This window comes from Lygodium microphyllum, chromosome 16 (assembly GCF_053477565.2).
Source record: "Lygodium microphyllum isolate KBCC chromosome 16, Lygodium_microphyllum_v1.1.10, whole genome shotgun sequence".
NCBI classification, from domain to species: Eukaryota; Viridiplantae; Streptophyta; class Polypodiopsida; order Schizaeales; family Lygodiaceae; genus Lygodium; species Lygodium microphyllum.
In genome coordinates, this window is record NC_141150.1 from 32,461,413 (window position 1) to 32,533,501 (window position 72,089).

Below are 72,089 nucleotides of genomic sequence, written 5' to 3' on the forward strand. Positions count from 1 at the left end.
CCACAAAGCTGCCATCAGCTTGTTGTCCCAGTCATTGCGTGAAACAGAGACGACCTTGGTCAGAACATTGACAAGAATCTTATTCGTTCATTTGGCCTGGCCGTTTGCCTAAGGGTAGTATGGCGAGGATTTGCAATGGATGATGAGGAAGGTGGACAGGAGATGCGCGATCACTTCATTGATGAAGTGCGTGCCTTGGTCACTGACCAGTTCGATGGGGCAGCCGAATCATGAAATCACTTGCTCCCATAAGAACATAGCAGTCGTTCTAGAGTAGTTTTTTCGTGTTGCTCTCACTTCTGCCCATTTTGTGAGGTAGTCCATGGCTACAATGATGTACTTTGCTTGCGAATACTGTCCCGCAGGACTGATGGGTCCAATGAAGTCAATTTCCCATTTTTCGAAGGGTTGTAACTGGGGTTAATTCCATTTGATCCTTGCGAATCGGAAACTTTGTTTGTTGGCACTCGTCACAGTGCTTGACAAATCGTGCTGCGTCGCGAAAGAGCGTGGGCCACCACAATTGAGACTGCAGCACCTTTTGAGTTGTCGTATCCCCGCTAAAGTGCCCTCCAGCAATACCGCCGTGTGCCTCTGAGAGCACATCGTGCATCTCATGCTTGCAAACACATCTACGTAGCAACCCATCTTACCCCAGCCTATAGAGTTGGCCAGCAATCAGCTAATAGGGCTGGATCTTAAGGACTAATTGCCTAAGTCAGGCTTTTTCTATCAGTCGGTCAGGCAGTCCGTGCTCAAGCACTTAGACTATGTCATCTGTTCAATATGGCATTAGATCAGCCTTAAATAGATCTCTCTCTCGCTAGAAAGGTTAAACAGATGGGCGTCGGGTAATTCATCAACAATACCTTATCCAGCGGCTTCTCCGATGGGAATGCATGACATGTGATCAGCCATGTAATGTTGTTTTCCCTTCCGTACCACCACGGAGAAGTCGAACTCTAAAAGCAGAAGGAGCCATCGAGCTATCCGTCTTGTAGCACAAGGTTTGTTTACTAGATAGAGCAAGGCTTGATGGTCCACGAAGAAGGTAAAGGGTGTGGCCAAAAGATAATGCCTGAATTTCTTCACATCAAATTGTTAGATATGATCAATGCCCCACCCTCATTAGGTGCTACCAATGTTCCATGGTGCTCAAAGTTGTAAGGCCCCCATTATGAGGAGAAGCCATATGTGAGCCCAGACATTGGTTGAGTCCTGACTTGTATATCAGATGAGGTCTATGTGACCGGATGGCAAAAAGGTGACCGTTGTGGGTCTAATCTTTGGGTTAGATAGAGTAGTTAAGCTGGTAGCAAATCGAGGCACATTGCATCGAGTTGCCGGGTAAGAGAGTTATCAAGGGCCCTAGCCAATGGTAAAGGGAATATTTCCTAGAATATTCCCTAGCCAACTAGTGGATGGGCACATGGAAGGTCAACAGACACATGTGCATATGAAAGGTCAATAGCCACATGTGCATATGGAAGGTCAACAGACACATGGGCACATGGAAGGTCAACAGACACAAGTGCATATGGAAGGTCATCCATCATGACCCCCTTCACAAGCTATAAAAGCTAAACCCCTTCATAGCTATCGATCATCCATCTTTCACCCAGTCAGAGTTGTTGTTCCAGCTAGCCTTAAGCTCTCCATCTATCTTCTATCTAGATCGCCATCTAAGCTTTACACGTGGAAGCGCACGGGTGGACAGAGCCATCTTTGTATCAGTTGTTTGGAGTTAAAGAATTTACTGATTCTCCTCTTATCTGTTGTGTACTCTCTCTATCTCTTTCTCAGATTCTGTTCGCTGCGCCGTGTAATATTTTACACAAATACCATGGCTAATCCCTCTCTTTCCATCGTCGAGTAGTTCATTTCCGTCTCAGTGAGTTGTCTACTAGCAAAGCTCACTGGATAGTCTAAATTGTGTTCGCTAGGTTGGCACAACACTACCCCCATGGCAAACTTAGAAGCATCGATATGCACGTGGAAAGTAATGGTCCAATCTGGGGCTCGTAGGATTGGTGCTGTGGTTAGAGCCTTCTTCAACTCTTCGTATGCCCGTTGGCATGCTTTGGTCCATTCAAAGACAATAAGCAGCTTGTACAAGGGTCTAATGATCAACACATAATTCAATACAAACCGCCGATAGTATCCAGTATGGTCTAGGAAGCATTGAACTCCCTTATAGTTGTTTGGGGGTGGAAGGTCAACAATAACCCTGACCTTCGAGAAGTCAGTGGCAATGCCATTCTTCGACACCACATGCCCTAGGATGCATCCATGCTTCACCCAAAACTGGCACTTTAAGGGGTTCAAGGAGAGACGATATAAGCGACACTGCTCGAAGACTACTTGGAGTTTGTCTAGGTGTTCGATCCAGGCCGAGTGGACACAGAGGTTGTCGACAAAGACTTCTAACTCCTTGCAAAGCATGTCCTTAAAGATGGTGCACATGAGGCGTTGGAAAGTGACAGGGGCATTAGTCAACCCGAAGGGCATGACTATGTAAGCAAAGATGCCCCACTCTGTGGCGAAGGTCGTCTTATGCCTGTCCGCAGGATGCACTTGCACCTAGTTGTACCCTAAGAAGCCGTCCAAAAAACTGTAGGCTTCCTCGCTTGCCACTCTCTCAAGCATGTGCTCGGTGTACGACAACAGATAGTTGTCCCTCTTGGTAGCAACGTTCACCTTCTTACAATTGATGCACACTCGGATTTTTCCATTCTTCTTCATCACGATGAATATGGAAGATACCCAATCTGTGTGCTCAATTTCGTAAATGAATCCCACTCTCATCAGCTTATCAATCTCTCCTTTGACAGCATGAGCATATTTTGGATTCATAAGGTACGGTCGCTACTTGACCGGCGTTGCATCTGGCATCATGGGTATGTTGTGAGTCACGTCACTTGGATCTATCCCCTTAAGCTCTTCTAAGGACCAGGCGAATACGTCTATGTACTCTCGCAAAAGAGTGACAATACTCATTTCTTCTTCATCAGTCAAGTCATCGGCAATGAAGACTGGTCGGGGTGTTTCCCCTTCCTGGGCTAGGTCCACCTCTTTGACCTTGGCTGGTCCCTCGATTGGTTCGCTCGTCTGCGCTGGACGTTTGGCACCTAACAAGACCACTACCCTATCCTCTTTTTTGAATTTCGTAAATCGTTTAGGGAGGTCCTGCGGTTTTCGTTGTTCTTCCGTTCATGTATCCCTGGGTTGTTTTGCCTTTTTCTGCCTTAATCATCTGCGCCTTAGGTGGATGAGTAGGTCTCCCTTGGTGCGTCTGGTTGTGGGTGGCCTAGGGATTTCTAGATCACTATCCGAACTAACCTCTAATTTAGAGTCGAACCCTCCGTCTTCGCTAGAAGAGGTGGTCTCCCCTGGTGGACGCAGTTCAAATGGTGATTTAGTCCTAAATACTGATGTCGTTCCTAGCTGGGCTAGGCCCACTTGCTCAAGGTCTATGGCTCCTATGTATTCCAACCAGGCGCGATCACATTCCATGCGCATGGTCCTCGCTCCATCCTGAAGATACTCTTTTTCTGCGGCTTGGAGTCTGCGCGTATTTGCTCTATTTCTTGTCCTTCAGTGTTGTATTCCACGGTATCTACCTCACCCTCACTTTCATCACTGAAGGATTGGCAGTCTTTGTATTCTTCGTTAGAATTCTCTTCATCAGACTGCTCGTTGTCTCCTAGGGCTTGGTATATCTCTGGTCGTTGTTCAGGAACCAGGGCCTAGTTGTACATGAGGTTTAAGTCATGCACTCTGGTCCATCGCCACTTGGATACATCTAAGAGATCCTGGAGTGGTTTGAAATTTGCAGTTGGATTGCCAGCTAGCTTGTTCGTTAGGTATTCCAGTATCTCCTAGAGTTCCCTTTTGTTGGTTGGGACTTGGAAGTTGATGGGCTTCGGTTTTCCACGAAGGCTTCCTGCCATCATGCAGACTGGTACGAAGGGCGTATCGTTAGCCTTGCCGATTGTTTTGATGGCTTGCTCATACACCTCATGATCAGAGAACGGCAGGTCGATTGTAGCAAGGACATGCATCCAATCCCGCTCGTCCTCTGGGCATGGAATATACTTGGTCAAGGGCCCATAGGACTTTTTGACTTGAGCATTACCCTTGAGCATAGCAGAGATGGCATCTAAGTCGACTGGTGAGGTCTTCCAGGTGTCCATCTCTACTCTCACGGCGTTCATCTTATTGCCAAGGAAGATCAAGCCGTTACCCCAATCTTTGATGACTCTAGCATTGCGCATCCAAGGTCGGCCTAACAGGATGTCATAGTCCACTCCCTTCATGACTATAAAGTCAACGGAGAACTGGACACCTGCGATCTTCACTGGCCAATTCTTAAGCACCCCAAATGGCTTGACTCTCATATCGTTTGCTAGTGTGACATTAAACCTAGCAGTCTCAACGGGTGGGTTTCCCCAAGTCTAAAGCACTGCATGGCTAAGCACACTAACCCCAGCCCCCGTGTCCACGATTCCCTTTCTTGTTGTATCGCCTAAAGCTAAAACCGGTAAGACCGCATGCATCTCGGAACCTTCCCAGAAGACATTGACGTGTAAGGATTTAGGCATAGAGTACAGTGTTAAACTCGGTATTTGTGTCTCTGCATCATGGTCATGAGAGTCTGCCGTGACCTGCTCTCGTGACCCTTCAACCCAATGCTTAAGATCTTGCCATAGGGTGGGATGCTGCCTAAGCACATCTCCCAGGCTAAGTGTTACAGGGGTAGTCACCAATGTGGTGAGGAGATCGTTGGGTGTTCATCTCTCTCCTAACCTCGATCATCCTGACCAGTGGCCGTGACTGAACCGCGGCCCTGTAGCACCGAGGCTTGGCCTTAGCGGCACTGCTTGTGGTACAGTTGCTTCTCCCGACTTTGGTTGTGGAGGTGAGGTTGGCGTACTTATGCTAGAGAGATCATCAATCTCATCCTCTATGATGGGCTCAGCGTCTTTTAGATGCTCTTGGGCTTTCTTCACCCATTCCTTCACCTTTTCTATGGCCTCTAATTGTCGCTTCAGATGCGGGTATTCCCCTACCTTAGCACTTCCCTTTGCGGCCGTCTTAGGGGCTGAAGTCTCTGCCTCTGCGTCAACAACCTTCTTTCCAGCACAGGCAGAGTTGTAGCACTCTCTGTTTTTAGTGCAATTTTAGCTTCCGACCTCTTCCTCCTTTGTCTACGGCTCTTCTTTCCTATCGCGGCTGCATCGAGATTTCTAGGTCCTGGCAGAGAGATGCCGGCCTGCTTCGTTTGGCCATGGGTCATGACCCGCAATGGGATAGGCGTGGCCTCCCCATCGAGGTTCTCGACACCAAACAGCCCCAATGGGACAGATGGCACGTTGGCTGAACTAGAAGATGGCTTCCGCTTTGGGCAATCAACGAAGAGATGAGTGATTCCGCACTCTGCACATCTTTGGTCAGCCTTGTCTCTGTTTCGCTGCTCCCTTTCAGGGCAGTGTGATGAGATATGTCTTGGGTGACCACAAGTCCAACAAATGATTGGATCCTGCATCTGCCCTCCTAGGCCTCTACCTCGCCCTCTTCCCAACGCCATCACTGGTACTGGTCAATAATCCATGAGGACTGTGTTGCCCTCGTCGTCATGCGAGATGTAAGGGTATACGTAGGTCTCTTCTTCAGTTGATTCTTCCACGTAGTGGACAGGAGCGTCACTCGGTGGATGGGTTACGTAAGGACCACGCGGTCTAGGAATGCCTGTAGGATTTATTTCCATCCTAGGAACAGCCGGCTTAATGTTGTTAGGTGCAGGGAGGGCCAATGGGGCTCCCCTTCCGAAAAATGGATGTGGCCTGTTCACTAGGTAAGGCTGGCTGTATGGTTGTGAGTATGGAAGTCTTCTTGGCAATCTACAATGCACGCCGTCATGACCGAACCTACCGCAATTAGTGCAAGGTCTTGACCTAGGGTCTTGACACTCGGCTGGCAAGTGGTTTCCGCCACAGTACACGCATTGGACGTATGGGCGCGTTGGTCATCTCAACATGTCTTGCAACTTGGCTAATTCCATCTTAACGTCAGCCAAGTCTTGGTTCGTCTCGGTGGTTTTCCCCTTATCCTGGGATGATGGGACTGATCGCTCACTCGAGGCTGACGCTCTCTCTAAGCTTCGCGAGTTGGTCTCTTCTAGGTTCGCGCTTCTGGAGCTCTGCTCCTTCACAGTTGATCATCGACTCTGATGGCTTCCTCAAATACTCTAGCTAGCGCATCTCGCTGCAAGCTCGAATTGCTTACCAAAGCCTTATACAACTCCTCATCTCGGATTCCACTGACAAATACAGTCGAAACTGCTCTTTCAGTCAGTCGCTCGCCCATAGGGATTCTCTTAAAGAGACTCCTCATATGGGTCATGTAATTGCGAATGTCCTCCTTCTCTTTCTGCTTGACTTTCATCAAGCGGAATAGTAGATTATCGGAGTATCCGGGATCAGCAAATTTCTTAATGAAGAGATCCTTGAGGCCATCGAAGTTGGCTCGCTCTGCAGCATCTAAGCTCATATACCACGTCCTACCCTTGTCGCCCAAGCAAAGCCCGAATGCTTGAGAGCGTTGAGTTAGGTCGTTGAGGCCGTTGTCTTCACAGACTTGCTCGAACTGCTCAACAAAGCTTTATGGATCATCATGGGGTTGGTACTTATCGAGTTTCTTGGCAATAATAGGGATTTTTGACTGGCTCTTTGAGCCCTGATTTGCTCCTAATCCTGCGAGTAGCATTGTCTCTAGTGCGGTGGCACTTTGATCTGTAGTAGATGTGTTATCGAGCAGTCACTTCATGAGAAGCTCGCTCAGCGTTAAGTCTCCTTCTAGTGCTCTCTCATGGTCCGTTCGATTTCTGCCAGCCAGGTTCAACACCCACTGCACCTCTCGCAACTCCAGGCTTTGCCTTTGGCTCCTAGCCTGCTGATCCCTATTGTATTCAGCCATGCTTTGCAATGCTTTGCGGGCTAGCTTTCTCTCCTCTTCTAGATCTGTGATGATAGCGTCTGTTGTCCTGTCGCGATGCTCGTACCGGGCATGAGTGTCGTAATTGCTGACCAGCTACTGAATAGCATCTGGAAAGACTCCTAAGTCGAATTCCTCGTTAGGTCTACAGTCTGAACTTTCTTCTGCCATCGTCGAATTCTCATGCTCCACCAAGCTATTGATCAGGTTCAGTAGACTTGTCAAATCCACTTCATCGGTGCCCCTTGCTTGTTCCTACTTTGCGCGTTGATGGTTTGTCTATGTCTTGGGTCCTTTCCTACTGGTGGGTTCCTTGAGTGGTTTATCTGGGTGGGTTCCTTCAGTTATTGAATACAATCATCAATTTATGGCCACTCAATGTGTGTGTCTTTTCCTATGTACTTGTGATCAATCAAGCTTTCAGTTTCCTTAAGTGTACTTCAAGTGCGGAAATTCAGGGTGAGTGCAGCAACCAATTTCTAGACATCTTATGCACTCTCACATTGTTTCGGGCCTGATAGGCTTGTTGGTCAATTTTCTGGCCGTCTTGGCAGGGTTTAGGGTTTCTCTAATATGTTGCCTCATTCGTTTTTGGTCCAATCAGGCTTTACAACTCAGTGGTTTTTGTCTAGGTCTCTGGGTCTCGCAACTGCCTACTTCTAGCTGTTAAGCGGCTGCGCCCTATGATTTTGCCTATTCCGTGTGCCAGAATCAAGTTCTGAGCGTCCTAAGGGCTTTCAACAATTTGCGCTGCTGAGTTCTAGCCGAGTCAGGTCATTTACTTTCAACTGGTACGAATTGCAGGATCCGAGTGGGTCACTCGGACGGGCCGAGGCGCATGGGCCGAGGGCCGAATTTGGGACTTGGACAGGTGGGCTTGGATGGGCCGAGGAGCGGACTCGAACAAAGTCACTCGGACAGATTGGCTCAAACGGGCCCAGTGGTCAATTCGGACAAGGTCGCTCGAACGGGCCGAGGCAAGTGGGCCGAGGGCGGAATTTGACACGTGGTAGAGGGCCGAATTGGTCCACGGTCGAATGGTAGACTCGAACAGGCCGAGTAGGTTTGGGCCAAGTGGGCCGATTAGGGTTTGGGCCGAGTGGGCCGAGCGAAATAGGGCCGAGGGCCGATTCTGGGACTCGGCCCAGAAGTGACCATTCAGATGGGCCGAGTGCGGCGCACATCGACAGCGCGAGTTTGATTTCGATCGTTCCTTGTGATTTACTCAATCATATCAGGCACAAACCTCCAGATCCTACCTAAGGGGGTAAGGGAAGGGATTCATATACCTGGATAGAGTGGTGGGCTCGTCATTGGTGCCATCGGATCGAATCGGGCAATAGCTCTCTCTCTCTCTCTCTCTCTCTCTCTCTCTCTCTCTCTCTCTCTCTCTCTCTCTCTCTCTCTCTCTCTCTCTCTCTCTCTCTCTCTCTCTCTCTCTCTCTCTCTCTCTCTCTCTCTCTCTCTCTCTCTCTCTCTCTGTGAAATGGTCACAAATGAGCTCTCCCTTGGCCTCTTGGTTCTTATACCCCTTCCCGGGTATGGTGTTGGTGCCCCCAATCACTCACTTGTGCTGATCTTAGGCATCACAAGCAAGCTTTTTACCATTTCTTGCATGATTTTGGCCCTGTTTTTCCCCGTTTTGCAACAGTAAACCCTACCCTTCTCCGATGCGATTTCCTAATCCTAACCTACTCTAAATGCAACAAGAATCGAAAGCAAAACACTGAAATGATTTCTCCATGTTTCCCAATCATCAAACAAACAAAATAACCCAAAATACTTACTTGTTTTGAAGATCAAAAACACCCAAACTTCCTACCTATCTCAAGGTCTGTTTTAGGGATGAATCCCTTACTTCGATGCTCGATATGAGGTGCACAAGTGCTCAAGCTTGAATCCGTTGGTCCCAGCACAACGGAACCAAAATGTGGGAGCTTTTGCTCAACCGCCAAGACCCACAGACCGCTTATTGTTTCAAGCGTTTCAAACGAGCTCTAATGGCTATCTCTCACCTAGCTGATGTGCCGTCAATCCTACGAGTGTAGTGAGCTTACCTTGGTGCCAATATGAGTTGCCTCCTCTCTCTCACACTCCGGTAGCTCCACGATCCTAGATGCAAGCTCAAGCATCCTCAAGCCTCCTCCATCTCCAAGCTCCATCCTCCATAGCCACGCGCACAAGAAGAGAGAAGAGAAGAGAAGAAGAGAAGAGGAGATGGTGAAGAGCTTTACCCTCTAGATCCCTCACTCTCACACACTCACTCCCTCACACTCTCACACTCCCTCTCTCAAGAGCACACACAAACAAGAAGATGAGAAGAAGAGAAGAAGAAGAAGACTCTTGTTGCCATACACCAAAAGAATGAGCTCTTATTCACTTTTTGAACTTTATATATACAAACCCTAAAATCCCATAGGCACCCATCCCTTTTTTACATGACCGGCCATTGTGGCAAGGTCCTTTTTCCATTTCCCTCTTCTAGCATTATGCCTCTAGCCTACACCCATCTAATATTTTACAATTGGCACAGGAGGGAGCCTAGCGCTCTTTTACAAGAGTTTTTCGAGTTTTTTTAAGCCGCCTTTTTATTTGAAGTTGCGCTTTTTGCCCCGGTTCATCTTTAGAGGCCGCCTACGTGTCTTTGCTCTTTTTCCATCTTCCTTTTGCTTTTTCCTTCATTTTTTTGCCATCTCGACTTGGGGTTAATATATATCCTCAACAAAATCATAGTTGGCCAAGGAATTTGCAAATCAATTCCATTACGAGGAATAAGCTAGCAATTCATTACCTCAAAAAGATGCATCATATCTAAAGCTGCAGAGTGATACATTCGCAGAATAGGATCCCTCACACTATAGGTCCCATTCAATTGATTGATCACTAACTGAGAGTCACCTTTTACCAATAACTAATGGATGCCACCATGTCGCATTGCATTCAATCCCATGATTAAGGCCTTGTATTCTACCATGTTAGTCATAAAAGTAGTACCAAGACATGCTTCCATTTTTATAACAACTCTATGACGGGGATCTTTAATGACCACACCAACACTCACATGCTTAGGGGGGCTTCTAGAAGCTCCATCAAAATATAAATTATAGACCCAGTCTTCATTGATAGGCTGTGCCATACTAATAAGCTCACTCATACTTATGATAATCAAATTGAGCCAAGAGAGAGGATGTATAGCATTTACAATCCCTCCTTCCTTGCTGAACTCGATGGAAATACTCGTAAGAATCCTTTGACAATGGTGATAGTAGACTTTAATATCCCACATGAAAGATCCATCTTGCCACTCAATAACCTAATAATATTTACTCCACCAGATCACTTGACCTTGGTGGTAACATTGCTCTAAATACGAATGATTAAGATAAGGAATGATTCTTCCCATTTGATTGTCTTGGTACCTACTGCAAGTTAAAGCTAAATCCTAAAGGACTTGCATAGGCACCAAGCCCAATGTCATCTTTACACATAGTAAGGCTTCAACTTATTAATGTTTACCTTATTTTTAAACTCTATCCCCTGCAAGACTACTAAAAGGGTATTATATCCATTTTTTCCTATACGGACAATTTTATATGGCCCATCCCATTTGGCTTCTAGCTTACTAGAAAATAGCTCACGATGAGCATCATAATATAGCACCAACTAGCCCTTCACAAATTTATATTTCTTAGCCCAAATGTCATGAAGTTCTTTCATTCTCTTCTTCCCTATCTCTTAATGTAATAGAGCCTGCAATTGAATTTCATCAAGATGTACAAGAAAAAAAGTCTTTCTTGCAATGCTTCTATCTCACCCAACGAATAATTGAGAGAAAATCACACAGTGGGCAGCTCTATTTCCAGTCGTAAGACACAATCTTCCCCATATACTAGCTTGAACGGGGTGTGGCACATGTAGCTCTCTTAAACATCGTATTGTAAGCCCATATTGCCACATACAATTTCTTATCCCAATATTGCTTACTTTCAGACACTACCTTGGATAAGATCCCTACGAGCTGTTTATTTGTACTCTTGACTTGACCATTTCTCATAGAGAATATAGTGCTTAAATTTCTTTGTCATGAAAACCATTCCAAGGCACAATTTCTCTATATAAGTATACTTAATTTCAGATATCCCCAATTTACACTAGCAAAGGCAATCAGATGATACTATTTCTCTTCCCAAATTGGGGCTTAACAACAACTAATACTATGCATTGTTGTTGCTGAAAATATATAGAAGACCTCACCTCCTTTGGGTGCTTTTAGGATTGACACTTTCACAAGTTCCTGCTTCACATCCTCAAAAGATACCTAACAAGCTTAACTAAACAAACAGTTAAAAGATAATAGGTTTGTCAATGATAATGTTCTTTCTGCCAATGCATTGATAAATCATTGATAATATCTCACTGATGATAGAAAGTTGTGTACCTCTTTTGGAGTGCGTGGTGAGCTCATAACAACTATGACCTTTATCTTTTCAGGGTTAGTCCCAATACCAACCAAACTAACCACATGGCCCTATAACAACCCATGAGGAACCCTAAAGATGCACTTTCGTGGATTAAGAGCAATACAAAATTTTCTGAAATGTTTAAAACGTTTCCTTAAAATGATCAACAGTCTATCGCTTATGGTTGCTCCCCCTAGATTATCGATGAAAACTTTTAACTCCTCTGGGGAGATGTCACCAAAAGTCTTATCAATGGTTCGTTACAAAGAACCAGGCACATTACATAACCCAAAGGCCATCATGTGATACACAAAGGTATTGAAGATAGTGATAAATGTCATTTTCAGCTTATCTTGCTCTGCAATAGCCATTTGGTTGTATCCGGCAAAGCAATCCAGAAATGATTAGATTTCCCTACCTGCTAATTGATCTAAAATCTAATCAATGAATGGTAATGGATAGTAATCCTTAACTATCTGCTTATTAAGCTCTCTGAAATCTATGCAAAGTCGAATTTGATTATTATTCTTCTTCCTGATAACAACTCATGAACAACACTCTATGTGTTGTACCAAAAATATCAGGCCAACTTTTCGTAATTTTGTCAATTCCTCAAATAGCCCATCCCTTAATTCAAAAGGAATATGCCTTACTTTTTGTCACATGGGGTGGCTACCTTCCTTTAGGGGAATGGTATGAACATCTAGGCTAGGAGGAATACCTCTCAGCTTGTCATAACCCCAAGCAAAGATGTCACAGAATTGCTAAATCAAGGACACATAGTCCTCCCTTTCTTCCAAGCTGAGCATGGACCCTAATTTGATTAGCTATGAATCGTTTGTTCTCCCAAGGTCCAACTCAATTACGTCCGCATCTCTTGTCCTATCTTGAGACTCTATCGATTCATTCAAAGTTACCTGATAAATATCCTCTGTAGTGGACCCCTTGTTGGATTTGTCACTTGATGACATCTCACTAGCAAATGGATTCTCTAATATATATAGCTCTATAGAGGATAAAGTAACTCTCTCACTTTGAGGAGATTCAAGGTAGGCATCTACTACTACACGTTTAGCATCTCTACCAAAGATCAATTGACCAGTGAGTGTATCAACCTAACAATCCGCTTATAAGATCCATGGCCCACCTAGAAATACTTGATAGCTAGGCCATCTTGCAAACCTGATAACCCTAAAGTCCAAAATGCATTTCAAATTGGCAACAATCACATGGACTTTAGTGATGCAACCTTCAGGTTGCCTTAAGCTATCAACAACCATTCAAAAAATTATGGAGGCATCTTTTTAGATCTCTAACCCTAGCCTCTCCACATCAATTCTAAACTCATAATGTTTATAGAGGATCCCATGTCCACAATGGCATGTTTCACTAATATGCCATCAACATATGCGACTACCCTTGGACAATGCTTTTCAACATGCTCAAACCAATCATCTCCTACCCGTGCTATGCCCAAGGGTTCCATGATATACCAGTGCACAAAATCTTCTTAAACTCTTTATGCACTCCTAGGAATAACTTAATCAATTGCAGGAGATTCACATACGGCTTAATCTCTCAAAGAGAACTTGCTAAATTGAATTCATGATAGTTAGAAGTAGCTCTCTTCTTTTGCTAGACCATTCTCTCCTTTGGTCTTTGAACAAGATTTGGTGCCTCTTTCTTGGCTTTTGCCTTCTTCTTTGGAAATTCCTCATTCTTCTTCTGACCTCACGAACAATGCCTCCTCGCTTCGTATTTGCGGATCTAGGAGACGACGTGAAATTGGGCAAGTGACCTCAAGAACAATACCTCCTTGCTTCGTATCAAGGGGTACACGAAATGGTGCAAATTGACATATGAAACACTTAAAGTGGACCTCAACTCTAGCTAGGCTTGATAATTTGCAAAAAAAATCATAAATGTCTAATTACTTGTTTACATAGACCAACAAATATTTCCCACGTAGACAGCCACGTGGATGGCCCGCAAAAAACCTAGCCAGTAAAACAGTGCCACATATTGCCTATCCCAGTATAAAAGATTGATGCCAACTTACGTGGCTCACTTTTCGAAACCATGAGTGCAAATACACAGCAATGTCGAGATCAACGATTCTCGCATTGCCCTATATCGGTCATCCGCAACAAATGCAGTGCGAGTAGGTGATTTTAAACTTGTGCTTCACTGCATTTGTGTCGTATTGATCATTTGCAAATATGGCATGAGTAGCACCCTATATCGGTCATCCGCAACAAATACGGTGCGAGTAGGTGATTTTAAACTTGTGCTTCACTGCATTTGTGTCATATCGGTCATTCGTAAATATGGCACGAGTAGCTTCATTTTCAAGCCGTGTTTTTCTCCTATCACGCCGTATCAGTCATTCATATGTCATCTGCAAATACGGCGCGAGGAGCTTTATTTCCAACCCGCACATTTCTCCTATCGCGTCGTATGTCATCTACAAATACGACGCAAGTACTTCATTTTCAACCCACGCTTTACTCTTATCGCATCGTATCGGTCATCTGTATGTCATCTACAAACATGGTGCAAGGAGCCTCATTTCCAACCCGTGCTTTTCTCCTATTGTGCCGTATCGGCCGTATGTCACCCACAAATATGACGCGAGTACTTCATTTTCAACCCGCGCTTTACTCCTATCACACCATATCGATTATCTATATGTCATCCGCAAATACCCCTTCAACTCATATCAAAGCTAACCATTCAAGGAGCTTCTTTATCTTTTGCTTCAATCTAGATTCAAAACTTCAACTCAAGGTTGTATGGCAGCCATTGTTTCTTTCTCTCAAGGTATGCATTGAGTCTTTCCTTCTTCTGGCTTATTCCACCTTACTCAGCACTTTATTAAGGAGCTTTCCAAGGCTTAGTTGAGTCTTATTGAGTGCTTATTGATCTAAGGAGTAACCATTTTATCCATTTTTGAGTGAATATTGAGCATGCTATAGAAATTGTGGACATTTATGGTATTTGAAAGCACTATTGTATTTTGGCCACAACTTTTGCATACGGTATCAGATTTAGGTGTTCTATAGCTAGAAACAAAGATCACAACAAAGTCTACAAATCTAGATACTCATATACTTCATTCTATGCAGTTTTTTGTTCTCTATTTCACATAGAAAAAAAATATTTAGTTTGGATAAGAAATGATAAATTTCATAATGTATGTTTGATGCTTCATGAATGTTGTTTTGATGCCCGGATGGTATGGTTATGCTTTTGGGCTAATTTGAGCACACATTGGCTCAGTTTTCTTAGAGATTTCATTGTTGTAATAATAGGGTTGAATGTCATTTACTTAGAAAAAGCATATGCCTCTTGTCACTTGATGCTTTCAAAGTGGCTTAGTATTAATATCCAAATATTTGCTTAACACTTGAGGATGTGTAACACATGTCTCACAAAGCTTTTGGGATTTGGTTGAGCTCGCATTCACTTAGTTTTAATTGTCATATCCCTACTATTTATAGTGGACAGCAAGCAGTTGTCTGATAAAGATTATGCTCATTATGCTTTAAAGCTACTCAGGTACCACATATTGGATGTACGAGATAGAAAGATGAGAGATGAGGCACCTTGAACTATTTAATATCTAGTCTAATCCAACACAAACACTTTTTGTAAGAGTTGGAGAGATTCTCTCCATCCTTGATAGCAAGACAAGAATCGCTTAATTAGTGTCATGCGGAGAGGATAAGGTATTAAGGTGTGTTTGTAGACAATCAAGATGTTAATAACCGTCATAAGATAGCATCATTTTACAAAGAATGCAATGATAATAATTTCCTAAATAAGAAGGATATCGAAATGCAATGTATCCATTAAACTATGGTAAATTACACAAGGCAAGTCCTAGAGAACATCAACACCCAACATTATGGAGGACTTAATAAATAATCTAGTTGTCTCAATTGTGTTCTAAAACCAACTTGTTAGTTATACCCATGAGGAATGGAAAAGTATATGTATAGGTTAGTGTGGGCCATAGAGTGTACCTATAAGGTAGCCCCTACCATAGGAACCAAGAGTACTGAGTGTAGGGGAAAGTTTGTAGAACATGTGGGAAACAAAAAGGATCTTGCACAATTGAAGAAAGTATGTTACTCTAGTTCTTAATGAAGCACCCATCATTGTCACTCTATTCTTTATTATTTTAGTGACTAATAGAATAAGGGAGGCTAGTCACACATCGTAACTATTGGAGTTCCCACATCTTCTCTCTCTCTCTCTCTCTCTCTCTCTCTCTCTCTCTCTCTCTCTCTCTCTCTCTCTCTCTCTCTCTCTCTCTCTCTCTCTCTCTCTCTCTCTCTCTCTCTCTCTCTCTCTCTCTCTCTCTCTCTCTCTCTCTCTCTCTCTCTCTCTCTCTCTCTCTCTCTCTCTCTCTCTCATAGCTCACACCTCTAGTGCTTTTGTTGGCTTGTACTCTCACTCAAGCTTCTCCCTTCAGTTACCTAATAGCTTTCTTTCAATGGAAGTTAAGAATCCTTTGGTGAATTTGGTACATGTTAAGTATACTATGGACTTGCTCCCCTGAATCAACCTATTCATGTGCTCAACCATACAATTCTCAAGTAGGATGTATGGGGCAATCAACTGATGCTTAATACCCCTCTCATCACAAATTTCTCAAAGGCTTTATTTACATACTCTTTCCCATTTTCAGGTCGTAGGTGTTTCAACCTATACCCAAACTAGTTCTCAACAAAAGCAAGCCAATGTTGAAATGTAGCCAAGACTTCTCATTTCTACTTTATGGGGTATGCTGCCCAGACCTTATGTGAGTAATTATCAATGAAAGTAATGAAATATTTTGTGCCACCTAATGACTTGCAGGCCATAGGTCCGCATACATCAAAATGAATAGGAGCCAGAATCTCACCCATGCATGTAATGCCAGACTTCTTATGTGAACTACATGTTAGCTGGCCATAAAGATAATAATCACAAGAATCAAAAAATTTATTGTCAAGGGGAAGAAGTTACTACAAATAGGTAAGCATTTTCATTTCCTTTAATGACATGTGTTCAAGGCGATGATACCATAATGATACATGTGGTACTGCAACCACTACCAAAACATGGTTAATAGTCCCACATTACAAGTACAGGATAAAGACTGCTAGACCTGGTACCTTGTGCTAGAACAAGACTCCCACAAGAAATCTTCCATGAGGAATCCCCAAAGGACACAACATAGCATGCATCATCCAACTATCCACCCGAAAGTAGGCTTTTAGTCAAAGCTCAACCATGGCATACATCATGCAAAGTAACAGACTGCCTCAATCAAACTACAGCCGCACATCTCCAATACCAACAATATCCAATGCCATCCAATCCGACAGATCCTATCATGTTGCAATAGGAGTGGACCACTCTCGATGGGGGATAACATGATATGAAGCCCTTAAATCAATCAACCAGCACTGAGCATAGGTGGATGAGGCATCAGTCAACTACGAAACATCAAGAGAAGAAGTTATTAGTATATGTAATTATCATCAAAATCATTCTGTATAATATGAATCTCTTCAATCTTGATGCTGGACTTGCTAGGGATAAATGTTGTGATCATCATTATTTTCCTGCACTTTTCCCTTTCCCTTTTCCTTGTGTTTGTCATCGGGCATTTTATGGCACTATGGCCAAATATGACCCTACTTGCCACAATAATGACAAGTTAATGTGGACTTATGGCTACGAGCCTTATTACGAGTCACTATCCACGTGGCTAAGAACGAGACTTCCGAGAGTCTCTCCCGCGGCGGTCATTGCTGCTCTTACCATTATTACCTTTAACTGTCAAAGCATGAGAACTACATGAAGCATCAACATTCTTTATGTTAACCTCTTCATTCAACAATACACCCTCTACATCTTGCAATTTCAGTCCATCAGCATGCATGTTGGCACACATAGCAATACAAAATGTGTCCTATAACTCAAGCAATGTAACCAACAAGAACAAGGGATCCCCTGCAAAGACAAGTAGCTAAAGATAGAATGAAACTCATTTAAGTGGGTGGACGTGGAAGTCCCCTCCTTCATATGAAGGTACATGAGTTGCTTCAGCTAATACATCTAAGAGACAGGGATCTTCTTGTCATAGACATTACGAATCTTATCCCATAACTCCCAGACACTCTGCCCTTCAGAGAGATAACATTATAGAAAACCTTCTTAGAGAGTGACAAAATGATCTAGATTTACATAACTCATCCAATTCAGTCCAATCCTCTACATCAAAGCATTTGGGCTTTATATCCTATGTCTCAATGGCTTAATTTGCAATTTATGCACTAGAACTTGTCACATTTGTGCATTCCAATAGCTATAGTTTGTGCCATCCAACTTCTCAATGTTGAAGATAGCACTATCATTTGATCCACCATCCATAATGCGAGAAATGAAAGCACAATCCAAGATAAACAAGTTGTTGTAAATGACAACAAAATAGGCCAAAATCGAGACCAAGACAGTGTCTAAATAGATGAAATCAACAAAGAGTAGGGCTATCCACTAACTACCAGTAAATGACGGCCAAGTCAAAGTGTTTGCTCTCATCAATGATTGATGAACTTGCAATTACAACATGGTGAAAATAATGATAATAGTAAATCCAAAGCCAAGTGTGAGCAATCAATTGATAGAATCCAATCTGCGACTTCCAAGTATATCCTACAAGAAGCAGGGTATGTATGAACAACTAGCAATCACTAACCATGCAATCGGTATCATCGAGAACTATCAATCTCAATGTGTTAAAGAGAGATACATTCAATAGGCATACAAGTCATGTATATAGTAGGTCTTAAGATAACAAAAGATAACTGCTAGTTGATTGGGCAAGTGTAATGCAAGCTCAATACATAGCCAAATTAGGTGTGTGCATCAGTGATAATAACCTAATAGAGGTAGGTGATGGGCTCAATGCAAAGATCAAATTAGCCCATAGGTAACAACTACAGTCAAAGAACATCTAGAGAGTATAGATGTAACTCAAACAAGTCCCACAATCTCACTGAAGGAAGCTCAAGCTCAACTGCGAATATCCAAAGCTCTATGTAACATTCAAGTGTCAGGCAAGCTCCCTCTGGAACAAATATTGAATGCCAAATAAGAAAAAGAAGCTCAATACATCATGTATATAGGATCCAAACATCCAAAATACATGTGACATACATCCGAGAGTTTAAGGCCCACCAATATCTTCTTCAAGCTATTAGTGTAGCAGCCAATAGCATAAATCACAGCCAATGTCTATGTAACCAAGCCCAAATCACAGCTCGAGAGCTCTCAATAAGCATAATGAAGCATGTAGTATCCATGTCAAACATCAATGCATCCAATAGGGTGCTCAAATAGCATCCAAGAGCAAGACACATACGAGTGCATTAGTAAAATGGTATGCTACCCTATTATTACAATGCTCAAATGACAATGAAAACTAAAATGTTTCGAGCTCAAATCAGTCTCAAAAGCATTTCAATATATTAACATAGCAACCTCCAATGATCTGGCATCAATATGTGGGCATACAAGCATTAGTAGAGCTCTAAACAATGAAGTGTATGCTATCCTTGTGTGTATTATAGTAGGCATGTCTACAATAACTAGCAATGGCTGACCTTATACCACCCAAAAAAAGCTTCATACATCCCAAATGACATCTTAGAGCATGCACCAAGCATTTACTAATAGTCCCACCATCATATCATGAATATATGAGCATAAAGAAGCTCAAATAGTAAGAGAAAAGGTTGCCATGTGTTATGACAGCATGTTGCCCTATTTAAAACAATCAATGTGTCTAAAGCATATGAGCTCAAGATCGATACTCAAGGTGGATTACCAATGCTGAGGATTGGGGATAATAAATGTTTAAGTGATGGGCAGTGTTGGATTACTGCATGGGAGGTGGGAGATGAACCAAGTCTGATCAGTGAAGGGAGTTGGCCTGTCAATGCAAATTGTGCTTGCTGTCCTAGGGTTATTGCAACAACAAGAGGCCAAAATGGAAGCTCAAAAAGGCTCAATAGAGCCTCGGGGAAGTCCTGGATAGGGTGGGATAAGCAAGGACCATTCAAGAGTGGCAAATTTTACCTCTTCAAGCTAAAGCCATGGCTACCATTGGTGAAGAGCTAAAGCTTTCAAATCTAGGTTGAGACAATGGCAAGTGAAGCTCCTCGATCTCAGCTTTGATTTCAGTTGAAGGGAGAAGCCTGAGTGAGAGCAAAAGCAAGCGAAAGCACCGGAGGTGTGAATTATGGTGGATGGAGCAAGAGAGCAAGAGAGAGAGACACACAAGATGTAGGAACTCCAACAATCACAATGTGTGATTGGCCTCCCTTATTCTATTAGTCACTGAAAGAAACTCAAGAAGACAATGAAGATGATGGTTGGTGCCCTCTAACCAAGGTTTTGCTAGTGATCCAAGTTGTGAGAGTGAAAAGAGGAAGAGAACAAAGATGGCCCATATTCTTGAGAGTCCCTAACCTACCAAAGGAGCTTATTGATGGTGAATTTGAGCATCATGCCCCTTACATCGACAAAGTGAAGGTATTTTCTACTTGATGTTTCTTTCAATGACATAATCGAGACAAGAGTAATTTTTTAGAAAGTCAAAGGATTTGAGAAAACAAGGTAAGCATTCAAGAAGATGACATTTTTTCAATGGATGATAAGCGTGAATATTGAAATTTGGAGGATAATGTTATTACAAGTTAGTTTTTATGTTCTCACATTCTCTACAAGCAAGACAATGAAGTCGTAAAATTAGATTTTAAGGATGAGTTCATGCAAGAGCACAAAAATGCACATTTGAATAGTGCAAGTTACAACACCATTTGCTATACATTCTAGAGAAACTCATATTTTCAATAAGTAGTATTTTTCTCATTGCTTATTTCAAGTTTCACATTGACGTAATCTAGCAATTTTTAAGAACTTGCCAAGTTATAGGGCTAAAAGAGGAATTTCAAGGCAATGATATACATGTTTCTAGCAATTTTTGAAATCCCAAGTGGATAGAAATTCAAAAACCAAAGATATTAGTTAGTTCACGCTCTTCTCTTGAAGAACTGAAGCTCACATGCTCTATGGTTCAACCTCCTAGTGATATGATCCATGAGTTTTCTTTATAGCTTGAAAAAGAGAGATGTGTATCAAATCTTGCCACAATTGAAGCTAGGTTTATGACTAGCCAACTTCAAAAAGAGAAAGGTTTTTTTTCTGCTAGGGGAAGTTTCTCAAAAAAGAGATGCAACACAATTGAAAATTTTTTCTTTAGTGTGATGCCATTGATACTCTCAAAGGAGTTGTTTTGGAGAAAGATCATGAGATTGTACATATATAAAACTAACTGAAATCCTATGGCCAAATGATTTCTTGTTTTAGTGATGATATTTCTATTGTTTTCATGATGAATTTTTTGTCTCAATGATCAAGCAATTTTTGCTTCTTAGGTAGATTTTCTAGATGAGTTTAGATATATAGGAGTATTCTCTCACATGCGAAGTAAAGATGAAATTCTTCAATATTTATAAGTTTCAAATGATCAAGTTGTCGATATATCAATTCAAGGTGATATCTATGAGGTGCTTGACCAAGATAATGAGGCTATGGACGCAATTCAAGTAAAGGGATCTTTGCAAGTGTAAGGAGCCCATACCCCTTATATTCAAGTTACATCAAAAATGGTTGAAGTTTTTTTGGGATAACTATATTTCGACACCCCAAACACTATCAATGTCATGTGCATGACAAACATGAACATATTTGCAACTATCATATTAGGAATTGTTCGAGATTTACATGAAATGTTAGGATTGTAGAACATTTTAGGATCGTAGAATTTAGGAGTGCACCATTTAGGGATAATGGATCTTAAAACCTATTCTAAATGGTATTAAGTGCAAGAATGTAAATGTTTTCCTACATTTGAGGACTATCACTTTATAGGTAAAAAGTAGCATATTGTTGCTTATGTTGTGTGTAATTCGATAGTACAACATGTCATTGAGATAGTTATTATTCAAGATACAAGTATGCTTCTACTCAACTCTTTTTAGGATGATTGAGATACATAGCTCTAAATATTTTTGCAACATCTTTTGTTATGTTTTCTTGCATATTTACATGGAAATGCAATGTCTTGTTCGATATCTAGATTATGTGAAGTATTGCAATACATGCATCATGTTAGAAATGATGAAGTGTCATCAATATGCTTCCATATGCATAAGCTTTATTTTACCTACATGATGGTTACTCATTGTCGTTAGAGCATTGGTCTACTTATGGGTTCATGAATTTACATTTTTATGGGTATCATTCTACATAATTAGTACATACCCCTAGCATGTTATCCTTAAACCACTGCTCAATTTACTCATTCAAGGGAATTAATGGATTCAAGTCTTGGCTCCCCCTAAAAACCTACTATATGAGCATGCTTTATGCTTACCATGTGCACTTAACGATGGGCGATAAGAAAGCATATTCGCATTATCTTATGGACAAAAAGGGTCATATTATTTGCATACACTTTTGTGAAAGTAGTGTAATCTCATGAGAAGGAAACTATTGAGGAGAGAAAGGACTATTGTCTTAGTCCTTACAATGTTGTGATTGATGGAAAATAATAAAGATACAACTTTCCCACTATCTTTATTTTTTGGCTGTCTATTTTTATAGTTCTTGTGATAATGCTATGCAAGTTTAGTATTATCTAAGGACATTGCACAACCTTGGTAGCTCTTACCATACCTTGAAAGACTCCACATGAATTAGAGTATGGATTTACTTGCGGAATCATGGTATAGATTTATGGTTTGAGCTACATGAGGATTCTTGGTATATTGTATCCTACTTATACATAGGCTTTCTTGTGTCTACATGATACTTACCATGTACATCACAAAGGCCATCCACAAACAACTTTGACACTTTGGTAGCAAATTGGTCTAATCCTTGCCCTAGCATATTTCCATCATCAAGAATGAATGTTTCGAAGAAGATGAAGCATATCACTACTAAACCAATGATAAAAAAGAGAAGTCTCATTGCTATATATCCAAAGCTCATATAAAGCCTATGAGTTGTTAAATAATAATGCATGTAAGGTTGTAAATTTTCTTATTCATCTCCTTTCCATTTGATACTTTTCAATAACTTAAATATTTTGGACTAAAAGTAGGCACAATCTTAGTAATGAATCTAACATGCCCTTAAAATTGTCTCAAGGATAGAAGATTGGAAAGCAACTCTAAGGTAATAACCAAAACTTTAAAATTTTCAAACAATAGATATACTCCTTACCCAAATATTAAAGAACTATAAGGTAGGTAGGTAGGTAGGTGTGTGTGTGTGTATATATATATATATATATATATCTTTCTCTCTCTCTCTCTCTCTCCATGTTACACTGTATCTTCAAATATACTTTAATTGGGTGAGATATATTCAACTAGTTCTACCAAAAAAAAAAGCATCAAGAGGGGCACAAAACTACAACCCCACACTACTAACAAAAAATGGCATTTTAGCATATTTAGATCCACTGTAATTCTAAATAAAATTCTTGGAATTTTGTTATGCTCTTAAAAATATTAATAGATTATGAGGGTTTGTGATGTAAAAGCAACATTTCATATAGATTTTGAACATTAGAACTTATCACTTTAAGAACTTGCCTTTATTTGTTAATTGAGAAAAGAATTATTCAAGACCACGAGCCCCACAAACTCATTCATATAGTTAATTAATAAGACAAATGGGGAGGAGACAATCATTATCATTGTCACAATTAATCGACATTAGTAAGCAAACCCACATCTCCATCGACATAATAGTCACTCTAAACTCGTTGACTTTCAAGTTGCCTCCACTATAAATTGATATGAAATGCACCCTCAAAAGAGGACATTAACAAGTTGTAGAAGACAATAAGAGACTTCCATTTCATTTGTGTTACATGCAAGGACAGTAACTCTTGCATCATCCTTCTAGACAACAATCACAATCATGCTTATGTTACTAAAGTTCCAACACCTTTGGGATAAACCCTCCTCTCTCTAGACTCTAATGCAAGAGCATGCATGCAAAGTGTGGAGTAGATTGCCAATTGCCAAATGAATATATAAGTTATGAAGGTGTAGAGGCTTGAAATTTGAAAGATGCCTCAAGGTTGTACCCAAGGTTTAAACTCACACCCATGTACACACCCACACCCTCAAACCACTTGAGCTATAACCCCATTGACGATCGCCTAGGATCTTGTAAAAAATGCAACTGGTACAATTAAATCAAAAATATGCATAGTAATTTGAATATTTGTTTCTCTCGCAAAAGGAGAGCTTTGGTAAATTTTCACCCACAGCTCTTGTTCGCATTATAATCTTTTAGATATTCCCTTCTCGAATAAAGCTCTTGTTCGCATTATAATCTTTTATATATTCCCTTCTCGAATAAATGGTAGTGCTTGGCCCTTGGTTGTGAAGGAATATGAATAATAAATTGGCTCATCCATTTTCCTATATCGAGGAAAACAAATTAAAATCTGGAAACAGAGAGAGAGAGAGACACAGAGAGAGACACAGAGAGAGAGAGAGAGAGATCAGATGAGCCTCACCTCCACATCCATATCTTTTCTGAGAGACAGAGCGAGAGAGAGAGAGAGGCTGTGATTCAGATAAGCCTCGCCTCCACTTCCATGTCATTTCTGCCCTCTACTCGTACTTTAATTTACAGTCGGGCGCCAGAGCAATCAAATGGCTGCCTTGCGGAAGAGATAGAGCTGGCCTGTTCTTCCTCTGTTTATCCGTAAGGAATTGTCCAAGTAAACGACTTGCCATTCTCCACTTGTTTGGAATGTCCTGGGTATGGCCACACTGAGGGGAGGAAGGTCCTCGCGGACAGCTGCTCCCAGCAGTTCCAGCGGCTTCGCAGAGAAGGTGTCAAAAAATACGCGTGCTCCTTTCCCGTCTTTGAGATTCTCCCATGAACCTTGCACAGACAGTTCCACTACTCCCAGTGGGCCCAACCTGAAGAAAAACAAGGAAGAAGAAGCTCCAAAATGTCCTGATTTATTTGCCAGTGGAAAAACAAATTTGCAGCATCAAGCAAGAATGCGAGCATGCACGGCAGGGGGGGGCACCATTTGGTAGATCGAATTACATTGTACAGCCATCCCCCCCCATTTGGAAGATCGAATAACATTGTACATTCATCTGCTGGTAATAAACAAGCAATGATAGAACCCTGGGTCTGTGGATTGATAACTCAGTGGCTTACCGCTAGGGTAGCCAGTAGCCACTAGAGAGAGAGAGAGAGAGAGTGTGTGTGTGTGTGTGTGTGTGTGTGCGTGCGTGCGTGCATGTGCCTAGACTCCGTGGACTATGCACATGCAAGAATGCCATTGATTGCTAACATCCATGAGCCATGCTCCAATGCACAAACATGAGGTTATCTGTCTACTTGTGAATTATGCGAGTAGGTACGTATACATATAAGGTATCATAGTACCTATGTGCTGTTAGCCATTGCCACAGCTCAACAACACTTACAAAATGTATACCTGACTTGGGCTGTGTTTTTTGCCACTATCTGCTCTCCAAATGCCTCTGCAACAGTTGGTGGTACTGTCTTCAACTCTTTTCGCCAAAGTTTTTGCCGCAAGTTACTGACTTCAAGGCCAGGAAGATCCACACTCGGAAATTGAGGTATTTGTTGCTGTCGGCTCTCATTGTTGCTTTGAGAAACGTAACTGCATAAGGAACCCACAACATATGGACCAAGCATTAGCATTGCTGTGAGTAACAGGTTTGGAAAGTGTTTCCCATTGTGCTCACAGCCTCACTCACATCAATAGCCAATCCCCATCAATGGAACTTCGATGAGTTGATGGAGGGATGGCACTTGGTGCAGCAACTGCAGCTGTGCTTGAAGACAATGATTCCATTGGGTTTAACTCTTGTAGCCTTAGCAATGTGTCATCAATTTGCTTCCTTTTTGTATACTGGTCACCTGAAGATGGCTGCCATGCTACCTACAAGAAAACTCGCAGTCAAATGAATCAGCACATAAGGACCAATAGAATTGAAGTTAACTGCAGTCATTTGCAATAAAGTACCTTGCCTACTGAGTACACCAAATCCAAAAGCTCTGCCTTTAACTCAATTCTTTCAAGTTCTTCTCTGACTTTCACTGCTTTGGCTAACATTGCTTCTGACGGTTGATTTTCAGTGGATTGTGCTTCCCTGTGGTAAATGCCATAATTCTTATTCAGCACTGTATAATCTCAGCAGAAACCAAAAAAGACATCCGTACGATATCATCACTCAAAGAGATTACTTTTAAACCATTGAATAGTAAACCACCTTAAGCTTGAAAAAATGGCAATTAGACTACTCCCAAGATGCAAAGACAGAGGCTTTGTTGAGCTGCTTATGTGCATGTTCAATATCACCAAGGATAAAGTCAGACATGAAGTCCAAGCATCACAGGCAACAGCAGTAGTTCCAAGGCCTGGGACCCTGCTTCAGTCTCTCCTGTCGGCAGTAGAGACATGATTATCAACAAGTGACTGCTAGATTTCCTACCTGTGCAAGATGTGGTTCCCTTCCAGTACACATCCGGACTGTGCAAAATGGTGTCACAAACATCACTCTCTCTTCAAGTTTACAACTGCCTCTTACCATATCAGCGAAGTTCTCCAAGTATTTTAGGCCACTCAGAGATTCACAGATTACACAACTCTTAGGGACTTAACAGGATTGCAAGTGATCCTGCAGAAAGAAGTACATCAGCCATAGGCATCCTTCCTTCATAGCTATTTGTGCCAGGCTATGGAGGACTTGGATTTGATAGGAAGCACACTAGGTCTTCAAGCCAAAGTCCTACTTAGATGATACCTTGCAGAGGTACAGGGTCAGTTTGGGGACTAAGGCCTAAGGGCTATGCACAGTAGGCAAGTAATGATTATTTGGCACATGATGACTACCACCTCGTGCCTCGTCATGTGTGACCAGTGTACTGGATTGATTTCAAAGACTGACATCCTGAATAATCACAGTCAGGAGGTCACATATAATCAGCCAAAGGACTTCATGATCATGGATATGGAGCAAGGTGGCTGACATTATGCATTATTTGCAAGTTGTTCTGTGGATGACAGATCCAAGACTACCCCACTATTTTTCAGGCACTCGTGCTATGTGCCATTTACTGTTGATTCCTATGGTTCATCTTAATGTCAGTAGTACAAGAAAATCTATTTGCTGTCCTTTTGGGTAATGTCAGTAATACAAGAAAATACTAAAGCACTACACAAGGGAAATTTGCACCAAAGCCATTCATGACAAGCACTACTCACATTTGATTACAAGTTTGCCAAAACGAGGCTGAAAAAAGAGAGAATCTTTGTGCAGCAAGCTCCTGCACGCATGAGCCAAGGAAGAAGCGCAGCTACAAAACCTTGAACTAGAGATGAAGAACCTTGCTGTACAAGCTGCAAATAGTAGCAGCCTTCGGCTAGAGCAGCAGCAGAAAACTCTGGAAAGAGTGCACCATTTGATGGTTGGATTCTGGAATCCCATTACAACTACTATGTTGACAATGGGCACACTTTCCAACATAGTAAAGAATGGACAATCTCCATTTTCAGTCTAGAAATCATCTTGCTGAATCTCACAGAAGAATTTGACCATCCTGTTGCAGGTCACAGCCTACCATGTAAACCCGCCACATGGCATAGGTAACAACAGCCATTGGTTTGACATCGATGAATAGTAAGAGTTGACTCACCTCTTACTCTACACAACGATTGACATTCTCAGCCACAATCTTGACTGGGATATTAATTTGCGATTGCAATTATGTCAAAACCATATGTATTAGAAAACACAATTACATTTGGCTTTTCCTTACGTGCAGGTCAATCCATCTTCATATGCTAATTTGTTTATTTTTGTACCCCCAAACTCTTTCTAACCGAATGTTCAAAACCAGCTTACACCAGGTTTTGAACTATAAAGCACATAAGTCTGTAGTTCTTCAATCCATAGATATAACAATTGCAGCTTCAGCTATCATGCAACCACAAGTGGAAACTTGTACATTTGCCTAGTACAAGGCATCTGTATGTGGAACGAGTTGCCTGGCTATTTGGAAATTCACAAGCTATGTGCACCCAGGTCTAGAGTGCAAGCTTGTAAGATGAATAGTCATTATCATACTAATGGCATCATCCCCATGGATGTTATACAGTCACTAAGCCAGATGAAATTTTTGGCAACCACGTGATATTAACAATGATGCATGCACAATCCATATCATATGAACCCCTTATAAGGAACGACGTGTCCGAGTCCTAATGCTTAAAAGAGTATTTGAACCATGACATTTGTCTGAAATTCCTAAGCTCTAACTCCTAGGTGACAAATGAGTTTCTGCTGGTTTAAATGTTTCATAAACCTAATTGTAGACTGTCACCTTAACTTACCAAGTGGTAAATATCACAATTAAAATACTGAAAATGTAGATTCATCCATCATGAAGTCTCAAATTCAAGCACAGTTAGTCTAGAAAAGCAACAATTAGTTTGGCCTTAGTGCAGAGATCAAAAATATCACAGAATTACAACTCCATGCACATGACTTAAAAACTAAAATTGGACAAATGGGATTGCTTACTTGTCGCTTCTTTTGTCCTGGGTATTGTTTCTTGACATCTGCCTGTCAAACATCAGAAGAACATGGCAAAGATGTGAGACTAAGTGCCTCAGCAATGTACATTTACAACAAGTTTAGACGTGAAAGATGTGTCCAAGTGGAGTTGTGTTCCACTGTACATTTCATTTGAATTTTCCTTTGGTGTGGGATAGTGCTCCAAATTGATGACATTATCAATATAACAAAAATTACCAGTACATAGGAAAGACAATAAATGGTGTCCAAAGTAGCCATCTTTCTCCCAATGCCACAAGAGTCGAAAGTTCAAATGCGGCAAACTGCAATCATGCTGCTCTATCAATCGAAGTAATACCCAGTAGATTCAATGGTAAGATATGCATATCACGATCTGTGATTTATTAAACGGTGTCTATGCTAAACAGTGTCAACATACCCTTTCAGCTGCAGCCTCCACTAAACCCTGAATGCTTGTTCCAGCTGATTCTACCAGTGACAAGGGATTTAACTGTGAAACCTGACAAGAAAAATCAAATCATTCTGGCAACATATAAGTTGCAGGTGATTTCAAATGAAGGATAAAAAAGTATAGAAAAGAACGTGTATGGACCCTAACCACATCAAAAGCAGTTGACCAGAGGTTCTCCACATTGTCAGCAAAATTTTCTTTCCAATCTCGGTCTTCCTTCTGCAGAAAAAGGTAGCCGTCAAAACCAGTCAATTGCTGCTATAATCACACCTGTGTTAACATTAAAATTTTACATCCTTGCATGATGGCATAGGCAGCTACTGTAGTTAAGCCAATTACTTGCTTCTACACTCTACCAATAACATGTTCTCAAATGTCCCAATAGCACATTCTTACCTCTTGTTCAATGATAGATTTCAATCCTTCCAATGTTTCTGGGGTGACCTGCACCAAGAAAACACAAATCAATTTTATAAGCTTCAAAATACCTGTTCATTGTAGAATCAAATCCTAACCCATATTTCATTTTCACTAGAGTCCCTCCAGAGTTGATACTGATTCAGTCACACCATGGCTTAATCCTACTGAGTAAATACAACTTGGCAATAGCACAATATGAAATTTAGTCAGCAATTAAGGTTTGCATAGATCCAATTATGTTCAAATTTCCCAAATTGTGCCAATTTATGGGTTGAACAAGAACATGACCAGGTGGATATGGTCAAGCAGCAGTTGCATGGCACAAAAAGCTTGTCAAAATCTTTTGCATTACACATTTTTTGATGTGTATGTTAAGAATTTGCTGTCCTAAACTTCAATCTAAAATAATTATTGTACATGCAAATGTGCACAGAAACAAAAAAATGTCATAAGAACTGCTGGCTACCTCAGGTTTCCGCAGCATGGACATGGTAGTTTGAACAGCAATTGTGTCTCGTCTACAATGGCTCCTCCATGCTGCGATACTGATGATGCACTTCAAGGGATCTGACTATCTAACCTAGAGTGTAGTGATAAAAGCTTGGTTTCTACCAAAGCAACTCTGTTGCATTGTTTTAAGATCTACGTAGCATCCCCAAAAGACATCTTCTCTTCCATCAAATTGAGGTGAAGGCCACTATGAGGAAGCAATCCTTGATCAGGACAATGTGAATGCCAAGGTCTACTTAGCTCTTCTTCCATACATCTCGAAGGAAGTCCCCCTGGTGGTTACTCCTACATCTCTAGAGATGGAGCTCTGTCGACCATGCGAGCTATGACCCTCTCAGACCAGTTACAAACTACTCAATTAGAGGCAACTCATACAATTTAATCTTTTCTTCTCAAAGTTGCACAAATCCAAGATTAGCTTTGCAACATGCAGTCCACCCTTCCTAAAGGCAATCTTGTGGGGACTCTACTCTACAAGCTACCTCCAAAGTTTGATGATACGAACTCAATGTTGCTTGAGCAAATCTTCAAATACTTTTGCTGGTTCACAAAACAATGACAAGAAGAAGAAGAAAGGTTAGTGCTTCAAATTGTGGTTAGAAGGGTATCTCCAAAAAGACTTCAAGAAACTAGCAGCATTGCCGTAAGAGAAGGAGAAGGAAGAGGAGAAAACGAATGATAAGCACTCCAAGTCAATGTCCTTAAATTCCAGCTCTGACTGAGACCATGCAGCCAAGCCACGTCGATCTCTATTGCTTGCTAGACCTAGTGGCATTGTCATCCATCATGACCCTACAATGCTAGAGAGGAGGCATGGGAAGGTGGCAGTGGTGGCAGGCCATCCAAGCCTCATCCATATGCAAGTGTGGTGAACCCTGATATTTGTTAGCAAATTAGTCAGCTCAAGTGTGAGTCTGTGTTGCAAAGGCTACAGCATTTTATGTAGTATTTATTTGGCATTTTTTGGAGTGTTGTCTAGGGCTGGGGAGCATTTAATGCTGGCCGACTACATTTATTGCTCCCCCCATTTTAAGCCTATATATTGCTGGGGCTCCTCCTCCTCTGGTGTACTTCAGCCATCACTTGTGGATTCTTCAAGGGAGAGAGGAGTCGGTGCCAAGGTGCCCACACAGCCAGTGACTCACTGTTGTATGCTGTTGTCTTGTGTTTGATATGGATTCCGTTTCTCGAGCATACATCTGAGTTCTCATCTATGTTTGTGTTCATTCATTCATTCTTTCTCGTCTTGTGTTTCAGCAATTTATTTCAACATGTTGTTTATGCTTCCATTGCTGCACCACTTCTGTCATGGTATAAGAGCTCAGGCCTGAGTCTGTGTTGCAGAGGCTACACCATTTTATGTAGTATTTATCTGGAATTTTTTGGAGTGTTGTCTAGGGCTGGGGAGCATTTAATGCTGGCCAACTGCATTTATGGCTCCCCCCATTTTATGCCTATATATTGCTAGGGCTCCTCCTCCTCTAGTGTACTTCAGCCATCACTTGTGGATTCAAGGGAGAGAGGAGCCGGTGCCAAAGTGCCCACACAACCAATGACTCACTGTTGTATGTTACTGTCTCGAGTTCGATATGGATTCCATTTCCCGAGCATACATCTGAGTTCTCATTTGTATTTGTGTTCATTCATTCTTTCTTTCTCTTGTCTTGTGTTTCAGCATGTTGTTTATGATTCCATTGCTGCACCATTTTTGACATGGTTTCAGATTTCAGGATTTGTGTTTCTACTGTGTTTTCTTGCTGATTTCAGGACTGTTTTCCCTCTTGCTGATCACGCAGCTACTGCTCCACTCAGGCGACCAGTTTTGCCTGCGTTTTTTGCTGCCGCCAACCCGTACAGCCTACACATCTGTTTCAGCCTACGTTTTGGTGTTTCTGCATCTCCTCTTGGCTGGGCGCTTACATCATTAGGCCGTTTTTGCTGTTTTTGACAATTTTTGACTAATTTCTTGACTTTTTACAACAATTTTTGTCTTATTTTGATCAGATTTTGGGTTATTCTGCATGTGAGCTCTCGCTTTTTGCAGTCTATGCTCATGGTTTGGTTGTGTTCCCTCTCCCAATCCTTTCTTTTCTCTACTTCTTTTCTCAATCCTCTCCAGATGGCTCCTCCCAGCACATCCCCTGATGATACGCTCCATGGAGGTTCAGGTGAGGCTCTTGCAGCTTCAGAGAGGGGTTCGAAGAAGCAGAAGTCGAAGGCCCGGTGTAACCACTATGGCAAGAAAGGTTATTTAAGGAAGGATTACAAAGAATTAGTGGCTTCCAAGAAAAAAAAGGAGCAGAAGACGAAGCGGGATGCGGACTCCGACGACGAGTCATCATCTGCCTCAGATTCCGATTCCGATCCTCTAGCCAAGGCGAAGTCCAAGGCACGAAAGGGATCCTCTTCTTCGGATCGTGGGAAGGGCTTATTGCTGTCTCGTGTTCGATATGGATTCCCTTTCCCAAGCATAGATCTGAGTTCTCATCTATATTTGTGTTCATTCATTCATTCTTTCTCTTGTATTGTGTTTCAGCATGTAGTTTATGCTTCCATTGCTGAACCACTTCTGTCAATATTGAGAAACCAAGTCATTCAGTACATTTTTCTCTCCTCCATTCCTATTTTGGTTTCCATTTACAGCCCCAAAATTGCATTCTAGAAGCCACTCTAGTGTTTCTCCCCAGAAACCCTACTGTCTCTCTCGCTTGCTTTCAAAGCAATCATTTTTTGCCATGGTATCACAGCATACCTCATTTCTTGTCATAGTGTCGTAGCCAAAGGTTCTTAGAAAGCTGCAAAGATCCTCTGCATTGGAGAAGGCAAAGACAAGTTGCTATTTCGGCATCATCTTCTAATTTACCCCCTTATTTTCATTGCATTGTCACAAGTTACCTTCTCTTCTTCTCCCTCCCACCCTCCCTTTTCTAGGTTGGCACACCAATACCATGGCTTCTCCCCCAACAAATGGAAAGTCTACTAGGTGCTCCTATTGCAGCAAGAACGGTCATACCATTGAAGATTGGCAGCTTCGACCTTTGCTCCCCATCCCCCCAAGGTGTGTGCATCTACCACCAAGCACTCTTTGTGCCACATCCCCTTTCTGGGTTATAGAGCTAGTTTTGCATGAGCTATTAGAGTATTACGCTCAAGGCAATAAGACCCATCCAATGCACACTAAGTCCTTACAAGCAAAAGGAGGATCATCAGGTGCCACGACCTCCTGGAGACCACCACAATGCACTTCAAAGATTTCCCCCACCTATTTTCAAAGTCCAATGGCTTCCCCGACCACCTGTAGTAGTTCTACAGTCCGCTCCACCGAGAGAACAATTATTGGATACCGTCCTCTTGTCTGTTCACTCCTTCAAGAGATAGTGGTTGTTCGACTCCATCCCCTTCTTCGGCTCCGCAATCTAAGCCATTGAGAGTCGGTGGTTGTTGTCCACCCATGACTCCCTTAGAGCTTCCTATTTCCTTCCCTCCCTTGGATTGCTCCACAAATAGAGACTCTGACACAAGAATGTCACAATATTCGAGTCTTTGTGTTTCAATTGTGGCCGTACTTTCTCGATTTCCTCAATGCAAACCCTACAGCTGCTCCAAATCTGCATATGCCTACTAGTAATGGCTGAAACTCAGCTCACGATGGCTGCTCCAGCTCCTCACAATTTATTTCTAGCAAGAATGAAGGATCCTCTCTCTCTAAGCCTTTGTTTTTACTCTCCTAGCCTTCCCAACGTTTTTCCCAGCCTCCCTTCGAAAAATATATCAAGTACCAGCCTTCCCAATTATTATATTAATTTTCAGTCTCAGATTACTGAAAAATAATATAATAATTATTTCGGTGCCCAAAAAAATAGCCACTAATTAAATTGTCTAGGCCAACATCTCCCGAGTGTCCCTATGCTAATTTTGACCATTAGATCGGTATCAGTTTGTGGATGTAAGGATGAAGAGAATTTCAGCATTGTGCCCATATTCTCAAACACTCCTTTCCAAAACAAACTTGTCATCCATGGATCACGATTAGGAATGATCAACTCTGGCAAACCTATCAAAAGTGGTGCAACAATGAAAGCTTAGACAAGTGCTGAAATAAATTGTTGAACAAAAGACAAAAGAGAAAGAAAACAAAAGAACACCGCAAAGGAAGAGAACTTAGAGATGTACTTAGAAAATGGAATCCATATACCAAACACAAGAATGATGCATACAATAGTAAGTCACTAGCTGCGTGGCCACTCGCACTGCCTCCTCTCTCCAACAAGAAGACCACCTACAAAATGATGATGGCTAAATGGGAGGAGGAGGAGCCACATAATAAATAGGCCCAAAATATGCCAAATATGGCAGCTGGTCAGCCAGCATTTAATACTGGCTGACTCGCATAAAATGCCACACAAAAATCACTAAAATAATACCTAAAATATGGACTAAAATGCCCAACCCATCTAGCATGCACAAACTCACACATGAGTTGACAATCTTGCTAACACCCTCCCTCAGATCACGGGTGATCTGATACAATGATAATGACTCATCACGATCCATACAACATAGAACACCAGAGTAGAACCGTGGATACCTGAGCAATAGGTGATCAAGCCACCACCAAGGTGCCTCGAAGAGAACCTGATGTCGATGTTGATCGTATCAATTTCTGAAAATAGAGAAGAGTCATAACAAATCTCTGTGTCCATCAAAAATGTCTCCCAATAGCATACAAGACCATCTTGTCAAAAATGCCTCTAAACATATATGACCATGGTTTCCCCACCTTTCGCCAAGACCGCCAAAGTGTCCCCTCATGTGAACCTACCTGACTTCGATCGATGCATCAAGGACGTCCCTCTCTAAAACGTATCCACCTATATACCTATATAGATGAGGCGTGGCTGCCCCATCTCACCACCCTCTCAAACTTCCTCTCTAGCACTAGAGAGTCGTGAGGAATGACCATATCACCTAGACTAGAAGCAGCAGAGGAAGGGGCATTCAAGCCCTTCCCTTGGTCTAAAGAAGTGGATCCCTGCCGCACTTTAGACTTGCCCTTGACTAAAGAGAGTCGGATTCTAAGAAAGAGGATGACTCGGGGAAGGAGTCCACATCCCACTGCTTCTTCTTCTCCTTCTTCTGTGAGGCTGTTAACTCCTTGCAGTCCTTCTACAAGTGCCCCTTCTTACCATAGTGATAACTCTGGGCCTTCGACCTCTTCTGCATGTCACCCCTCTCTAAAGTTGTAAAGGCCTCACTAAAACCTCAAGAATGAGATAGAAGCCTCCCTATAAATGCAAAGATGCCTCATGCTCAAGCAGCATCAAGGACATGTGTAAAGCTCACAAGTATAGAGGATATCTACACTTACAAAGCATTGGCCACTCCATCAAACTCCGGGGAAGCTTGTAGAGTATCATTTCCACTAGATGTGCCTCTGGAAGAGCAGACTACATGTGTCGAAGCTAGTCATGTATCTATGTAATATAGAGCAAAAATGACTGAAAGGTGTCCTTCGACTCAAATTTCATCTACTGAAGCTATCCATAAAGGGTCACAGCACGCATGGGAGAACGTATCTCGTACATCATTTGAAGCTTCGAGCATATTTTTGGTAATGTCTTGCAAGAGGTAATCGCTGGGAGAACTTCTTTAGAAATACACTGAAGAAATGCAAAATATACACGTGCATTGTTCGAATCCCATGGAAGCTCAGCTTCCTCATGGTTATCCTCATCAAAATCATCGGGAAGAGAAAAAGGACGCTGAGGCCAAGGAATAGCTCCACTAACAATGTACCAAATCCACTTTTACACAAACCAAGCTTTCATCACAACACTCCATATAAGATAGTCACGTACATAAAACTTATCATCTATAGAAGTGCACAAAGAAGTCATTGGGGAGAATAAGAAGAGAAGATAGAGAATAGAAGATATACGGAGAGAGAATACAACCAAACCAACAGCAAAGACTTCACAAAATGAAAGTTTAAATGCAGTGTAACCAAAAACCTGATAAAAAACAAAGGCCAACTACTGCAAAATGAAGAAAAACCAGTCAAAATTTGCCAGAATCAGCAAAAACGGCATGTACATACCACTATCCAGCCACGGTTAGGATAGAAAATGAAAGACGCAGGCTAATGGAGCGTTTATCCAACAAACTCACGAATTGCAAGCTGGAATCTAGGCATAGGCTGAAAATGCAAGTTGCTAGTCTGAAAAACGCAAGTCTGATCAACAAGAGGGAGAAAAACCTGTAATCAAAAGAAAAATCGTAGTAGAAACTTGGATCCTGCAATTTAATACCATGTCAAAAGTAGAAACCTAGATCCTGCAATTCGATACCATGTCAAAAGTGGTGTAGCAATGGAAGCATAGACGAGTGCTAAAATAAATTGTTGTGCCCAAACTTTCTATAAATATGCATACAGCCCACCACTCTCCCTCAATCTCGTTTTTGCAAGTTTCAAGAGCCATAACTCTGCTGCCCACACCTTAATCGCGGAGGACATCGCGGTCAGAGCTACCACAAGTCACCAACAAATATCTGGCACCTGATTACAGTCTTCGTCACGTGTATGCTAATGTCGCCAGGCCTGTGGAGTTGTTGCCTACTGTTGGGTGCTGTCACCCACTATTGGATGTTGTCGCCACTTGTTGCCCGCTGTCGCCAAGATTTTCTTTCTCGTCTGAATGTTACGTTTGCAGTTTTTGGCTGCCACCTGACATTCTCTCACCTGTCATTTGCGTTTGCATCTAGCAGCTGTCACCCAGATTTTCTCTCTCCTCAAGTACCTGCGTTTTTAGTCTTTCTTCCTTACATTGATGTCTGCATCAAATCTAGCCTTCCTTGGCTGCATTTTCAATGTTCGACACTTAGAGACTGCTTTTGCTGCGATTCGGGATCCATTCTCAGTACAACACACTCTACAACTCATAACCTCTGTCTTGATTCCAAAGATACAAGAGTTCGAGGTTCAGTATTCACTGCATAGTATGTTTGTTCCATGAGCACTGTATATTCATTATTCATTCACTTTATTATTCATTGTGTTCACTATCTCTGAGTTACCCTAACCCTAACCCTAACTGTGTTCTAAGAGTATCAATCTGTGCTTTATCATATGATTGGTTTCATGCTTTTTGCATTTGGAGCATTCACCGTTACTTAAACACATACTGCCTAAAAAGATATGCCATATGATCAACCTTTATCTTTTTCCTCACTGGAATGATGTGGGCCTGCTTTCTGAACCTACATATGATAATCCATATCCCATCATTCCTTATAGATGTGCATGGAAGCTCAAAATAAAATCCATAGCAATGCTCTACCAAGGCCTATCAAGAATAGACAAGGGCTGCAATAAACCCGACATCTTTTATCTATCATACTTGACTTTCTGGCATACTATGCATGTCTTGACAAACTACTCAATACCATGTCTCAAAGTTAGGCAACAAAAAAGGTGGTCAACTACTTTAACATGCCTCTATCGTCCACATAAGGAGATGCATGACTCTCAACCATCACCTTGGCCCTCAACTACTTTGTGACACTATCATCCATACATTATCAAAAAGCTCTCTCGAAGTACAAAGAGATCATGCCTCTAGCCATTGCATAGCTGATCATATACATTTCCAAAGTCTGAATCCACAACATATTGATTGTTCATGGCATCCAACTCAGTGTGATAAACCATACTAACAACCAACAATTGAGACTTACGAGATAGTGCATCAACTACTATATTCTTTTTGGCATCTATATGTACAATCTCGAAGTGAAACATAGACAATAAGTTTGCCCACCCCATATGCTTCTCAAATAACTTCATCCAAGTCAAGAAGTAGCAAAAAGTCTTATGGCCTGTTTACAACATGAAATATGCCACCTAAAACATAATTTTTCCATATGGAAATGACATGAATTACAGCCAAGAAATCTTTCTCATTGACCTCTTCATCATGGAGAACACAAATCTCATAAGCAATTACATAGCCATCCTGCATTAAAACAGCCCCAATGTTGTTTCCACATGCATCACATTGCACAACAAATGACTTCCTGAGATCAAGCAATACAAGCACAAGATCTGTCATTTTATCCTTTGATGCATTAAATTCTGAATTTCCTATTGTTGTCCATCTCAATGGCACATTCTTCTTTTGCAAAGCATACAATGGAGAAGCAATTTCACCAAAAGTTCCATTCATATTCCTATAGTATAAACAAAGACCCATAAAATTGCGGATCTCTTGAATATTCAGAAGATGTGGCCATGAATGAATTGCCTCAACCTTAGAAAGATCCATACAAATGCCATCAACCAATACAATGTGATCGTAAAAGTGAATCTCATGCAAAAAGAGTTCACTTTTCTTGTCATTAATCGACAATTGTTTCCTACGCATCTCATTGAATACTATTGCCAAATGCTTGCAATGCTCAGTCTCATTCTTCGAAAAGACAATCATGTCATCAAAGAAAGTGCCCACAAATTCCCTATGCTGCCAAAAGATACAATCCATCGTTCTATTGAACGTGGCAGAAGCATTCGTAAACCCAAATGGCATGACAAGAAACTCACACAAACACAAAGATATTCAAAAGGCTATCTTGGATACATCCTCAGGCCTAATCCGAATCTGGTGGTAACCACATTTCAAGTCTATGCGGCTAAAAATGGCTGTCCCTTGCAATTTGTCCAAGATATCATCAATCCTAGGGATCAAAAATATGTTCTTTATCATTATTTTATTCAAAGCACAATAGACAATGCACATGCACCATGACCTGTCCTTCTTTTGCACTAGAAGCACTGGAGAACAAAACAAAGATGAGATGGGCTGAATCAGCCCTTTCTCCAATAGCTCATTAACCTAACTCATTTATCTCCTCTTGCTAGGCTACAGACTCTGTAAGGTGGCTTATTAGGAGGGCTACTATCGGGGATCAAATCTATGCCATGATCCTTAAGCCTTTTAAGTGGCAAGTATCTTGCAAGTGACTGAGAAAAGCAATCAGCATACATTTGCAAAAATGACATGTGATCTTTATCCAAACAAGTCATATTCCCAACATGTTAATTATCACTCTTATCTTTACTAATAACCAAGTAAGCTGAACGATGATTTTTCATTACTCCGGAAATCGTAGAAGCAAATGCAACAAGGACAAATTCCCCTTTCAACTTTATATCCAAAGAATGAACTTTGCCTCTATGAAAGAGGGTCACAATCTTATCATGAGCATCAATCACTGCATGCACAAAATGGCACCAAGGCATACCAAGCAAGGCATCACATCCTCCCAAAGGAGCAATAAAGAACTCTTCGCTGTCCACATGACTCTAAATGTACAAACGAAGTTTTTCAATGATAGGAGTGACTAGCTCGACGTGTCCCTTGCATACCATACCAATCTTACCCATGGGCCCCATCTCATCTTCTTTTATGCCTAAATAGACTGCCATATCAAGAGATGAAATTTAATCATGCCCCTAGATCAAGAAAAATCAAATGCGTGTTGATATATAATTTTGCCCCATGTCCTACAAAGTTCAATATTATCATCATTGGGCTAACCTGCCGCTCTATCAAATACTAAACCAACAATGGTTTTGCCTTTATTTCCCCTATTATCATCCTTTTCAGCTTGCTACCTATCAGGACAGCTCCTTGCCATGTGCCCTTCCTGCTCACGAATAAAGCATTTATTTACAGCCATCAATTCCTTACATCGTGCATCATTTTTCCCACTCTTTCTCTACCATCAATTCTTCTTTTCAGCCCTATTTTCAGATTTGCCCTGATTTTCAGCCTTTATTTCAGATTTGTCCTTTTTTTAAGCCTTAGCCTCTTTGACATGTGACATGGCATTAATGTCCTAGAACCCTGTATCTTTTGCACACAGCACTGCATTAGCTATAGTAGTTGTTTCTATGAGCTGAGACATGCTAGAAATAGTGGACTTTATGCAAAAAATCCCATATACCCTTTGGCAAACCACAAACATACTTCTCCAGCTGCACATGGAGGGGTACTCGTCAATAAGAAGTAACGGGCAGCAAAGCATCCTGAAACTTCTTATTGTACTGATCTAAGTTCTTGCAATCCTTGGAATCCAACTAATTCCATCCTATCATAATGTCTACTTCAAAGGTACTTATCAACCAATTTAAAGCAAAGATTTGCTTGAACTTGACCTAAGTGGTAGGTGCCTTTCCCTGAACGAGAAGTGTAGGCCACCACTACAATGCATTTCCCTTCGAGGATGTGGCTGCCTTGCGTATCTTAGTGCCTCTATGAAGTTGCCTCTAGAATAGGCTGCATCAAACTGTTGAATAAAAGTAAGTGCTTTCAACCTATCTTATGTACCATTGAAAGGCTTAAACTTCACACTTTTGCCACCTTTGTCATCATCCTTTGACAATCCTATGGGTGTCAAATTATCATAAATAGGCTCAGATGCACTTGCATGACCAGCACCAAATCTTTGTGCTTCAACAGTCCTTGGAGGTGCAGATACATGTTCGTACGGTCCACTTTGTGCCCCAGACATCATGGCTATGCTGCCATACATGGGATTATGCATTCCTCTTGCATTACCTGAATACATTGGGTGTTGTGAGCCATGCATTGGCTTTTGCATACCATAGGGATTTGTATCATACATTCCCATATGCAATGCACATCCAACCATAGCATGAAAAATGGTACCTCCACCAAAGTATCCTTGCTGCCCCAAGCTTACATTTACATGAATATCTTGTTGTCCATACCCCCATGGATTGGCACTACCAAGTTGGCCATGCATTTGCACTTGCTGTCCCACGAGTACAAACTTTTTGTGCTCATCAAGCTTTTTGGGCTCTTCCAAAGAAGGCTTAGGCATTTCCTTCAACTCTTCCGACTGTCCTGAAGCTTTAGAAGAGGTCTTCTTCTCTTTGCCTTTGTTATCCTTCCTTAGAGCATTCAAGAATCAAGTAAACTCAGGATCCTTTGCCGATTCAGCAAAGAGTTTTGCTGCTCTTCACATCCGATCCTTGAAGCTATCATCAAATTCTTCAGCCTCTTGCTGGTCATCAGCCTCTTGATACATAGAAGTGCTAACATTTGGGTCATTTCCCATGTTTTCAGCTTGCTATCCATGCTGAGAATCATGTCCAACATCAATCATTGCATTTCCCCCTTCACTACGTGAATGATCAAAGAGTGATGCATCCTCTCCACTTGATTCCATTTCATAGTGTGAAGACATGCTTGCTGTAATTCACTGTTGAGAATAATTTTAGCAAGATTTACAAGTGCCATGGGCCCACAAATTCAAAGGATTTTATGGTATCCTGGCAATGGAACCATGAAACCAGCCTTTCTTCAATGGATGGGTGGTAATTCTTGGATTACAACTTAATTACAACACTAGGCATTTATTGCAGAACTGAAAATACACATTTACCTACTAACCTTTGGAGACACCCACTTGGCCCCAAAACTAGCGCCCCTTTCGGTAGTTCTTTAGCTTTATTGAAGTAGACATTGATTTATGATGGGATTCTCTCAATCTCCTTCACAATCCAAACTCCCCGTGCTATCCAAAGTGACCAGCAAGCCTTCAATCTCATTTGCCCCTTGATTCGGGCAATCAATTTGCCTTCACCCACTTCAACAAGAGTGGAAATGCCCCAAATTTGATGGCTAGCTGGTCCTCCACCTGATTTCAGCTGAAAATCACCTTCATCTCTAAATAGTTCAGGTCTTGGAATCTTCAATTCCTAGCACACTTCTCAAGGCAACTACAAAACCTTGAATTAGGGTTTACTACAGACAAAACTGAAATTCCTCAACCTCCAAGGTTCCAAATGCTGAGAAGCAAGGCTGTGAAATGGCTAGGGAATGAGAGTATGCTAAGGAAAGAGAAGTTATGTCACGAGAAATGACTAAAAATCAATCAAATGCAGCTGCTGCCTTGTCCAAACAGCAATAAATGCTGTCACCTACACCTGGATGTTGAGCTAAAATTGCATTAGCCTGACTTAAATAGCCCCAAAACACACTTAATTAATGAAGAAACCTTATTCTTTTAAAAAGAAACGTGATCCTAGAGAGTTGCTATGTCCCACATTCAGCAGGAGCCCCAAACTTTCTATAAATAGGCATACAGTCCACTACTCTCCCTCAATCTCGTTTCTGCAAGTTTCAAGAGCCGTATCTCTATTGCCCACAACCCGTTCACATTCAGCAGGAGCCCCAAACTTTCTATAAATAGGCATACAGTCCACCACTCTCCCTCAATCTCGTTTCTGCAAGTTTCAAGAGTCGTATCTCTGCTGCCCACAACCCGTTCACAAAGCACATGGCGGTCAAAGCTTCCTATTGCTGTCTACTACCATCTAGTGCCTCACATTTTATGAGTTCGAGTGTCAACTCTTGCACTATGCACGATTGTTCAATCAATTTCATAACACGTACTCAATAGAGGCGGCTCTCGTTTCATCTTCTCAGAGGGGGCAACAGGGTAAGGGCAAACAAAATTCAAATCAATATCAAAATCAAAACAAGCCTAGTGAATCCCAAGGAACCACACAAGCTACTCTTGAATCTAGATGGCAAAATGTACCTAAGAAGAATCGGTATTGTCAACATTGTCAAAAGGTTGGATATTATGATAACAAGTGTCAATCTAAAGACAAGAGGCACACAGCCAAAATCAAAGAACTAGACCCCCGCATCCCAGTCACGTAACCCCCAACAAGGAAACAAGGTGGTGGCAACCACGAGGGGGGTAGTGGCAAGGTCAAACCCACATTGCCGCTAGTCAGCAATCACAGTTAGCAAACTACTTTGCAAGTTGCTCCTGACAAGGTAACTGCAAAGGCCCACTCATCACAGCTAAGCACATCAATACATGTTTGGCTTGTGGACAGTGAAGCTACCCATCACATGACTCCTATAGAGGACATTTTTCATTTCTCGAGCCTCTTCAACCGAGAGAGTCCATGTAGGAAATAACTCCTCGGTCAAGATTCAGGCCGAGGGTCGTGTCCATTTTTCCACTAACCAAGGTCTAGATCTAGCTTTGCTAGATGATGTTTATCATGTCCCCCAGCTTGGGGTGAACTTGTTGTCCCTTCAGTGACTTTGCCAATTGGGGCAAGCAATTTTCCCTTCACCACATGACCCATTTTCTTACTAAGCCAATTGTCGATGATTCGGAGTTTCATTGCTTCCAAGCCTTGGCCACCATATGGGATCCCACGAACTCTGAGTATCATTGACATTTTCGCTTAGGTCTTGGCTACAACTCTCTTTATGAGCTATCGCATCAGGGGATAGTTGAGGGCCTTCCATGCTTAAAACTATCTCGAGAGGTCTGTAAAGCATGTCAACTAGGTAAGCAACATTGTACACCCTTCCCTCAATAGTCTACCACCCATGTTGAGCAACCCTTTAAGCTCATTCATGCCGATCTTTGTGGTCCCACATCCACTACCACCTTGAATGGCACGCTATACTTCTTTTTTATAGTGGATGATTTCTCTCGATACATGTGGGTGTACTTCCTCAAGCACAAGTTTGATCCCTTTACTTATTTCAATGCTTGGGTACTATTGGTTCATAATCAAACTGGTCATCGTGTAGGTACTATGAGGAGTGATTATGGTAGCAACTTTACCTCCCACGAGTTCTGTGAGTTTCTACAAGAGTAGGGCATTGCATACAAGCACACCTCTACCAACTTCCCAATCCAAAATGAAGTCGTAGAGTGTGGGAATCAAACAGTTATGAATATGGCACACTCTATTCTCTTCGCAGTAGAGCTTCCTAAGAACCTTTGTGTTGAGGCCGTTAACACTTCAGTTTACATCCTTAATCAATGCCCGACTGCAGTGATCCTTAAAAAGACTCCATATAAGGCATTTTTTGGCTCTCAGTTGCTTGTTTCTCACTTCAGAGTCTTCAATAATCATGCTTATACGCACACTCCATATGACAAGATAGAAAAGCTCACCCCTCAAGCTAACTCTTGATCTTTGTGGGCTATTTTTCCAAATCAAAAGCCTATTGTTTGTTCGATCCTCAGACGAACAAGGTGATTGTTTGAAGGAATGTCGTCCTAGGTGAGAGGGACATAGTACATCTTCTGTTTGTTCCAAATCAAAAGCCTACTGTTTGTTTGATCCTCAGACAAACAAGGTGATTGTTCGAAGAAATTTTGTCTTAGGTGAGAGGGACATAGTGTAGTCTTCTGCACCAAACTCCACATCCTCACCTCCACTCACATCACTTGAGATCTTGCCTTTTGAAGCCAGGTCTACTACCCACTCCTAACCCTCCAACGGATCCTTCGGCTCCCATGCCTCCTCCGGGAGACCCATTACCTCACTGGTATCAGCAGACCATGTGGGATTCAAGGATCCTTCCACCGAATTCCACTCCAGAGGGCCCTAGAAGATCTACTCACCCCTCAAGCTTTATATGCGTCACTATTTACAACTAATTACATTGCACATTATGAGCCAAATAGTCAGCAAGAGGCTCTTCAAGACGCTCTGTGGTGTGAGGCCATGGAGAAGGAACTAGATTCTATCGACCGAAATGGGGCTTTTGGACCTTGATAGATCGTCCTTGTCACAAAAGCCAATCATCGAGACAAAATGGATTTTTAGGACCAAGCTAAAGGTTGATGGTACTTTAGATAAATACAAGGCTCACCTTCTAGTGCAAGGTTTCAAGCCAAAGCACGACATTGACTATGAGAAACCTTTGCACCTACCACTAGGTTGATCATTTCATCAGTTGGTTCTGCTCGCCGCTCACAACGGTTGGCTAATCTATCAGATGGACGTCAAAAGTGTCTGAACGGTTATTTGGAGAAAGTCTATGCGGAGCAACCTTTCGGTTTTTCTTCCGTTGACTAGAATGACAAGGTATTTCACTTACGGAAAGCTCTTTATGGACTGAAGCAAGCACCAAGGTCTTGGTACCATAAGATGGACGAGTTCTTAATGGACTCATGGATACCATTCTATGCCCTATAATCCAAATCTCTATGTGCACATCACAAGTGCGAGGGTCATCTATATCCTACTATACATTGACGATATACTCCTCATTGGCTCAAATTCAACGGCCATAGTAGAAATCAAGGCAAAACTTTGCTCTACATTCTAGATGACCGACTTAGGTTTATTGTCTTATTTCTTTGGAATGGAGATTGTTCGATCAAAGAGAAGTATCTTTTTGTCATAGCAAAAGTACGCCCTATACTGGTGGAACAGTATTACGCTGATCAAGCATCGGTAGTGGCCACACTTCTTGATTCCATTGTCCATCTGTAAGAGAATACCTCGGGTCGGCCTTTTGATGTTTATACCTATCATTCAAATGTACAAAAATTACTTTGGTTGATTCATGCTAGGCTAGATCTTGCATGCTCAATTAGTTTGCTGAGTCAATATTTTAATGCACCTAGAATGTTTCCATGAATTGCTTGTCTTCATGTGTTAAGATAGTTAAGGTGTACCTATAATTATGGACTAACTTATGGTCATGGTTTATGCTTATAGGGATGCACTGACTCTGACTAGGCAGGAGATCCTCATACAACGTTCCCATAGCGGCTACCTCTATACCTTGGGCACACCATCCATCTCTTGGGCTAGCCATAAGCAAGAGACGGTGGCAACTTCCACAGGCCAAGGCAAAGTATCATACTCTCTAAAATGGTACTATGGAGACCATCTATCTGAGGAACTTGCTGGCAGCACTTCAATTTCCTTATGAGATACCTTCAACTATCTTTTGCAACAACCAAAGTGTCATTGCCCTTGCGGGCAATCTGATCATCACTCTTCGAATATGGCACATGGCGGTTCATTTTCATTTTACCAAAGAGCAAGTTGAGCTAGGCACTATTTGCCTAGAGTTTATGCCGTCCAATGACAATTTTGCAAATATTTTAACCGAGGTCAACATGCCGGTTTTACAATACCTTCTCCCACAAATCGACTTGGGTACACCCTCCTCTACTTCTTTAAATTGACAAGAGGGATGCTTCCCTCTTACTTCTCCTTCTCCTTATTTCTCGAACTTCAGGACGGAATGACTCAATGGAATGAATACTAATTTGAAACTATCACTTAATGCTAAATCCTTTTTTTTTAAAGCAAACAAAATAATTCATTGTTGATTCCATCCGCCTTTGCAAGACTTGGTAGGCCCCTACGCAATAAATGAGCACCCTTGGTCCAATGTCCTAGCCGGTCTAGGATGATCATTTAAGCTCCCTTGGTAAGATAACCATCGCCTTTGTAGTCTTGGTAGGTCAACGGGCAACGAACATTCACCCTTTGCTCGATGCCCTGGCTGCTTTGAGGTGGGACACCTTGATATCTCATTCCACAGTTCAATGTGGAAGCTTTCTCCCCTACTACTTTAGCTTGAAGGGAAGAGGGAGTCTCCATAGCTTTCCCTTTCAACATCCAATGGTGAGAGGGTCAGCTTCTTCTCTTAGTGTACTCAAGATTTTGGTCACCATTATTCTAATGACATATGTACTTTGTATCATCATTTACTTGCATCTTAATGATTGTGACTATATAAGAGCACTTGGGCAACTGAACAATTTCCCATGAGAGCACCATTCAAGTGGTACCATTCATTGCATTTTGCTTGAGCATAGCATTTTGCATTACTTCAAGCATTAGGGTATCATGACTTTCTATCCTTCTAAACATCCATCTACACATATATATTCATTTTCCTTGATCAAAGAGCGGCCAACTAAGATCCACTATATTCACGAAACTCCTATGGCAATCTCCATGACACAACCTCTAAGCCAGTATCCCACGGACCACTACATATCTCTGTACTTTCTTCATCATTGATACTCATCATTGGTTGGAACAACTTTCTGTTTTGTGATATTGGATTTGAACATCCCTTCGTTTTTCCCACGAGCACAAATACTTGAAAGAGAAAAAACTAACAAAGCACCAAAATAAAGATTCAAAGCAGTTTCATAGCCCTTGCAAGTCCTCGTAGACCACTAAGCGGCCAATAAGCATCTTTGTCTAATGCCTTGGCCTCTCTTGCGTAGCCCTTTTGGTTCCCAAGGTAAGATAAACATTGCCTCTATTGTCTTAGTAGGTCACTAGGCAACCTGTGTGCCCACTTTATCTGATACCCTAGCTCCTTTTGGGATGGGATGTCTCCGGGTGTTATGGGTTGAGCTATGGTTTGCAATCTCTCCTACATTCAAGTTACGGGCTTGAGAGGGGGGGGTCTTGAGCTAAAAAAATACATAACAAACTTAAAACATTAAATTATCTCTTTGAACTCCCCAAAACATGTTATTACCATACGTTTTATTTAATTGTCAAATTTTCCTAAAGTGTCTATGTTCCATGAGTCAAACTCTAAATTTGGGAGGATCCACAACTATAACTAGAAAGGCTGCCCACCACTCAAATGTCAACCCTCATCTTGTCTTCCAAGTTGTTGGTGCCCTGTTTATTGCTATCTACAACCCCTCTCCAAGCAGATACCTCAATTCGTGCTACTATCCACCAGCTAAGCAATTACATTCAACCTCCATCCTCGTAGTATTTGTTGTATTTCATCCATTGCTAGCCAGTAAAGAAACTAGATGCCAACCAAACACCCCGCATTTTGCAGTCTACCATGTGGTACAGCTGTCACATCATCAAACAAGTGCATTTTTACGGTTTAGGCACCTTGTACAACTGCCATATCATCAGTTCAACAACCGCCAAGTAATTTCTACCCTATGTGCGTTGTTTGAAGCTTCCACCCTACTCTTCCCTATTACCAAAGGATCCATCAGTTATTGTTCTGTAACTTTTTCCTTCATTACATCATTCATCTTTAGTCTCAGCCTTGAGCTTTTGAGAGAATACATCCTACATTGTTGTTTTCAGTAGCTGGTCACTATTTGGAGGCTACCTGAAAACCAGCCTTCCTTCTAGGAAAGGGTGATAATTCCCTAATCAAGCACTTAATTACAGCAATCAGGAAATGAACATAACTTAAATTGCAGAAATTACCTTAATAATCTTGGACATTGGACACCGTGGTGACCCCAAAACTACCTCCCCTTTCAGTATTTCTTTAATTTGATTGCTAATAAAATGAGTACAAACTGAGATTCACAATCTCATTTACTATTCCAAAAGCTTTTTGCCGTAGCAACAATCAGTAATCAATTCAGACCAATTGTCCCTTGATTTTTCACCCAGGATTCGCACAAATGGAACCACCAACTAACCAAATGTTGCTAGAAATTACAGTGAATGGGCTAGCATCCGAATTCCCTGACAATTTCACAAATTTCAGGTATTGAATTTAGTGTGCAATGCCTTTACCAATTGGCACAGGTCTGGAGGCGGCTGTCAAACCCTAATTTCTCCAAAAAGTTAGTGTTTACAGTAGAGATCTCTGTACTATCCACCAAATTTGAGTGAAATCTAATCCAAAGGCTGCGAAATTCTGAGATTGATTGAGCACAAGCTAGAGAAGGTGAGAGAATGCCAGACGAGAGACAAATTCAAGAATTATTCGAGAGAAAGGCCTGAAATCTAATTGCTGCATGCACCAAGCAACATTTAATATTGTCGCCTGCTGCCACGAGGGCCCAAATTGCTGTCACCAGCTTTAAACTGTTGTTGCCAGCTCTTGGGAAGGCCAGAATTGCTGACACCTGCTCCAATTTGGGTCTTTTCCTGCCTATGGCTGCCTCAGAAGGTTCTTCAATGGCTATAGATCAGACTAACAACCTCTTCCTCCTCTCTCTTACAGGCTAGAATGCCCTCTCTCCAACCTCCAAAGACATTTTTCAATCTTGCATGGGCATTTTTTGCCAAGTAGCAACGTTTTAAACCCATTTTCCAACATTATCCAACCATTAAATTAATTTTTAAAATTAAATAACTTTGCAAATTAAATTCAGCCCTTCTGACCCTGCCCGAAATTAAATATGCCCATCCATAATTTAATTGGCTAGGCCATTTGCAACCTAGAGTGGTCCCCAACCTCTGTTGATCCTTAGATTGGCATTAATTAATTTATTAATCCTAGTCCCAGTGTCAACACCAATACTTATTGGCCAATTAACTATCCTAGGCTCAAAACTGACACCAACTGACCCCCAAAGCCTAGCTGGCATAACTTATCACAACTTTTACCTTTGATATCCATTGCATCCTCAAGGTCCTTGGTCTATTACCATGAAATAACTACCATGGGCAACACGTGCTAAATAACCTTGCACATTGGATTAATAACTTAATCAAATGTTATCAGCAAGATTAAAGCATCTCAAAATTTCACGTCCTCGTGACATTGACTACTATAATTTGGGAACCATTCAAAGTACAACACACTTTCCAACTCACATCTACCCCAATCCTTTCAAAAATGCCAAGGTTTGATATTTTATATTTACTCTTGCATATTGTGTTAACCACATTAACCATCATATTCGTTCTTATTCTTCTATGTTTATTTTGTTTGACTTACTCTTCACCTCTGTGTTCTTCTATAATCACTTTCTGTTTTCCCATACGGTTGTGTTTAGCTTTGGAACTCAAGTATTTCTTTGCACACACTAATTCATACTAGAGAGGAGACTGTAGCACTCTAGTAACTGATAATAAACCAATACTAGTCTGAGCCCAATTAATGTCGGGAACAACTTAAAGTTCCAAAGGGGTTAGCACAGTAAATCTGAATGAGTACTAGCCAATTAATAGAAAAGTTCAAATGGATTTTTTTTTAAAAGAAATGTATACTTAATGAATGTTGGAATTGCTTTTGGAAGTTTAAAGCTTGGAAAACTTGCCCATGCAAGCTGAAACAAGGCAGTTTGGGGCTGCCACGTGTGGAGACAGCCACACAAAGGCTCAGTGAAGTGGAGAGCAACTAGAGCAAGAGATCAACCATTAGGAGATAGTTAGCAATCAAGCCACAATATTCTCGGGCTGCCAAAGTAGCTCTAAGACAAGCAACAATTAATTGCACAAAGCAATTGGACAAGGGCAGCATGTCTCCTTCTCCGTCTCAATGAGAGGCGGCTATAGAGAGAGGGGCTCACCACCTAGACTAGAGTCTAATCACCCTTTCGAAACTATTGGGACAATCAAAATCATCATCAAAGATACCTTCAAAGGATTCTCTCCGCCACCAATCTTTTCTCTCGTTCTTTGACATTTCCTCAACGTATTCCAGCCTAAGGTGGAGCAGCAATGATTTTTGCTGCTGAACCCCTAATTTACTGGTATAAATTAGAGTTTCTTAACCACCTCAGAATATGTGCCCAATAACCGAAGACCTTATAGTCAAAGTAGTAGCTATGAATTGAGAATTTACAACTAATCAAAGGGATGAGCTCATTCCCATTTGACTTGATCCACATGCAAGAGCCCAAGGATCAAACAAATGTCAGCTGTCCAAGATTAATTGGTAAAAGTTCAAATTTCAGATTTGTGAATTCAATGCTTGCTGTAATTTGTGGTAAATTAGGTGATCTACCACCCTTGCCAAGAAAGAAGGCTGGTTTCATGATTCCATTGCCAAGATCACATCAACTCCTTTGAGTAGGTGGACCCACAGCACTTGATTGTAAGCCAATGTGATTGCAATTTGCTGATTTTGGTATCAGCTAAGTGCAGGACAGCAAGCATGTCATCATCATACTCTAGTGAAATGGGTTTAAATAATGGTGATGCCTCTCCATCTAAAATTCACAAAGCGAGGGGGGAAATGAATTGCCTGAACTTAGACAAGGTATGCAACATGGGCAACGTGCTGAGAATGAGGGTTTTAACCAAGAAGTGGGTCCCTCTCATAGCCTCAAAATGTTAACGAACAACAAGAAGGAAGAGGATGATGATCAATTTAAGGCACAATTGAGGACACAAACTCATCTCTTTGCACAATTAGCAAAGAATCCTCAAATTGTGCAATTCATGAATACCCCTTCAAAGGACAACAAAGGCAACAAGAAGAATACATCTTCTAGAGCTTTGGGACAGCGCATCTAACCAAGGGGACACAATCCTTAACTTAGCACAAGATTACCTACCATTTACTGAAGCTCTTGGAACAAAAACAATCAAAAGGAGGAAGATAACTTTACCACTGTTTGCCCACTGATGACAGTCATCACTTTGTCCAAGACCTGAAAGCAAATTCACTATTAGAAAAGGCACATCAAGACAAAAAACATGCGGTACACATCAGACTTCATTTTCTAGTCCTGCAATATGTATACTTTACAAATGTAGTAAAGTTGAATGCCTCACGACTGTAATAACCAATAATTCACATTCTTAAGGATAGGTGACTTCTGTGCAATACAGGTTTCAAGGAGAAAAAAGGCACCTTAACTGACGGCCTAGTTTCTGCAAGCCTCTCCAGAAAAAGAGCTGCTTGTCTCATCTGTGAAACTAACAGTGAGAAATCATGCAATTGTTCAACACTTTAGTTAGCTGTAATGCGACATGTTACTCTGAGATGAAAAAGTTTGATCCAATGACAGAATTCATAAGCTAGTAATGGATGCATATTCTACCCAATAGATCGATTAAACTGATGTTTAACGTAGAATGGATTGCAAGCAAATCTTCAAAGTTTAAAGAAGGTTTACAACCTTGAACTTTACAAAATGTTTAGTTATAAAAATGCCAAACATGTGTAATTTATTTCAATTTGAATCAAAAGTCTATCTGCCACCGACAAATGTGTTTCGTGAGCACCGTAACTCCCCTCGTGTGATTTTTATACTGTCTAGAATGCGTGTATTCCAAAAGTTAGAGAAGCATACATGAGAGCATTAATAACCGCATACCTGATCCAAAGGTTGTGCATAGGCAATGCTGCCTCCAATGAAGATGGATCCATCGATAATCGTGACAGAAGGAGCCGCCAGGGAAATGCAGGCTGCAGTTACAAATGCTAAAGTAAGTCTTCCTAATGCCGCACCTGACTCGCAATGCTCTCTCTGTGACCCAAGGCCAGAAACGAAGCCATGTCCGATGCTACTGCAATTCTTGACCTCTAATCCCTTCGTTTCCTGCAGTTCTGTAGGTCCACATCTGGGGCGATGGGGAGCAAGGTTATCATCACAATGAGCAAGGGATGAGGTGTCTTGAGCCCTGAGCTCCCACCGACAGCTGCGCGAGCTTGTGAGGCAAGTCTCGACCTGTTTGTTGCATGAAAACCGGAGGAACTGCTTCTTCTCCTCACCGAGGAAGCCACTGCGATATGATGGAGCGGGAAAAGCCTTCATGTCAAAGCAAGGCAAGGATTCAGGAAGAGGTCTCAGGAAAGAATGTGCCCGAGACAGGGAGAAATTCATGGTCCATTTAAGAAGAAACAGAGCATTCGCGTGAATGTGCGTTGGGGGGGGAGGGGGGCGCGTTTTGTGTGTGTGTGTGTGTGAGAGAGAGAGAGAGAGAGAGTGACACGGGGGGACGGGAGAGTTTGAGAGAATGAGTGATTGCTGCCAAGCCTACGTCTCTCGTTTCTCAACCAAGGTGTTTGTGAGTACTCGCCACGCAGTTTTCGACGGCTCTCGTTTCTTCTTCCACAAGAAATTTTTGACAAATTTCCACTAGCTATAATTCCTACATTGTTCCAGAGAAAGCAAAACTTTTTCCCACATGGAAAAATGCTGAAGAACTAATTGTGTCTAGTGCCAACACTTCTTATAGGCTTAGCTTTGTGTAGAACAAGTGAATTGTCACAATTGAAAAGAAAAACTTTGAAACATCTGAAGGGAAAGTTTATTAGTTCTATAATTTAAGGTCATTTTAGTTATAAATTTGTTTAAAAACACACAAAAATTCTACAATTTGTCAAGATTACAGGTTTTCTATATTGACTCCAAAACATGGTTTTCATGAATGGTGGGTATGCTAGTGGATCCTTTGAAATAAAACTGTGATGCATCTTAAGTAAAGCGAAAGTCCACTAAGGTCAATGCCACGTGTAGTCCAACTTGCTACACTTTCTAGAAGTATCACGAGTAAAGTGAGCTACATGTGGCACACTTTGAGAACCAGCACATGCACAAATGCATTTCACATTCACAAGTGATGTTAGCGGTCCAAAGTAGCACATGGACATTGTTATTGACTTCAACCCCCTTAATTACAAAGCAAAAGTGTGGCAAATATAGTACCCCCTCAAAAGGGGTTGCTCAGTCTTCCTACTAAGCAAATGCAAAAAATTTGTGAGCTATCTAATATCGAGGGTGCATTTGTTCTTCTCCATGTCAAATCCCTCTTACATGCCTTTCTTTGATTAATACACTCAATATAAGGAAGGCTAAGGTAGTTAATAAAGTCGTGACTCATAATTCATGCATATTTTTTTATACTTAAGAAGTATAGAAGCATAGCTCTGGTATTTATATGATGTGGAGGCACATGTTGGTGGATTCATGGCAAAACTTCGCTTACCACTAAGGCAAAAGGGCCAATTTAATGATATCTAAGGGGCCCTCAGCACATAACCTTCCAACATACACATCGATGTTGTGCTACTATTAAAGTTCCAAGACATCTTGGTTTTTGCACCAAGTAACTTACTTCAAAACAAGAGGCAATATAATAGTTACACATTGGGACGAATTTAGTGACTGCGAGGGATGAATTGTTTGGGCGCTTAAGGTAATGTTAATTTTAGAAAATGAGTATGACACGTGTGACTATAATGGATATTAAGTATTGAGTTGAACTTTATACACATGAGCTAGATATTTTTTTAAGCCTTATCTCATAAGCGAAAAGAATATACATGTGATCTTACTTTCCACAACATTTATATTACTTAGAATTTAAGATATGAGCTCACTTTCCACAACCTTTATACTATATTACCAGCATTCCTTGCACGCTTCGCAATGGCAATCCTTGCTACAAAGCGGTGATGCGAGGGAAGCATTCCTATCACATAGCAACTCACATGCATGGAATGCTAGGGCAATCCAAATCCTCTCTCTCTCTCTCTCTCTCTCTCTCTCTCTCTCTCTCTCTCTCTCTCTCTCTCTCTCTCTCTCTCTCTCTCTCTCATGCATATGCACATGGGCACACGTGTGTGTAAGCACACATGCACATGGGTGCACACAGGTGCACATGCATGCATGCACTACATGCCCATAGAGGTAGGACATTTGTTGTGGCCAAAGTGCAAATCACCTCATGTGAAACCTCCAATTAGAGAGACATGGAGTACAAATGGAGGTCTTGCTCTAAAGGCATTCTTCCATCCAATGTCGAAGAGAGGAAATTAGTAGCATGCGTCGATTTGTATAAAGCAATCCCTCTTGTAGATGATAAGGTGACCTTGGGATTAAAAGAAGAAGGAGAAGAAGCTTTCCTCCATGGAGGACACAAAGGGTAGTAGAGGCTTCAACAATGAGGGCAACAATGGCCATGGAAAAGGCTCCTAGGTATAGGGGGGAAACAAAACCTAGAAACATGTTGGATACCGAGGGGTGTTGAGAGATAGGCATGTGAATCCATTGTATCCAAGGGTGGATAAGGGTAGATGAGTGTGAATGGACTGGAGGGTAGGGAAAACCCTAACCCTAACCATTCAAAGACTATATAAATAGCCCTAAGGGTCACTTTCAGTAGATGAGAGGGTACCCCAATTGTACTTTGAGCAACTTAATAAGCAAGCTCTTGTTCTTGTACTTTGATCTCTTTTTCTCCATAGCCAACTTTGTACCCACCTCTGTTGGAGGAATTAATGAGGGCAAAGGAGAGCATATTAGCTTCCAATTTCTTTTGGGGAGCTCTTCCGCACCTTAGAGTGCAGTTGCTTATCATTTAAATTGCCAATATTGTGCATGCAGAAGGGTAGCATTGTCACTTTTCTCAAAACATCGCAATTTTTTATAACAATGCATATTGTCAACTTGCATGGCTTGTAGAAGACACGATCCCATTAGCCACCACGGGGCATTTGTAGTCCCCCCAAACTGGGGTATCCCCGCCCAAGAGAGCTTGGCAAATTTCATTCTCTAATGGCCACACTGATCAAAACCCTACCTGTGTCTCACTGGCAGCCATAGCCAGAAAGCTTCAAGCCTTCTTCTTTCAACCTTAATCATATTGGTTGACACTAGCACTAATTCTAATCACTAATTAACCTTGTACGAAGTTCATTGCAAATCTGGAAGCTTTATCTCAGGGTTGGACACACTTAGTGGACATCATTAAGTTCATCCAAGCACAAACAGTGAGATGAATGCTTGTAAGCACTACTGTTACATTTCTTAGTCATTGCTTTTGCTGATGTTTATCCCAATTCTGAATGTCAAACCTGAGATATGCATGCCATTTAGCATTTTAACATGGTCATTAAGTTCTTATCTCGTTAAGTAACACTGTAAGGCCATGTGTAAACCTATAAACACATAAACCATGTCATTGATCCTCTCCAAATGTTATTTTGTTGTTTTTTTTCTTCTAATCTGTTCTAATCACTTTCAATCTAGTGTGTACTTTGCATCATTTTATCTACTTCCACTCTTATTGCCTCCTTTGTAAAGGAATAGACACCGTCATTGCCTTATGCAATCAGTAAGACCTTCCTATCTAAGACCTCAAATTTGCAAGTTTGATGGCCAAGATATCCATCCATAGTTGCAATTGTATGTTTTCTACTATACATTTTCTCATCAGATGACATATGATATGTAAGTTGTATAGGTGTTCTATACATAATATGAACTATAGTATTTACTACCTTAGGTTAATAAGTCGATGGCTTATGCATTTGATTCATCATGGCTCTTGCAACTTCACCAATAATGTGGTTCTTCCTTTTTTTCATACCATTCTACTATGGTGTATAACAACACGTAACATATATTTTGATCCCATGGCCACTCAAGTAGTTGGAAAGCTCATTAGACATGCATTCACCACCATTATTTGATCTTAGGTACTTTATGTATGACCCAAACTACTTTTCTCCCATTGCTTTGAAGTTTGAAAACTTTTCAAATACCTCACTTTTACATCGTAGAGAGTAGACCCAAGTCATGTGATCATTAATAAAAGTAATGTAGAATTTATCTATATTTCCCACTCAATGACATGTTCTAACATGGCCCTCAAATGTCTTAATATACCATTTCTAAAGGATATGTACTAAATCTACCCCTCTTTTTGGAAATGGGAGTCTAGATTGTTTCCCAAACTAACGTGCCTCGCATATATGCTCATAATTTACACAGCCAAAGTGTGGAAGACCACACACTATCTATCTAGCCTACATTTGCTTTAACCTTTACAAGTCTATATGTCCAATTCTTCTATCCAATGTTTCCACATCCTTGTATTGTCTATGTCCTGCCTCCACATACATAAAGCTTTGTATAATGGGAGTGTAGGCATCCAATGTAAAAAGTCAGCCTTTCTTTTGTCCTTTTACAATCAATCTCCCAAGTTTGCCCTTTTTGAACTCCTCAATGAAGCAACCATACTTATTAAACCTAACTTGCAATCCTTCATTAGCCAACAAAAGCAAGATTCTTTGTGATAGAAGGCACATACAATACATGTTTACCCTCTCCAACATGCAACATGAGCTACAAATTTGTTTGGATTATGTAAGATGGAAATTGTTTTGTCAAAGATATTAATTTTGGAGAATTAGAGCCAAGCTCGCTCCAGTGCAACTTGCACACACTATTTACGAGTGAATTTAGAAGAACGCATAAGTACATGCAAGATAGGCTAGATATGGAGCCATTAGAGTGGGTTACATGCCCAAAAAAGGGTAAAATCCTAACCAAATGTGTATAAAAAGGACAATAACTAATGTAGAAGATATTCACACATATGGCAACTTACTCTTATCTTCTTGTGCGGTTCTTGTGAGAGTGTGAAGGAGAGGAAGAGAGTACGGAAGTGTGAGATAGTGAGGGACAAGGAGAGAACCTTTCTCCTTTCCCCCTTCTTGCTCTATCTTTGTCTTCTCAATTCATTATGTTGAGTGCATGTGGATGCAAGAGATTATGGGGTTGAGAGTGTGAAGGGGTGAGGGATGCATGTGTGAAGCTCCTTTCTCTCTTCTTCTTCTGTAATTGCCTACAACCATTTGTTGTGTCAAGCAACCATAGATGCAAGGTAGCGAGTGAGGTGCAACGTGTGTGGATCATGGAGTGATGCATGCCAACTATTTGTGACTACAATGTGGTAAGTGAAGTTAAGTGTGCTCGCTACATTGATAGGTTAGATTGTGTGTGTGTGTGTTCATGCAAGTGTGAATGGGTTAGGTGAGAGATGGCCCATGCTTTGTAGGTTGAACTCCTAAAATAATAGGAGCGTGCCCATGGTCTTGACATAGTATGTGAGCACGACAATTATGGTTCCATTGCCAAGACCAGGGGCAAATCAACCATGAGGTCTCTCACTCATGTTGTGTTGTGGAATAGAAGTGCTATTACATCAACTCTAAAATACACACCACTAGTTAGTTAAAATCATTGTCATTATCACTATCACTTAGTGGATTGCATGCATTGTGAATAGGAACGAGAAATGTGCTTTGAGGACTTGCCATCGTGGATAAATTGGGAGACACATAAGTAAAAGACCTTAACATTTCACTCAATTAATTGGGACATGCACGCACTATGATACCGACCATGTGCTCTTGATTCATGTTGATAGGAGGAGTGGGGAAAATGAGAAATTGCATTATAAACTTCTTGTTTATTGCAAAGCAGAGAAAGCAGAAAAAGAGGCATCAAGAGGAAAAGCGCAAGGCGAAAAAAAAAGGAAAAGGTGCCTCACAAGAGAATGGGCCCAAAAAAATCTAAAAGCATGGTAATAACCACCAGGAGTCCAAGGTGCAACCATGGAAGCTGCAAAAAAGCCAAAAGTAAGAAGGCACACCTTTAAATATAAAGGTACAACCAAATTTTTTGTAAAAGAGCACCAGGCTCCCTCCTGTGCAATTTGTAACCATGGATGGGCGGTAGGACTAAGCTAAGACGTTAGGGCAAGGGGAAAAAGGGCCTAGGCCACGGTTGGCCATGTAAAAAGGGCACGACTGCCCAAGGGAAGAGGGCATGTTATAAGCCAAAAAGTAAATGGAAGCTCTCATTCTTGGTGTGTGGCAAAAAGCTTCTTATTCTTCTTGCCTTCTTGTGTGTGCTTGAGTGAGGGAGTGAGTGGTGAGAGTGAGGGATTGAGGAGAAGAAGCTCCCCATCTCCTCTCTTAATCTTCTTCTATTCTATTCTCTTCTCTTGTCTCGCGCGGCTATGGAGGATCTCTCTTGACAGAGAGGGATTGAGGTTGCTCAAGCTTGCATTGAGGGTTGTGGAGCTACCGATGTTGAGAGCGGAGTTTTGACCCCGGGATGTGCCTAAAATTTGCCAAAAAATCCGAAATTTAGGGGAAAAATATTCGACATCGAAGGCAGCGGCTACAGCTAGGACGATTTTAAGCACTAAGTGAAATACGGCTTTTAAAAGGTGCCCGAGTGATACTTGTGGATTTTTGATACTTTTTCCGACTGCCGTGGGGGATGGCGGGAGCTACCAGTCAGTGCGGGATGCCGAGATAGACGCGTAGGATTTTTCAGAGGTCGAATCGGAGCTCGGACACGGAAGAGGCCAAAAATTGGCCAAATTTGAAAAGGTGGACATTGAGAGATTAAAGGGGGGTGCCCTTTGGGGCCTTAACCCCCCCCCCCCCCCCCCCCCCCAAAAAAAAAAATTCGATTTTGTGGCTACAAGCAACCCATAGATCAGACAATGCCCGGCAACTTCTCCTTCTTCCCTGATTTCCTCACTCTCTCTCCTCTCTATGGGCTGTTCATGGGCACTATCTTGAAGGAGGAATCGGGAGGGAGATTGAAGAAAACGGTGATGGAGATTGATGGAGATGCTGAAGATTGATGTGCAGCATTGGATTGAGAGCAATGGAGGCTCTGTCCGCTGGTCATGCAGTCATTTAATGCATCTTGGGTTTCGTAAAAAACACGATATGACCATTTTTATGAAGAAAATGAAGGGTTTTTTGGTATTTTATGATGGTAATGATGTTCTTATTGGATGAAAATTTGTTTGATTGCTGGTTGTATCATGATTAATTGTTTTTTATCAAAAAAATTTGATTTTGCAATGATTTACATGTGCTATCTAATTCCCGTAAAACCTGAAATGCGGTTTTCAAGCGGTAAAATGATAGTTTTGTCATTTTGGGTGGGTGAAATGTGTTCCTGTGGGGGAAAAATGGAAAATAAATTGAATGTTAGTATGTTGAAGTGATTGGAATAAGAAAGATCAGAAAATAGCATATTTTATTACCAAATAAATCAAAAAAATAGAGAAAATAAGGAAAAAAATAGAAATACGCTTCACAAAAATAAGAAAAAATATAATGATTGTTTGTGGATGTATGGTAGTGGCAAAGCATGAGGTTTAGCCTCAGTTTTCCCTATCTCCTTGTCAAATTTTGCGATTTATCGCTTTTCATACATCAAAACATGACAAAATGAACCTCTACACCTATGCAACGAAAGCAATACCTAAACATAGGGGGTTGGGATGTTTGAATGGTGCGATTTGCATGCTGATTGTTGTTGATTTTCTGATGCATATCATGACATAGAGTTTGATGTATTTTAATTAAGAGGATAGTAGCACGAGTATTGTCTCGGTGCTATCCTTACATCGCTGCAACGGGTTAGTGAATGAGCATTCGAAAGCCTGGTTGTGCACCACACGTTTTTGATTGAAAATTATGTTTGAGCACTTTAGGATCATCCACTTTTGCATGTACATGTAAACCATGGTATCAGAATATAAAGGACTGGATACATAGCACATGTTTTCGATGACAATGATCCACGCTTGAATGTGGAGAGACAACCTAAGCCGTAGGATAGACGTTTCTTTCTTGGGGGATCATTTGGTAAGGACACATGGTATCTCCTAGAATACATTCAAAATGAGAGAGTGTAGTTTGTTCATTTGTTCTATATGTTGAGCATCGCATCAAGGGGCCAATCCCTGCGATATAGGAGAGCTGTAGTGGAGCCGCGGTGATTCCACCGAGAGGTTGCCTCCCATGTATGTGATTATCATGGCATTTATTGCCAATGTATATGGGTTCTCTCTTTGTGGAGTTTAAAGAAAGGGAAACGTTGGACTACAAAACTATAAATGCATAGATTAGGCTTTACGACAGTTCGTCCTTTAGTAGTAGACAGACGCTCCTGGCTCGCGAGGCCGTGTGGGTGTGTTTGTCTGTCATGAGTATGAGGTCCAGCTAGTGCTATAGCCAGTGCCGGCCCATTTGAGGTCCCATCAGTGGTGCGTCTGCCGAGAGCTGCCAACAAGTGGTGGTTCTCGAATCTAGGGTTTTTAGGGACCAAAAAGTTGGTTTATGTCCTCTGACAAGGACCGTCAAGCCGAAATACAAAAAGCAGAACGTGCTGAGAGGGCTAGATGGCGGTTGGAGATTGTAAGACGCTATTCTCCTCAAAGGAGCAACCTGATACGCATAACATACAGTGGTCTTAGTAACCCAACTGTTGCACATAGTCCTTTAGGTGCAGGAGGAAGCGCAAGTTCTTCCTCTCTTCCATCAAGTCAACCCACTTCAAGTGGGGGTGTGATCCCATCAGTCCAAACTTCTATTGTTAATCCGATCGTCGTCATGGCACAACCCATTGCAATTCCTACAAGGACGCCGGATCTGCCAACTTTAGGAGTGCCTTTGCCCATTTTTAATGGGTTAGCCGAAGAAGATGCAGAGTTTCACATTTGTGAATTCCAAAGATTAATGTTTAATTACCGCATCCAAGATGAGCGACATCTTATGATGTTCTTTAACATGGCATTAAAAGGAAGGGTTGCAGTATGGTATCATAGCATAGAGATTGGAACCATAACTACCATTGACAAATTTTATGCAGCTTTTCGAGGAGAATATGCCCTTGAAAGAGGTGGCCAATACTGGTTGCGTGTTTTGAATATAACACGCCAAGACCCCCATGAGAATGTGAAAGCCTATGCTAAGAAGCTTAAGGAAGTATTTCGTAAGTTACAAAGTTACATTCCTATTCTGTCGACTGCCCAATTGCAATACTTCTTGCATGGATTGGATTTAAATATTCATGTACAATTGAGCAATGTGGCTTTGGCTGATATAGACACCGCCATCACGCGGGCAGAAGGAGTAGAGTCACGATTACAAACGGCCTACTTCTCTCGAATAAATCTTAATGTGGGTCTAGTACCTGGAGACAATTTACCATTGATAAATGGAAGTCAAGGGATGCATATGAATAACCCTAATGGGAGAGGAAGCATGGTCCAAAATGTACCTTCACTGCCAGCTCCTCCCAGTGTGACTATGCCTATGGCTAGTCAGTTGGCTCCACCAAATGTTGGAGGCCAAGCTTCGAACCCTAATTTTGTTCCTGTGAGTCAACAACTAATGCCCAATCAAATTGTTAGGCCAATGGAACGACGGATAGACGATCAAGGCTATGAGTCGAGTGCCTCTAATGTCCTTGGTGAAGTTAAGGATATGATGAAGCACTACACCGACATGATTTTTGAATAATATTGGCAAATAGCTGTTGACACTAATTTCCCGAAGAAGCAGCAGAATCAGATAGGGAGTCAACGCCCTGAAGAGGGTGGTCCCTCAAGATTCAGCTGTAAGTGGTGTGGCGGACAACATTTCCCTAGAAACTGTCCAAATGTTAAATGTGATATTTGTGGGAAGTCGGGCCACTTAGCCGCTACCTGTTGGAGTAAGATTAGTTCCCTCCAACAAGGGAGTAAACAGCCAGGTCCAATTATTCATAGAGCGCAAGGTAATAACCTCCAACAAAATGATGGACCAAGACAAATACTGCAAAGGGGAAAGACCACTATAGAGGAGTTGCCACAAGGCAATGGAGTCAGCCTTATTGAGGCTGTACGCGTCAATGGCGCTGAAACCTCTAACCTACAAGCCATGACAAGAGGCCAAAAGGCTAAAGAGGGTGATAAAGATAATGCAAAACGGGTCGAGGAAAACCCTAAGCAAGGGGATAAGGGGATGCAAGTCTTGAATCCTGGCGTGGAAGGTGGACCTCTAAGGCCTGTTGACAAAAAAGTCGATCCTAAGAAGGATGAGGAAGTGCTAAGAAAGAAGGCAAGAGCTAAAAAAGAATCACCAAAGCCGATCTCGAGACCAAAAGAGAAAACGGTTTGGCGAGAAAAGAGAGCTTTGGCTACCTATCATGATTTCGATTTAGCAAGTTCTCTTTGCGAAGTCAAACTAGATGTAAACTTCTTACAGTTGATTAAATTATCTCCAGGAGTATGCAAGGAATTCAAGAGGATCCTGCGTATTGGGTATATTGTAGAACCTTTGGGCATAGTACGAGTAGGGGAAGATTGGTTTGATCATGCTGAAAAGAACCCTAGGGTTCCAGCATACGTGCATGGAATACTAGTGGAGCATGCTATCGTAGACACTGGGTCCTCTGTCAATATCATGAGTTCAGAGTTGATGGAGAGGTTGGGTCTAGGCATCCAAAAAGATGGCTCCACTCTTCTTAGAATGGCTAATGATAGTCTAAGGCAACCAGAAGGTTGCGTTACTAAAGTCCATGTTACAGTTGCAAGTGTAGAATGCTTCTTGGACTTTAGGGTGATAAGATTTGCAGGACGTCCTAGCTATCAAGTCTTGCTAGGTAGGCCTTGGATCTTACGAACAAACTGTCAAGTCGATATACCTGTCGGTCGAGTGGTTCTAGGTAGAGGTGCTAATCGAGTAATAGTTGATACTTACCCTGAGTCTCCTCAGAGTGAGAGAGCTCCTTTATCCTCCACTAAATTAGAGATAGCAGATGATCCATCTGGTAGTGAGATATCATCCAGCGATAAATCTAAAGAGGGGTCCACTACAGAGGATATTTATCAGATAACTCTAAATGAGCTGATAGAGCCGCAAGACAGGATAAGAGATGCGAATGTGATTGAGTTGGGTATTGGTACGTTGAATGATTCATGACCAATTAAATTAGGTTCCATGCTCAGTTCAGCAAAAAGGGAGGACTATGTGTCCTTGATTCAAGAATTCCGTGATATCTTTGCTTGGAGTTATGATGAGCTGAGAGGCATTTCTCCCAGCCTGGCTGTTCATACTATTCTTGTAAAAGAAGGCACTCGTCCTGTGCGTCAGAAAGTAAGGCATATGCCTTTTGAATTGAGGGACGGGTTGTTTGAGGAGTTACATAAGTTAAGGAAAGCTGGTTTAATCTTCCCTGTACAGCACACAGAATGGTGTTCACCAGTTGTTATCAGGAAGAAGAAAAACAACCAGATTCGACTATGTGTAGATTTTAGAGAGTTGAATAAGCTGATGGTTAAGGATTACTATCCGTTGCCATTTATTGACCAGATTTTGGATCAATTAGCGGGTAGGGAAATATATTCGTTTATGGATTGCTTTGCAGGATACAACAAGATGGCAATTGCAGAAGAGGACAAGTTAAAAACAACTTTCATTACTGTCTTTGGTACTTTTGTGTACCATGTGATGGCCTTTGGTTTGTGCAATGCACCTGGATCATGGCAACGAACAACAGACAATACCTTTGGTGACATCTCCCCAGATGAGTTGAAAGTATTTATCGATGACCTGGGGCAGCCAGTGTAAGGGAAAGGATGTTGATTATATTAAGAAAGTGCTTTGAGCGTTGCAGACAATTTTGTATCGCTCTTAACCCACAGAAGTGTGTATTTGGAGTGCCTTATGGGCTATTGCTAGGCCATGTGGTCAGCTTAGTAGGGATCACAACTGACCCTGAAAAGATCAAGGTTATAGTCGCTATGAGTCCACCATGCACTTCGAAAGAGGTACACAGCTTTTTGTCATCGATAGGGTACTATTGGAGGTTTATAAATGCCTTGGCAGAAAGGACGTTGCCATAAACGAACTTGTTATCCTTTAGCTGTCTATTTGTATGGAGCGACCCTTGTAAGGTAGCTTTCGAGGATGTGAAACATGAGCTAGTAAAAGCACCCATTTTAAAAGCACCCAAAAGAGGCGATGTATTTTACATATTTTCAACAGCCACCATGCATAGCATCAGCTGCTGTTTAGCCCAAATCTGGGAGGAAAAGTGGTATCATCCGATAGCTTTTGCTAGTCGAAAATTGGGCATATCAAAAATTAACTACACCTACATGAAGAAGTTGTGCCTTGCGATGGTCTTTGCGACTAAAAAATTTAGGCACTACATCCTCTATGAGAAGATAGTTTTCTATATGAAGGCAGAAGGGCTTAGATTGCTTATGAACAAGCTGCAACAACTGCCTGATCGTCTGGCAAAGTGGTTAATCACTTTGCAGGAGCAGTTACAGATGTATTGAGACTTTGGGATTGTACTCCGACAATTGGAAGTTGCATTGAGTATATGTCTTGGTTCACAGGATGCTTATGAGCTGAGTCTTAGTTTTGGATCCGCTTTCTTTTGAGCAGACAACTATTTGTGTCAGGTTTTGGCAGTTGCAGGTACATTTTGCCTAGATTGTCTGGGGGTGTGCCTCTTACTGGCAGATGCTATTTGACATCTCTCGGTGTTATGCTCATGTATTTTCACTGTCATTTGGCTTTGCTTTGTCCTCTTTATGCCGGCTTTAGACCTAGCATTGTTTAGTTGACATTAGATCTAGTTTTGGGACAGTTTGCTCTCATTATTGCACTTCTGAAATTTATTACAGCAAGCATTTATTGTGGACTGAGCAGTATTTTTTATGCTGAAATATCCTGATTTGGTGTACCGCACCTGGTACTAAGTGGACAGCTTCTTTTGGCACACTTTTCTCACCATTTGGAGCTCATTTTAGTGGATTTTGGGCATTTTCTGCAATAAAACAACAAGCAGTTTTAGACTGTCTGTGCATTTCCAACCTGCATTATGGCATCCTCTTCGACTGATAATGCCATATTTAACATCACAAAGTTGGATGGTGCAGGCCTGCAACTATGAACAATGACGACTGGCTTGAACTTGATGAGCTATGCAAGTCCACGATTGTATTGTCTCTCATTGAACAGGTACATTATAATGTATTTGAGGAAGCACAGAGTGCATGGGATCTATGGAATAAGATCAAGAATATTTATGATAAGAAAAGTCCGGCGAGTTAGATGTACTGGTTAAAGCAGCTTATGGATCTGTGCATGAAGGATAATGCGACTATGTCTGCTGGCTTAAGCCAGTTCCATGCTATATTGAAGAACCTGACTTCGCAGGATATCACCTTTGGAGAGGAAGTAACTCCTCTTTTCTTACTTGGGACTTTGAATGAGTCATGGGATGTATTCCGCACTGCCCTATGTGCCTCTAGTGCTACTCTGGCACAAAAGGCGTACAAACGAGCTCAAGGGCTCAAGCAACCCAAGACAAAGTACCAGTGACAAGTGACCAAGTCAATGCATCATACGCATCCCAAGAGCATGACATACATGAAGCAACTGATGGAAGCAACCAATGAGCAATACATAATCCCAAAATAAGATCTCTGTCAACTCAATGACATCCGATAGCAACCAAGTAAATGATCAAACTGAGTCAAAAATGCTCAAATACATCCAAGGCAAAGCTTCCAATGTCGGTAAAGCATAGACGAACCAAGCGGCATACATCACAAACCAAAGCATGTAATGTATGAAGCCGAACTGTCAAGCATAGACAAGAGGCATAAGCGGTCCAAGAGCATGCCAAGTTGGTCCAAATGCCAGTGAATACCAACCAAGACGAAGCTTATGTGTAGCTCAAATAAATTCCATAGACTCAAACATGAGCTCAAAGTCATCCCCAAATGTCAGATACATGATGGCAAATCCCAAAGCATACATCCGGTACCAATAGGTAAGTGACAAAGCATCCAAAGTACCTTCAGCCCACTGCTATTACAGCCAAGTTTGACTGTCAAAAATGAGAAATTTCAGCCAATATTTCAGGCCAAAATCATGGCATAATCATGTGCATACATTCCCAAGGCACTAGGCATCATGTAGGCCACATACGAGCATCAAACAAGGTAACCGGAGTAGAGTATAAGCATCAAATGCCAATGCCAAGTGTGGCTGCCCTATTTCTAGCACTGTATAACAGTAAATGACAGTCCCAAATCAGAGAATGTCAGCCCCAAAGCTTCAATGCCAAGCACAAGGCCTAAAGAGGCTTTCAAAGTAGCTCAAATGCCTTCTAGAAACCATTGTTTAAGTGCTCATTTAGGAGCCAAGGCATATAGGCTGAAAACGTGATGAGTAGGCAGGCAGAAATCTGGTGCAAATTCAACGTAGGCTGTCCTGGGAAGTAGCTACTCCATGTGGCAATGTTGGTGTGGATGGGAGGCTCAAAGAGGCCCCAAAGAGGGCATACACAAAGCCATGAATGCCCAAAGCAAAGGGCAAGGGAGATATGGAGCTTTGAAGCTTCAAATGATGGCTGCTCCTCTTCTTCCACCTATTTAAAACTGAGAACTGAAGTAAAACCCTTCAAACTCTGATGCAATACCTCAAGGGCAAGGCCCTGAAGAAGCCCAACAATGCCGAGAGGGAGCTCAGGAAGCCGGGGAGTGTCGGAAGCTTGGGAGATCGGCTATGGCTGCCGAGATGGAGACCCAATGCATGAAGGGAGTCGATGCGAAGGTAGAGAAGCACCGAGTCAAGCTCGAGCAAGAGGAAGCCAAGCTCTGATACCAGTTGAAAGGTGAGAAGGATCGAAGCTTGCATGCGAGCTATGGCGGGAGAGCAAGAGCAAGAAAGAGAGAGACAAGAAATGGGAACTCCAACAGTCACAATGTGTGACCGGGCCTTCCTTTATTTACTAGTCACTAAAATGAATGTAAAGAATAAAGTGACGTGACGGGCGCTCGCCACCTGCAGTGTGCAGTGGCGGGTACTGTCAGTGTAGTAATACACGGGGCGGCACGGCGGAGGCGCCTTTACCCCAACACTGCTTCACTTCCCAGAAGAATCACCATCTGAGAGCGGAATTTTGATGCCGAGAAGTGCTTAAAAATAGCTAAAAATTACGAATATCAAGGGAAAAATATTCAGCATTAGAGGCGGCGGCTCCATCTAGGACGATTTTAAGCGCCAAAGTGCTTTAAAGGTGCCCGAGCGATGCTTGTTAATTTTTCATAAATTTTCAGACTGTCCTGCGGGTTGACAAGAGTTATCGACCAATGTGGGATGCCAAGACGGACGCCCAGGATTTTTCAGAGCTCAATTCCGAGTCCAGACGGGGAAATGGCCACAAAATGGTCAAGATATGAAAAGGTGGACACTTGGGAGGCCAAATTTGAGCATGCCTTTTGAGTTTGGACCCCCCTCCCCCCCCCCCCCCCCCCCCCCCCCCGCCCAAAAAAAATTTATGCACCTTATGAAGCAAAAAACGCGGAGAGAGAATGAAGAGGGATGAAAAAACGTGGAGGAAGATGGCGCCCGAAATTTGCGCTTCTTGGATGGAGGAGGCATCATGGCTGCTGCAAACAACCCCCCCAATTGATCATGGGGCTTGAATCCCCCCTGTCTATGGACTCTATCACCGTGCTTCGCTCCTCCAATGGCGGTCTCTATGAAGATCTCTGATTTCAGTCTTTCTCTCTCCTCCCTCTCTCTCCCCTAAAGGCAGATTCATGTGGTGAAGAGGAAGAAGAAGAATGGATGATGGATGCTTGTCCAATGAAGACCGAATTGTTCCATGGTGTAAGAAGATTGAAGATTGCTGAATGTGGACTGTTATGAGCAGTAATGGTGGCTGGAAATCAGTCCCGAGATATGGCAAATAAAAACCCGCAACCCGCAAAGAATCGTAATCTCATTTTTACAAAGGAAAATGGTGTTCTTATGCAATTTGCTTGATGCATTCTTGTTCCCATGAGATGATAATGCATTATAATGTTGTTTGCAATGTCTTTCAACTCTTTATGATCAGAGAATCAGAGAATCATAAGTGTTGTGGATGAAATTAGTAGTGAAAAACCCGTAAATATGCAAAATATGGGAAAATTGGGTGTTTTTGAGATATCAATGGAAAATATCATAAGACACACCAACTAAACTTGTCTTTTTGCTGCAAATGAACCTAAGGGCCATAGCCCACAACCCATTTTGAATTTTCAGTCATTAAATATTGGAAAAATACAAGGAAAATAAGGAAAAAATATGGGAAAAATGGATTTTGAGTGTCGAAAATTAAGAAAAAATAAGAACCATGTTTGTGGATGTATGGGGGGTATAAAGTATGAGGTTTAGCCTCAGTTCAGCCCTACCTTTATGTTATAGTGAGTTTTTATGGCTTTTTATGCAATAAAAATGTGGAAAATGAACCCTAAACCTATGCAATATGCACAACCTAAACGGGTGAGGGGGTTGGAGTGTATGAAAAGTGTGTAAATGTTGGATGAAATGATAGAAAGTTTGCTGGTTTTTTTTTTAAAATGCATACCATATAGATTGGATGATATTTAAAGATTAGGAACCTAGTAGCACGAGGGTTTCTCGGTGCTAGGTTCATGCAACGCTGCATACAGGTGATAGAGAAATTCATTGAAAGAAATATTTTGCACTAAGCACCAATGCTGATTTTCTTAATTGTTTGAGCACGTGTACATTCACAATTTGCGTGAAGCATGAAATTTAAAATGTATCAGACAATACCTCTTGGATGCATAGCAATTGCTTTTTAGAGGAATATGACCAACGTTGAGTGAGTAAGGTTGTCCAAGCTGTAGGCTAGGCGTTGGGTTTAAGGGGAAGTAAAGTGAGGAAGCATGGTATATCTCCTGGAAATATGCAAATCATAAAAGAGAGGAGTTTGTGTCCGTGTGTGTTATATATGTTTAGCAATGCATCGAGGGGCCAATCCCCAAGGTATAGGAGAGTCGCAGTGAGGTAGCGGCATTTAGCCGTGGGAGGACCTCCTATGTTTGTGCTTCTGCTATTTGGCAATGTGCTGGGACTCCCTCTGAGGAGTGTTAATTGGGTTAGAGTTGGACTACAAGACGTCATACAAACGCAAGATGCTTAGGAAGATAATGTATGTATCATCCACGCTCCTGGCCGCGAGGCCGTGGGGTTGTTGAGCGCATGATAGAGGTCCGGCTAGTGCATGAGCCAGTGCCGGCCCATTTTAGGTCCCATCACCATCCTTAGAGACACCTCACAAAAATAGTCATAGACTAGAAGGTTAAGAGAACAAGAAAAGAAACACAAGGAGGACTTGAGGAAAAAAGAGAGGGAGCAAAAAGAACAAGCAAAGAGGAGCCAAAGAGAGCAAGAAAAACAGGAGAGGAGAAGCCAAACATCTAGGAAGGGACAAAGCAAACAACACTTGAAAAAGAGGGATAGAGAGGAGAGCAAATAAAAATTATCCACCTCAATTTTTGATGAAGAGGACACTCTTGGGGGGCATGCAACTTTTCAAACTACCAACAAAAGGACAAAAAAAGAATCAACAATGATATAAGCAAATATAAAAGAATACACTAAGAAGATTCAAAAAACAATCATGCAATTCTTGTTGGAACAAAAGTAGGAGATGAGCCACATAATCATTTAGCATATCTAGGCACTCATAAATGAGAGGGATGAACAAAGCCCAAGCAAGGGGAAAGAAAGAGTTGTCAATAGAACCAACATTCTAGCAACTAGTGGCTCAAATGTAGGGCCTATTGGAGAAAATGACTAACTTGGAGAAAAATCAACAAAAGTAGCCTCTAACATTGTATAAGGAGATAGGTAATGCCATGAAGAGTCCACTTTGGGCTCAAGGGGGCATGATTTGGCATTCAACACAGGAGGAGACTTAGATACCTTGGAAGCTGTGTGTGAAGAACTTTGGAGGGACAAGCTAGAGGCACTTAAAGGGAAATAAGAACTTCAAGAAAGATTAGGAAAGACTTGGGAAGCCTACATGAAATTCATGGTCCAAGAAAATTGACAGATTTAGGACCTCTAAATCAAACTAAAGGAAAAGGGCAAGATAGTGGAATCAAGAGAAAAAAGATAGAAGAATTGCAAGCACAAATCACACACCTCAAAGTACAATTGCAACAAGAAAAGTCTAAGACAGTCTTGCATGAGAGAGAAATCCAAGAGTGTCCAAGAGACCAATAAAAATTGAAGGTTGCATTGGTCTACAACAAACCATTGATGTAAAAATCATTACATGTAAAAGATCTATAAAATTCTCATGACAAGACAACAAAAGCTCTACAAGAAAACCATTCAAATGATCTAAAGTTGTAACACCAATGATATTATTGAGCCAAAAGCACAATTAAGCTTGGACAATATAGCATTGGGCATCATGGAGTTTGGCCAAGCATAAGATCCTTCGACCCACACTTTAGGATCAGAATTATCATTTTCACTATAGCCACTAGAGATTACATCCACCCTAATAGATTTTATAGAGCCTCGAGAATCCAATGAGACAAGGAAAGGTCCAAAGGATATACCACTAGGACCACCATTGGTAATGGATTTGTCACTGGAAGTGCAAGAGCGTCCTCTTGCATTCTACAATGTAGTGAAGGCCCCCACTCAAAACATTACTGACCATCTATAATGGAGGGAAATACCTAGTGTCACACTAACCTAGGTATAAAAGGTGTGAAGGACACTGGCATGGTACCATTTGAAATATATACATCTGTCCTTTCACCTTCTTCACCTTCTTCCTTGTCCTTCCATGGCTGCCAGCCATTTCTCTCTCCTCTTCTTGTCTCTCTCTCTCTCTACTCCTAGTCTTTCTCTCTCCTCGTCACTTTCTTTCTCTCTCTTTCTCTTCTCTCTACAGTTCTTCTCTCATTTCCTACAGTCTTTATCTCTCTTTTGCACACTCTCTCTCCTCTCCTTCTCTCCCTCCTGTCTCCTTCATTACAAGTGGTATCAGAGCCTAGTTCTTTGGTCCTTCTTTTCTCTCTCCTCATTGTCAAAACTAGTCTCCTTTTAGTCAAAAACCCTAGTTACTCAGACACACAGGTACATAGGGAGTACTGTAGGTAGAGATGGCAGCCTTTCTTGGAGTTTTAAATGGAGCTTGGACCAAAAATGGAGGCAGACAGACAAAGATGGTAGCTCGTTTTCAAATCCCAAGCAAAATTTAGAGGTGACTTCTTGAGAGAGGAGCCACAGAGTTGGTGAAGGCTTGGGTTTCAATTACTTTTTGTAAAGGCGGTCTTCTTCTTCTCCCTTTAAGCTTCTTGAAAGCTATGGAGTCTTGCAGCCCGAGATCTTATTTCTACTCTTCTCCCATGTTGGGAAGGATCCTTCTTCTTTGAGCATTCTCCACTCTTGTCCTTGCCATTCTCTGCAACAAAGCCCTACTGCCTGTCCGGATTCCCATCACCCTGGCCCTCACCCCTCCCATTGCAAAGTTTTGGCCAAACGGAAGCTCTACAAAGCAGGTGGATAGGGTTTGAATATGGTTGCAAAACACTGGATACACGAGTAACATCTTGAACCCGAGAATCTTCACTTGAGTACTGGCTTTCTTGACTCTGACTTGCAAGGTGATTCAAGATTGCTCACTGTGGCTGGTAGGTCAGCCTGGGTACCAGAGCTGGGGGCCAAACTAGCTGACCTCAATGTGGGAGCTTCACTCGGGGGTACTGATTCATTATCAACTATAACTTCACCAATAGAAAAGAAGGGCTTTTACTTTCGGATGCAAAGCTCACAGAAAGGCCCTCCACACCTGACTCAAAGCTTCCAAAGCTCAGTTTAGTACAATCCGCATCTGAAACTCTCAAATGGTCTGGGATTATAACCGGTTCATCACGGAGACTCAACTCTTACAGCTTTATAGAAGCTACTGAGACAAAATCCGTATATGTTGAAGAAGTCACATTGTTTAGAGGTATTTCATCAGCTTCAACACCAGAGCCATCATCTTGTTCCTCCACATCATGTGGAATCTCAACATAGTGATGTTCTGTATACACAGTAGCACTACTAAACTGGTTCGCCAAGGTTGTTGCGTGTGAAGAAGGCTGTGATGATAATCTTGAAGACTCTACCAGTCCCAATGGATGACCAACTTCGTCAGTATCTTCAAACTAAGCTCCCAAAGATGCAGAGGGAGAAGATTCAATGGTCTGATCATCTGAAGATAACAACTCCGTAAAATTGCTACATGGTTCTGATATGTTTGAAGATAGAAGGGAGAGAAGGAGAGGAGAGAGAGTGAGTGTAGAAGAGAGATAAAGACTGAAGGAATAGAGAGAAGAACTGTAGGAAGAGAGAGAAGAACTGTAGAGAGAAGAGAAAGAGAGAAAGAAAGTGACGAGGAGAGAGAAAGACTGGGAGTAGAGAGAGAGAGAAGAAGAGGAGAGAGAAATGGCTGGCAGCCATGGAAGGACAGGGAAGAAGGTGAAAGGATTGATGTATATATTTTCAAATGGTACAATGCCAGTGTCCTTCACAC

General features: G+C 41.7%; 1 protein-coding gene across 3 annotated transcripts; it reads right to left on the reverse strand.

The window, feature by feature from the left end:
• Nucleotides 1–23,478: 23,478 nt before the first annotated feature.
• Nucleotides 23,479–52,128, reverse strand: LOC148022671 (uncharacterized). Of its 3 annotated transcripts, XR_015693520.1 has the most exons (13): nucleotides 51,450–52,123; nucleotides 50,984–51,040; nucleotides 50,739–50,780; nucleotides 29,037–29,084; nucleotides 28,788–28,859; nucleotides 28,608–28,688; nucleotides 28,406–28,491; nucleotides 28,175–28,216; nucleotides 25,615–25,741; nucleotides 25,346–25,530; nucleotides 25,060–25,248; nucleotides 24,115–24,526; nucleotides 23,479–24,016 (listed from the first exon to the last, which is right to left on the reverse strand). XR_015693520.1 is itself a non-coding variant. In XM_087695614.1 (12 exons), exons 1-12 carry the CDS (start codon nucleotides 51,957–51,959, stop codon nucleotides 24,250–24,252), a joined length of 1,707 nt encoding a protein of 568 aa, XP_087551740.1. In that variant the 5' UTR covers nucleotides 51,960–52,128; the 3' UTR covers nucleotides 23,479–24,249. The 3 variants fall into 3 exon arrangements, 2 of the variants coding, with proteins under 2 accessions (XP_087551740.1, XP_087551739.1); XM_087695614.1 differs by having other exon boundaries at nucleotides 23,479–24,526; nucleotides 28,608–28,679; nucleotides 51,450–52,128; XM_087695613.1 differs by having other exon boundaries at nucleotides 23,479–24,526; nucleotides 51,450–52,124.
• Between the last annotated feature and the right edge of the window lie 19,961 nt (nucleotides 52,129–72,089).

What these genes read in the sequence shown, in the direction of transcription:
- LOC148022671 (XM_087695613.1), bottom strand. Translation starts at nt 51,959, where the DNA reads ATGAATTTCTCCCTGTCTCGGGCACATTCTTTCCTGAGACCTCTTCCT. An exon ending in ATGCACAACCTTTGGATCAG is followed by an intron (nt 51,041 to 51,449) that starts GTATGCGGTTAT and finishes TTAGTTTCACAG; the next exon opens with ATGAGACAAGCAGCTCTTTT. An exon ending in TGGTGTACTCAGTAGGCAAG is followed by an intron (nt 25,531 to 25,614) that starts GTACTTTATTGC and finishes GTTTTCTTGTAG; the next exon opens with GTAGCATGGCAGCCATCTTC.